This window comes from Rattus rattus, chromosome 16 (genome assembly GCF_011064425.1).
Source record: "Rattus rattus isolate New Zealand chromosome 16, Rrattus_CSIRO_v1, whole genome shotgun sequence".
NCBI classification, from domain to species: domain Eukaryota; kingdom Metazoa; phylum Chordata; class Mammalia; order Rodentia; family Muridae; genus Rattus; species Rattus rattus.
In genome coordinates this window covers 27,963,364-28,035,452 of record NC_046169.1, presented here as the reverse complement: position 1 = coordinate 28,035,452, position 72,089 = coordinate 27,963,364, and positions in this window count along the sequence as shown.

Here is a 72,089-nt window from a genome sequence, read left to right as displayed (position 1 = left end):
CTGAGCCTGAGGGAAGGATTTGATGAAAACACCCATTCAGGATGGATGCATTCTCTACACAGTGTCTAGCATGCACACATATTTACAGTACATAGAAAAATGGAAGGGGAAGGATGATGCGCTGCAGGCACACGAATTTGCATCCATAGGCGGGAAGAACTTCATCTTGGTGTTTTTGTCTCTGTGATGTTGTGTGTGCGTATATTTTCATTTGTGTGCGTCTACATGCAGCTCCACATGTACAGTGTTTGTATGCATATATTCACATGGAGGCCAGAGTCTGACACTGAATGTCTTCCTTAATCACACTTGACTTTACTTTTAATATTTATTCATGTTCATTTAACGTGTATGAGCGTTTTGCATATGTGTCTGAGTACCGTGTGTGTGCAGTGCACGTGGAGGCCAGAAGAGGGCGTTGGATCCCCCTCAGAACTGCAGTTGCAAATGACTGTAAGTACATTGCAAACCCTAATTCAGCCATAGATAAGAACCTAAGAGTTCTAGCTGACAAGTTAAGAAAGGAGAGAAATGAAGTAATAAAAGAAATAGCCTCTTCTTCAGAAAGACGAATAATAACGTAACTCAAATCCTTCCAGGCTTACTTAGCAAGAGTGAAAAACCCCATTGGGTAGATTATTGGGAGTGGGGATTACATCATAATAAAAATGGGGGAGATTGTAAACAAGCAAACAAACAAACAATAACAACAACAACAACAACAACAACAAAACCCTACTACCAGAGTATTCTACAAGAGCTGGGCACTTTTTCTAGGGATCCATCAAATCTATTTGGATTTACGATTGGCTTTTGCTTTGCTGTCTCGAAGCCTCACGGAACTGTTGTCGAATTGGAACACGGACTTTGGGGGTAATCAGACTCCCAGGTTCCAGGGCCATGACAACTCAAACTTTGTCTCAAATGTCCGTTTTCCAGTTAGGCTTTTTGCTAGCTGCTGCTTAAAGCTGCCTAACTGTCACCAGACTCTTCTTGTACCTTGCTCCCTCTTTCTGCAGCCTTCTTCGGTTTGTGACAGCTGCTCTGATCTGCTCACCCATCTCCCCCACAGCAGGACATTCCCTTTAAGTCCTACAGTGGTGGCTCAGAGATTTACAACACTACAGAGGACCCCGGTTCAGTTCCCAGCTCCCACATCAGGAGCCTCGTGACCACCTATGTCTCCAGGGTCTCCAACAATCACTGGTGACCTCTGCAGAGCCCAGCACTCACACGCACAGACACACATAACGGATGTATGCAAGCACACGATTAAACACACAGTGAAAAAGAATATTAATTTCCCAAGGGGGGGAATTTGGTTTTTAGCTCGCATGCTTCTTCTATGAAGGCTGCTTTTAGGGATAGAGGTCCTGGTTTCTCTTGGGGGTGCACACAGTGAATTACAGGAATGGTTCCGTTTGTTTTTTTTGAAAGCTATTGGATTCCAGAATAAATAAAATGCAACTGATATGTATGTATAGCTTAGAATACTCGTGCCCTGGGCGCAGTTACGCTTCTGAGTGCTCACTGCTATTCCTGTGTTATTATAGAGTTGCCGCTGTCTCCTCTAAACAGAGAAGCTAAACCCAGTCAGTCTGCACATCTTCCCATTCTTCTGCACCCAGGTACATAGCGTCCCCTCCATTAAAGCAAACCCACAAGGCAAGCCTATTAACCTGCACAGGTTTGCCATTCCCATCGGCTGTCACAGGAGCGTCTACAGAGCAAGGTTTCCTCTGAGTACCCCAGCTGGAACAAGTTCCACAGAGAATGATACTGTGGCATTATTCTTTATGGGATTACATAAAAGCCGTTTTATTTGAGCCATTAAGACAATCTGTGTAAACATGATTTTTATGGCAGAAAGATATTCCAGCATACGGCTGTACCGTCACGGACGCGACTAGTTCCCTGTTATTGGCTGCTTAGGATGTTGCTTGCTCTTGGTTATTATGAACGGGGTGGCGATGTTTCTCCTCAAATATGAACAGAAGAGTCCCGCTGGAGGGGAACCTTGATGATGGTGTTAAAAACTCTGCCTTGCCATCTGTGACAGATGTTTTGAGTTGGGGGGAGGTTGATGGGGTCCTGACATCATGTCTATGAGTATTTCTCATCTTCCTGAAATCCACAAGACATGACCACGGTGAGGACCTGCCAGGTGATGCCGTTATCCACCCTTTCACTTTGTGATTACTTCCTGAACACATCCTGTGAGCCAGGCGGTGACTCTTGATGTGGTACCCATGCCGACAGCATCAGCATCCCTGAGGACTAAGTAGAAGGGTAACTCCCGGGTACCACGCAGAACAACCTCCCAGTAATATCTGTTTTAACCAGGCTTCGGAGGGCTTTTGATACCTGCCAAAAGTTCAGAGTCTGTGAGTGTGATCTGGACCACAGCCGTGTTGAAATTCCTTCTGTCTGTGGACTTAGGTTGTAAAGAAAGGAACGAGAATAAAGAAAAGCTTAAGTACTGTGAGGTGGGTCAGGTGGCTGAGTCTGGAGAAGCAACATGAACAGGGTGCTAGGGTAGAGGCAAGAAGAGGAGATGGGCAGAGACCATCCAGATGCTGGGGGGAGGAATATCCCAGAAGAGCGTATAGGGAGCTCCAGGGCTTGAGCAGGTGGCACTGTGTCTTAGTCAGGCTTTCTATTCCTGCACAAACATCATGACCAAGAAGAAAGTTGGGGAGGAAGGGGATTATTCAGCTTACACTTCCACGTTGCTGTTCATCACCAAAGGAAGTCAGGACAGGAACTCACACAGGGCAGGAACTTGGAGGCAGGAGCTGATGCAGAGACCATGGAGGGATGTTTCTTACTGGCTTGCTTCCCCTGGCTTGCTCAGCTTGCTTTCTTAGAGAACCCAGGACCACCAGCCCAGGGATAGCACCACCCATAATGGGCTGGGCCCTTCCCCCCTTGATCACTAACTGAGAAAATGCCTTACAGCTGGGTCTCATGGAGGCCATTCCTCAAGGGAGGCTCCTTTCTCTGGGATAACTCCAGCTTGTGTCAGGTTGACGCACAAAACCAGTCAGTACACACTGGTTGGCAGCATTCTGTGTCCACACCAACAATGGAGGAGAGAGCTGGCGTCCCACCTCTGTGCTGCTGGTAGAGGCACCTGGAATGGAGATTGGTAAGTTGACGGTCTGGAGTCAGGGGCGACAGAGGGTTCCACGACATGAACATGTGTTTGAACCCTTCCTGGGAAATGCCCAGGAGCATCCAGAGTTGCAAACCTCCAGGGAAGCTGGAGAGGCACCAGAAGTTATGGAGTTTCTCCCTGATTCAACTCACAGAGGAGATGGGTATGGGGTTTGCCAATAGCTGACATTTGGAGAGAGTTGTAAATCAATAGCACCATCAAAAATTCCATGGGGACTGGGTGTCATTTGCCTGCAGCTGTCAGGCAATGTGAGGACAGGTGCTAAGGCTACCTCCTTCGAAGTTTCTTTTCATGATGTTTCTAGATAATGGTCACCAACGTGAGGGGTTCCTGACCATGCTCAGCAAGCTGCTAAATGACTGGGCATCCTATCCAAAGAACATCCTCTGTTCTGTAGCATCATCTTGGGAAGAGGGAACTCAGGGGTAAGGCATGTTGGGTCAAAAGAAATGGCTCCCTGGGTAAAGGCCCATGTTGCTAAGACAGGTGCTGCTGGAGCTGTGGCCTACATGGTGGGAAGAGTGAACTGACTTCTATAGTTGTCCTATGATTTCCACATGACCACTGTGGTGTGTGTGTCCATGCTGACTTCTATAGCCCTATGATTTCCACATGACTGCTGTGGTATGTGTGTGCATGTGTGCATGCACAGACACACAAATATTTTAAAATGTAATTTAAATACAATGATGAATAAATACTGTGTGTGTGGGTACATGTGTGAGTGTGTAAATACATATGTGTATGTGCACACATGTGTGTATGTGTGTGCACACACATGTGTGTATGTGTGCACGCATGTGTATACATGTGTGCACGTGTGTATGTGTGTATGTGTGTGTGTGTGTGTATGTGTATATGCCTGTGTGTACATGAATACGAAGACCTTAGGGGAACCTCAGGTGTCTCTCCTAGGTGCTGTGAAAAAGAAAGCTTTGTTTCTTTTGAGACCAGGTCTCTCATTGGCTCGGAATCATCAGCTAGGTGAAGTTGGCTATCTAGGAACTCCAGGTATCCACCTGTCTCTGCTTGCCCGTCACAATCATGCATCAGCACACCTGAGGTTTTTATGTGTACAGTGGGGGTTGAACTTGAATTCTCATGCTGTCAAAGCCAGCACTTCACCAACCGAGGTACCTTCCCAGCCCCAAATGGATGTTTTTGAATGCACAAAAGAATCACAGTGAAGGTCCACATATGTCTGTCCACTCCTTTCTTTGGGAAGTGATGCTACTTCGTCTTTCTAGGCTAGGTCACCCATTTTTGATTGAGAGGAGAAAGTTTACAGCCCTAAGAAGAGCTTCAGAAAGGAAATATAGCAGCCAGGCACCCAAGGGCATCATGGGAGGCTTCTCAGATGGTGGCTCAACCCAGGAACGGACTCTCAAAATCCCTGTCTTAGAATTCCCATTGCTGTGAGGGGACACCATGACCGTGACAACTCTTATAAAGGCTAACATTTAATTGTGGCTGGATTACAGTTTTAGAGGTTTAGTCCAAGGGGTTGGGGATTTAGCTCAGTAGTAGAGCGTTTACCTAGCAAGCGCAAGGCCCTGGCTTCGGTCCCCAGCTCCGAAAAAAAAAAAAAAAGATAGAGGTTTAGTCCATTATCATCATGGCAGGAAGCATGGTGGCACACAGGCAGACACGGTGCTGGAAGAGCTGAGAGTTCTACATCTTGATATGCAGGGAGTCAGGAGATTGAATTTGTTTTACATTGAGCATAGCTTGAGCATTTAAGACCTCAAAGTCCCACCTCTACACTTACACACTTTGAACAAAGCCACACCTCCTAATAGTGCCACTCCCTAGGAGTGAGTGAATTCAAACACATGAATAGGGGATCATACCTATTCAAACCACCACCACTCTGTACATAGAGTGGGGAGAGCCTTCCTCTTGTGTTTGTGCATTGCACAGGAATATGACAGTGGTTCTGCCTTCTCATCTGACACTTAAGAGAACAGCAACAATCAATACTTCAGCTCCCATGCAAAAGGATGCTGTGGGCTCATAGCTTTGCATTTAGAAAAACGGGAAGTATCATTTTTGCTCATTGCTGTTGAGTCTGGTCTTTTACACATGGACCTTGGGAAGAATCTGAAAAGCACTTATGTTGCCGTGAAACAGCATCTGCCCTGTGCCCTGCATCGGCTGTTGATATTAACAGTTCATTGTTTATTGGTTTGGGGTGTTCCTGCCGATGGCAAGCCATAATGTAATGGGTTTTTATTACCATCCTGCCCTGCAGGTTATTATGAAGAGTGGGACCAAACTGTGTTCCAGCCACCCATGAATCGGTCACGGGCAGGTGTTTAATAAAGCAAACCACATGCTGGCCTACTGTCTTCGCTCTCTGGATCAAGATGCTGCAGCTTTCATTTAATGATGACTCGTTTTATTTAGGCTGGGCTTTCAATAAGCATTTCAAGTTATTATTTTACTAAGCGTTTATTTATATATTTATTTTTGAGATGGGCTTTCACTATGTGGTCTTGGCTGGCCTGGGACTTGCTCTGTAGACCAGGCTGGCCCCCAACTCACAGCGATCCACCTGCCTGTGCCTCCAGAGTGCCTTGTTTGTCAATTTTTAAATGAAACGTGTCTGTTAGAAATAACACACCTCTGTCTTTGATATGGAACTCAAGTGTTATGGGGATGGGAAAGAAGGTGGGAGAGGTGACATTGACTAGGACTGGAACACGTAAGAGCTCAGGGTTGAGGTTGGGGATTTAGTTCAGTGGTAGAGTGGTTGCCTAGCAAGCGCAAGGCCCTGGGCTCGGTCCCCAACTCCGAAAAAAAAAAAAAAGAGCTCAGGGTTATTGTCAGTCTCAGAACATTATCGATATATTTGGGAGTGTATATTTTAAAATATTAGTTTGTTAAATGTCGAAATGTAGAACACTGTATTTTGTTAGCTTCCTAAGATTTAAAAAAAAGATTTTTTTGTTTTCATTTCATGCATACAGGTGTTTTGTCTGCATGTGTGTCTGTGTACCACATGCATGCAGTGTACATGAAGACCAGAAGAAAATGTCGAATCCCCTGGAATTGGAGTGCCACACAGCTGTGAGCTACCATATTGGGCCTGGAAATTGAACCCAAGTCCTCTGGAAGAGCCATCAGTACTCTTAACCTCTGAGCCATCTCTCCGGCTTTTTTAGATTTTAATAGGTAGGAACACTTAATCTATGAGTCTTCCATTACTCTAACAAAATGCCAGAGAGAGACTGCTTAACACAGGAAAAGTTTGTACCGGCTTTAGTGTGCCAGAGGTTTCAGTGTGATTGCTTTCAGGTTTGTGGTAAGGCCCACCAGTCTTCCAAGGAGTCTATGGAGGAGGGGGATGTTCACCTCAGAGTAGCAAGAAAGTAAAGAGGGGAAGAACTGGCCCATAACCCTCTTAAAAGACAAACCTATGGAGGCCTGATCCTTCCTCTAGGCTCAACCTTCTAAAATTCCCACATCCTCCCATGATACCAAAGCTGAGGACCACCTTCTTCTTCTTTTTTTTTTTTTTTTAACACATATGGTTTTGGAGGACTACAGTAAGAATTCCTTCCCTCTGGAACCTTAAACAATATCATACACTTCATTAGTTTCCAATGACAAATGTACACGTGACCCTATCCGAGTCTACCCTGGGGAACCAATTAGTTTATTGGACATGTTCGCACAGTATGGGTACAGGGGTCCTGCTGGGAGTATGAACAACCTCAATGCATCCACACTAGAAGATCCACACACAGGGTGGTAGCACTCCAGATGAAACCCTGTCAACCATCTGCCCCAGTCTATATGTGTGAACACTCCTGAGACCCCAGACTACTTGCAATTGGGATAGAACTGCACACAAACAGCTGGCACACAGCTGGAATCTTGGGTAAGAGGCCAATACCTCCTTCTGGGGGGAGGGGCAATCAACCATCCATGAACCTGAGCATGATGGTCACTTGCAAGCAGACATTACAATCTGATGAAGAGGACCAAGTTTTATAGCAGGTACATTCAAGATCCAAAGTATAGCAGACACGTCGATGCCGTGGGCTGGGCACTGGTCAGTCTCTGAGTGCTAAGGCCCAGGTCTCTAGTGTGTTACCTCTTCCAGACCCTTACACCCTTTGCTCTCTCATTAAATCCAGATGTTTTTGTTCTGCCTAAAACTGAGCTACCAAACTCAGAGGGATGGAATGGCTTCTCATGTAGGTCACCACTGTGTACTATCCACCATGGCTCTTGGATTGCAAGTTGATTCACTCATTACCCGTGCCTCAGACTCTTTGTGATTTCCTTATACGGCCAAGACCAACCCAGTAATCTTTAAAAGTGGATTTGTAAGATTAGAACAAAATTAAGTAGGGAATTTGGCCTGATATGTCCCTGGAATCAATGAAAATGTATTATGTGCTGGTAAGCCGATTTGAAGTTCTCATTCACGGAAAGGAGGGTACTTAGAAATGAGGGGACTTGAGCAATATAATTTCTAGACTCTTATAAAGATATCTGAGTGGCAAGATAGCATGCAGGTGTGCCCATACTTAAAGGATGGCTAAAGTTTGAACCCTCCCCATTACTGAGACCAGTGGTTTTCAACCTATGGGTCACACCCACTTTGACAAACCTCTGTCATTAAAAATATTTACACTATGAGTCAAAACAGTAGCCGGTTTGAATCATACAGTTATGAAGTAGCAACAAAAATAATGGTTAGGGGGTCAGCACAACATGAGGAACATTATTAAAGGGTTGCAGAGTTAGGAAGGTTGAGAAGCACTGCTCAACACAGAGCCATGGCCCTCATCCTCTCCCTCACACAGAAGCCTCCCTGCCTGCCCTCCTTGTGACATTCTTCCCCATCCCAGATCCTTAGATGAACAAGTCAATGTGAAGTCTCTGAGTTTTAATTTACTGTTTCTCTCTCTCCCTCTCTTTCTCCTGTTTGTCTCTGTCTCTGTCTCTCTTTCTCTGTCTCTCTGTCTCTGTCTCTGTCTCTGTCTCTCTGTCTCTCTGCCTGTCTCTGTCTGTCTCTCTTTCTCTGTCTATCTCTCTCTGTCTGTCTCTCTGTCTGTCTCTCTCTGTGTCTCTCTGTCTGTCTGTCTCTGTCTCTGTCTCTGTCTCTGTCTGTCTCTGTCTCTGTCTGTCTCTGTCTCTCTGTCTCTCTGTCTCTCTGTCTCTCTGTCTCTCTGTCTCTCTCTCTCTCTCTCTCTGTCTATGCACATGTGTGTTTGGCCAGAAGTTGATGTTGAATGTCTTCAGTCGCTGTTTATCTTGTTTTTCTGAGGGGCTGGCTGATTCAGAGAGCTTGGTTGGCCAGTGAGCATCAGAATCCTCCTGTCTCGGCATTGGTGATATAGGGTGCTAACTGCTGCAGTACTGGGGTTATAGGGTGTGCACTGATGCAGCTCTGGGGCTATGGGGTGCACACTGCTGCACTTTGCTTTTGATTGGGGTTCTGGGACCCCAAACTCAGGTCCTCATGCTTATGTGGCAATCACCAACTGAGCCATCTCCCCAGCTCTGAAATGTGCAAACTAAGTTGTTTTAGTTTTTTTTTAATTAAATTATGACCATATACTTTTGTACAGTGGAGGATTACCTCAGCACATCTGAGCTGTCAAAATACCACATATTTCAAAGTGAGGCTCAATCTTTAATTAGACTTGAACTTTAAGTGACAAAGGTCTTAGGACATCAGCTGGGAATTCTGAAGAACTGGAGAGACTCACCCACATAGATGCTCATATGGCTGGCTCCAAATCATATCACCACAGCTTGGGTGAACAACTTTCCTGAGCATTTTCCCCATGTGTAATCTTTAGTGACATCGGGAGGACCAGGCCCCATCTACGTGGCTTTGTAAGGAGAGGTGAACGTTGAATGTGATGTACTCCAGCTTTGTCCTAGAAGCCTTTTACTTTGACTACTTTAGACAAATCTTAGTGCTTGAAGGTGTCCTTAATGAAATCTAACACCAGTTAAAAATATTGTTGGAGGGCTGTAGGGATAGCTCAGCTGATGAAAAGTTTATCTTACAAGTGCAAGGACAACATTTCGAGTCCCCCAGAGGTATGAAAAAACAAAACTGAGTAGGAGAGGGATAGTGTGTCTTTTTTGTTTGTTGTTTGTTTGTTTGATTGTTTTTGTTGTTGTTGTGTTGAGACAAGGTTTCTATACGTAGCCCTGGCTGTCCTGAAACTCCATCTGTAGACCACTTGTCTTGAACTCAGAGATCTGCCTGCTTCTGCTTCCAATTGATGAGGTTGAAGGTAGACCAGTTGTCTTAAACTCAGAGATCTGCCTGCTTCTGCTTCCGATGGCTGGGATTGAAGGAGTGCATCACCACAGCCTGGATCTTTTAGTCCCAATGGTAAGGAGGCAGAGACATGAGGATCCCTGTGGCTCACTGGCTAGTTAGCTAGTTAGGCAGGTTCTAGACCGAGGAAAGACTTTGTCTCAGAAAAACAAGGAATAACACCTGAGGATGTCCGCTGGCCTGCACACCTATGTGTATGCCCACCTGCACACACGTATTCTACACAAGAGACCAATAGAATTGTCCTTGCATACAGCCACCACATTAATGCCCTCATTTGCTCTCTTTCCTCATGGTGTATGTAAACAGGATGAGCTCTTCAGAGACTGACCTTGGCATCAACTGGCTTTGAACATTTTTGTTCTTGTCCTCTTCTTCCACACAAGTGTCACTCAGACAGGACTGGGCACAAGGGTTAATGGGCACTGATTAATTAATTAATTATCTCATTAAACTGATAATGTAACTATTACAAAGTGGCTGCCCTTGGGCTGCCCTCACTTCACACTGCCTCATTTGAGCTACACACTCGCCCTTGGGATGCGGTGAGGTAGTTACACTCTTCCTCATTCTCGGCACTACACTCTGCTCATTCAATTCGAACCGTCCCGTAACAGTCAGCAGATCTTTCCCAAGTGACAGAAACTGGCCCAGTTCCTAGAGAACATTAGATGTCCTTGTCCCCAGAAAGATTCCATTCTCGACCGGGACAGGAAATAGATACAGGGATTAAGTATGACTCAGTCACTGGTAATTTGTAAAATGGAGAAGAATGGTTTGTGGGGGAGAGAAAAACCCAGGTGTTCCTGACATTGTGTGCAAAGACTGGAAGTTATTAGGAGATGGAGCCTGTCTGTGGCCTTCATTGGCGACACCAAGAACTGTATACAGCAATTTACTCAAGTTGGAAACACCTCCTCCAGGAGCAAGGTGGGGGAGCACTTCACTAGTAAGAACCAGTGGGGGTGGGGTGGGGTAAACAAACCTCTCATGTCTGGGAAAGCCAAAATTTGCCAGAATCACCAGGGTTGCTCTCCAAGTTTATGGAAGCAACCAACACCTGCTGGGGAAGAGACTCTGATCAGCTGAGTTGCTGAGGGGAGCTGTCCAGCTAAGCTGGACAGTCTAAGCTGTCCAGCTGTTGTTGCTTGGGACTACAACAGAGAACCCAGTGGGTGATGCTTTTGTGAGCCGTCATCTATGTTGGAGTTTTGGCGATCTGTCTTTGTGTCATCTCTGCTCCTATAAATAACCCCTCACCCATGATGCCATAAGAAACCCCAATAATTCTCATTGAGAGGCAGGAGAAATGGTTCAGTCATTTAGAGACCTTATTGCTCATACAGAGGACCTGGGTTTGGGTCCTAGCACCCAAATGGCAGCTCCTAACTGCCTCTTAACTCCAGTTCCAGAGGATCTGACTCTCTCTGCAGGTACTACATACATACATACATACATACATACATACATACATAATACATACATACATACATACACACACATGCACACACACACATACACACAAACACACAAACACACAACCTCAGACTTACAGGTTCACCCAAGTGGACTTGGGCGGAGTCAATGCTTTGGTCTGTCACAGGTTTTTTTGTCTAGTATGTGTAGAAGTATGAGTCTTGGCTTACCAGGAAGAGTCTCACACACATCAAGAGCAAATGTGACATCACTGGAGATATTTCAGGTTCATCCTGGGGCAGGAGGAGGTGAGACACCAGAGAAGTCAGGCTGGGGAGGGGATGGAATAGCTGGGTCTCGTGGAGCCTTTGGAAGGAATGTGGCTGCTTTTGCTCTGAGGAGAATGAGAGACCCTGGCAGGGCCTGAGTAGAGCATCACATTTATGACTTTTGGGGGATCTCCCCTGTGATGTTTCTGATATGGGGGGCGTGTGTGGAGCTGGTCCCACACCATCATGCCTGTGCTGTCAGGGATTTCCTGTGGAAATCATCTCATTTTGAATCCCCAGGAGGGATAGGAAGAGCTCAGGACTCAGAGTACAAAGCATTTGGAGGTAAAAATGGAAGACCATGTCCTTGGGGTTCCTTTTTCCAACACTACATTTCCCCTCTTATCTCTACTCGAATTGGGAGAAGGAAGAAGTCAGCTCTCCACTAGGCCTATAATGTCTCAAAAGGAGAAAAGGCACAACACAAGCTAAAGGTCATACATTAACCATCATCATTGTGTTTTCCTTAGGCCCCAAGAACTTTAACTGAAAGGCCAATCAACAAATCAGGGAGGGTCTGTCCAGGTAGAGGAGGCTTCTGGGGACACTGGTGACATTTGGAAAAACTACATCCCAGTGACATGGTAAAGGTCAGAGAAGGCTAAAGGGCCAGACTCGTTCTTTTTTCCCTCCAACAACATGGAGCTAACTAAGCATGTTGGCCATCTTGCCCTCTGTGTTTATCACAGTGTAATAGTCTCATGGCCAGGTGTTTCCACAGCCCCTGAAGAAATGCTGTTTTAACTTTGGCACTGGCTGTACCTTCTCTGCTGAATCACTCTTGCCTCCAGGGCTCAGCCACTGAGCTCTCCTGAGTGTCCAGTCACTCTGGTGCCTTTTTTGTCTTGCCCACCTCAGGAGCTGAGGCAGCTGTTCTCATTGTCTGGATCTGGGCCTCTTCTTTTTTCACATATTTGCCTGGTGGCTTTGTATCAGCATCAGGTTGACAGGCTCTACAAAGACTTCCAGTCGAGAGTGGACACACAGTTGTCTCCTACCACATTCTTGTGGGAGTTGATTGAACCCAGCCTTGTACATGCTAGGTAAGCACTCTACCACTGTGATATCCCCAGTATTTTTTGCTTGCTTCTTCTTCTTCCTTCCTTCTTCTTCTTCTTCTTCTTCTTCTTCTTCTTCTTCTTCTTCTTCTTCTTCTTCTTCTTCTTCTTCTTCTTCTTCTTCCTCCTCCTCCTCCTCCTCCTCCTCCTCCTCCTCCTCCTCCTCCTTCCTTCTTCTCCTTCCTCCTCCCCTCCTTCCTCCTCCTCCTTCTTCTTCTCCTTTCTCCTTCCCTTCCTCCTCCTCTTCCTCTCCTCCTCTTCCTCCTCCTCTTCCTCTCCTCCTCTTCCTCTCCTCCTCCTCCTCCTCTTCCTCCTCCTCCTCCTCCTCAATTTTTGAGGTAGGGTCTCAATGAGTTGCCCCAGTTATCTTTGAATTCTCCCTGTAGCCTGTTCAGGCCTAAAACTTGCAATCCTCTTGCCCCAGCCTCTCAAGTTGGCAGAACAAGCAGATCTACATACACCACCAGGCTGGGCTTCCTGTCACTCTTTAACCCTGTTCATAGCATGCATGTCTACCTGAAGACCTTCCGTAGGCTTCTTCTCAGCATGAGGTCAGCTGCAAGAGAGAAGGAAGCACATGGGTCTTGTGCAATGATGTCTTTCAGGCAATGGAAGTTCTCTTGCACCCTCAGATGCAATTAGCTATGGGTAAATGGGGCTGCAGGGATGATACTGTAGACACATAATCACCATTGCTGCTGAATGGCTAATGGTGCTGTACTGGCTTCCAGTGTATTACCTCCATTGTATTATATTCCAGTGTATGTCTATTCCAGTGTACTACCTCTACTGTATTACCTCCAGTGTATGTATATTCCAGTATATTACCTCCAGTGTATTATCTCCAGTGTATTATATTCCAGTATATGTATATTCCGGTGTATTACCTCCAGTGTATATATATTCCAGTGTATGTATATTCCAGTGTATTACCTCCAGTGTATTATATTCCAGTATATATATATATTCCAGTGTATTACCCCCAATGCATTACCTCCAGTGTATCATATTCCAGTGTATGTATATTCCAGTGTATTACCTCTACTGTACTACCTCCAGTGTATATATAGTCCAGTATATTATCCCCAGTGTATTACCTTCAATGTATTATATTCCAATGTATGTATATTCTAGTATATTACCTCCAGTGTATTATATTCCATTGTATGTATATGCCAGTATATTACCTCCAGTATATCCATTCCAGTGTATGTATATTCCAGTGTATGTATATTCCAGTGTATGTATATTCCAGTGTATTGCCTCCAAATACCTCAGTACCACATCCCCTTGTGTGAAGAGGTGTGGTTGCCTGTGAAACACACAAGTTGGATGAGAGTGGGTCAATATTCACTTTAGTCTTCCTGTAGTTATTTTCAAAACAGTGTGAAAATTTCTAATCAATTCGCAGCATCAGAAGGATGTGAGGCCTACACTCTCAGACCCCAGGAAGACTAAATGGTCTCATGCTTTGATTTTTTCCAGATGGAGACTGAAATAGGCCATTCATCTCACACTCTCAAGGCTCAGGGACCATCTTGGAAGACAGGGTGGAAAGATTGTAAGAGTCGGAGTTCATGGAGAACCAGAGGGAAACAGTATCTTCTAGATATGACAGGCAGCTTGAAAGCTATGGCTGTCTGTATACAGTCAGTCAACATTCCAGCATAGAGTGGGATGGTGTTCCCAAGTCCCCATCTCTACCTGGGGAGCTGTGGATAGTTGATGGCATTTGGAGGAGGGAGTCATTTTTCTTTACAAGTGTAGACCCGGTAGGTGTATCACGCCCCAGAGGACGACTGCACCCAGAAGCATATAGGCGTCACTTATAGCAATGGAGTTGTTTTTCTTTAAGGCTGTGGCTCTGGCAGGTGTATCATGCTCCAGAGGGTGACTGTACCCAGGAGTGTAGAGGCATCACTTATAATAACGAAAAATGAGGACACGAATTTGGTGCATCTTGTCAGGGAGGGAGGTGCAGATGGATCCGTGAGAAGAAATGAGGAATAATTGCGATAAGAATACCTTGTAAAAATATCTTACAAGAAGTCATAAAATATTTTTAAATGTAAATGATATTTGACTTAGATCGTTCACCAAAGCAAGAACAACAAAACACACTGTGGCTGCGGTCAGGGAGCAGAGAGAGAGGAGTGTTGGTGCTCAACCCAATGCCTCCTTTTTACTCAGTCCAGGACCACAGCTCACAGGATGGCATTGACCACGTTTACAGTGGTTCTTTCCAGCCCTTAAGAGGCAGAGACAGGGAATACACATAGGAAACTGGCTGGCTAGACTTGTTGGATCAGTGAGCTCTGGGTTCGACTGAGAAACCTTGCTTTGGTGAATAAGGTGGAGAGTGGTAGGGGAGACTGGGAAGCCTTGGCCTCCATTAGTTCATACATGTGCAAAACCACTTCCTATACATATACCCACATATATGCAAACAGGCACATACATAAGCATGCATGCAACACAAAAAACACATGCAGCAACAGCAGCAGCAGCAGCAACAACAACAACAACAACAATACCCCAATGGAATGGAAGGTCAGTCATGGCAGTGAACTCTTGTCATCTCAGGACTCAGGAGTCTAAGGCAGAAGAAACAATACTCTGGAATCAATTTAGGCTACCAGGGAGACCCTGCTTCAGGTAGAAAATATGGCAACTGCAAGGGCTTCCAAACAGATCACAGTACATGGGCAGTGGAGTGCGGATTATGTGACAGCCACTGAGGGAAATGGCTTAGCTGGTTAGGATCACATTAAGTGAGCAGTCCACAGGTGACCACCTGCCTCCTGTCACCTCCATTCCCCAAAGAAAGAAAGCCATGTGAGCATTAAAATCCATCTTTATCAATGTCCAAAGTAGACAATATGTACACATATGTCCTGGTATGTGCATGTGTTTGTTCCGGTGCTTGTTCACGGTGGGCAGCTGTCCCTTACTCACCTGTAGAAGTCGTTTAGCTTTCATTGGAGGAATGATCTCTGAACTCTCCCATGGAGAAGGACTTTTCTTGCAAAAAAAACCCCCAGCCTGGAGCTTCCTGCAATGCAGCTGCTGATCATGTGACGTCCCCTGAGATTTAAGTGATTTCAAAACACATAATTATTCTGAGATCCACTTGGTCTCAGTTTTGCTTACAAATAAGAACTTCTGGGCCTAGGGCTAAGTTCTCAGCTGAAATTGATACCCAGGGACCAGATTTGGGGATCAGAATACTTCATTTTTCATAGAAATGAGCTATATAACCCATTCCTTCACTCTAATAAAACCTGGTACCTCAAACCTTGAGGCGGTGGCAGCAGAATGGAATTGCTCAGCCAGGGACTGGGGGCTGAACTCAGACCGGATGTGGGGATTCCTCAGTGCTGTCTCAGTTGGTCCTAAAATTCCAATTTTAGGGTATATTTTCATCTCCTCCTTTGTGGGATAGACTTCCATCACAGAAAAGAGAATGATGTGACTATTAGGCTACCTGGAATGTTCCCTGCAGGAAGGTTCTGGGAGGCAAGCTGTGTAGTGGTATATGTGCTTGTCGATGGAGACTTTGGGGGGCTTTTCCCCATTCTGATATTTATTTTCAGAGGAGCCCATTTTCTTAACATGCCTGGGCACAGTGGTCCTTTGTGGGTGACTACAGGGCAGTGTGGCTCAATGATTCCTATGACTTGATCACTGGCAAGAAAGTGGGGCAAGTTCCCGCTCTTTATTCTAAAAGTCTTCACTCCGTGACATCAGTGGCTATTGGTTCCTATCCTAGCTTCTTGGCTCCTCATTCACGCCCTCCCCCACCACTAACTTATTTTTGTTTTGTGTAAGTGCATGAGAGTGTGGGTACCTGCAGCAACCAGAAGAGGGCGCCAGATTCACTGGCGCTGGAGTTCCAGGTGATTGTTTCCCACCCGGTGTGAGTGCCGGGAACTCTGGTCCTCCACAAGAGCAGCAAACAACTCTTTATCACTGAGACAGCTTTTCAGCCCCCATCACTAACTCTTTATAAATCTTGGTATTGAAAAGCCCCAGAAACCAGTGCCAGTGGGAAGTAGGTGAGTCCTTGACTGGGCTTGAGTTCTTACTGCTCTTGCTCTGTGAATGATTGTGATGATAATGAGGAACACATGGGCCACTCTAGGGTCTTTCTCCAGGATTCCTTGGGGTCCGGTTAAATAGTGAAAACATGTGCACAACTTAATACTTACAGCATAGCCAACTAAATAAAAAACCAGCAGTGGGCTTCTGATTTATTTAAACACCAGGAACAAAGCCTGAAGATCAGGAGACTACAGCCCGTCTTTGATCTTTGTTATTGAACAGATCGGTGTTTATCGACTTGCAGCAACTGGAGAGAACACAGGCCACGGGGGTCTGTTAGTTTTTCCTCAACATGAAAGTGTTATCAAAGGCAATTTACAGGATCTGGGGGTTGTGTTTAGTATTGGGGGGGGGACAGCGTTAAAAATCATTAAGGCTTTGGGCTGGATTAAGTGCTCTTTGAGAGTGGAGGTAATTCTACAGAACAGTCTCAAAAGGATTGCCCGTCTGCGAACGCAGTAGGAACTGGGGCCAGTAGGAAGGCAGACATCCTCACACGCCTGCTGTAGACTTCAGTCAAAGCTAACACAGCGTTCTGTGCTCTGGATGGAATGGAAACAGATTGCTGAATGTTTCCAAGGAGGCACACATTTCCCACAAAGCACACATACTTTCCACTTCCGTTGAAAGGAAGTTGAGGACTTAGGTGAGTGACGTCACTGAGGAGTTGACTCTCAGGTGGCAGTTTCTGTTACAGAAATCCCGCCAAGTACTCTCCTGCCTGACATTTCCCAGAATGGGGGCAGGTTTGAGGTGTCCTCTCTGTTCCGTGTCTGAGCTGGAGGAAGCCACCAGTCTGTGAGTATGCTGCTACCTGACATCTAGCTGAGGATGACAGGAAGTCCCAGCTCGGCAGCTCCAGAGTGCTTCACCGCATTATCTGCCTAGAACCAGGAGAAAAGAGTTGTCGTGTAAGGATGAAGTTGCCTGTGATAAGGAAACACACAATAAATCAGAGCACCTGTGGTGCTCTGCTGTATTACCTACCATACATTTCTATTTCATCATGCAAAGTCATCAGACCTGTTATGACCTACTATGTTACAGAAAATTTTCTGTCGTGTTATAGAATTGTCATATTGTGCATGACAATGTTTCTAGTATAAGACATAATTGAAACATAATAAATTTCTCTTGCGTCAGGATGAATCACATTGCATCGTAATATATTTTGATTCCACCATGTTGAATTATAGCTGCGTCATAATAGATTTCTACCGCATCATGGTAAGCCCTAATGGGTATCGCGATGATCTATTTCACTATTGTAAGTTTTTCAGAACGTCCCAGAAACGGCTTTCTTTTGTTCATGGTAAGCTACTTTTGGCTTACCCAGTCCCCACTGTGCCCCACTTTCTTACTGAACAATAACAGTAAGGCTTGGAGGGGGCATCTTGTCTTAATTGCTCTCCTGTTGTGATTAAAGCACCACGACAGTAACAACTTAAAGGAGAGATGGTTGGTTTTGGCTTACAGTTTAGAGTGTACGGTCTGTCCCGGTGTGGAAGCCCTGGCAGCAGGGGCTTCAGGCAGCTGGTGCTTGGCTGTTTTCCCCTTGCACAAAACCCAAGACCTCAGCCCATGCAGTTAAGAGAACTAGGTACTTTTCTCAAGGGTCCAAGTTTTATTCTTAGCACCCACATGGTGGTTCACAATCAACGTAACTCCTGATTCAGGGGATCTGATGCCCTCTTCTGGCCTGCATGGGTACTGCATGCAAGTGGTGCACATATATATGTGCAGACAAATGCTCACAAATACAAAATGCAGATTTTTCTTTTTTTAAAAGCGCTTTAAAAAAGAGATCTATGCTGTAGAGATTATTAGTTGCAAAAAGGCCGAGACACTGGATCTTCGAGACCCAAATTAAACACAAAATTATTAAAAGGAAGAGGCTAAACTTGGGAAGGGAACTAAAAGTGCCTGACAGAAACATTGTAAAAATAAAACAGGAATAATTTAGGAAGTGCGGTGGGTACGGTTACCTACCGATGTTCAGATCATAATACCTGTGAAAATTCCGACTTCCATTCAAAGTCGGTGACACATACTACAGGTTTTTGTCCCCTTTGGGGACTTGTGCAACTGATTCTAGAATAGAGTCCCTTTTAAGTTTTTAGAACTGGCTGCTTTTTGCCTTGAGTAACGGAGGGAGGACATGTGAAAAGACAGAATTCTATTTTTAGGGTGCTCAGCATCCCAACTCTATTTTCATTTCCGCCCCAAGAAAAATCTCCTCAGCTAACCTTCAGTTATTTTTCTTATACCACACCTAAAAAAATCCTCTCGAGCCCTCTCTAATGGGCATGCGATTCCCAACCATGAATGCACACGCAACAGATTTCTGTTGGAGAATTTTAGAAGCTGTATGCTCAGGATACTCTCCTGAGCGATTACATCACGTTTAGAGAGAATATTGCCAGCATTAAAGGATTTTGTTTGTTTTGGTTTTATGAGTATGGGCATTTCGTCTGCACTGTATATGTGCAGTGCCCATATGTAGGCCAGAAGAGGGCATGAGATGTGGATCCAGGGAACTGAACTCAGGTTTTCTCTGCAAGATCTGCCAGTGCTCTTAACCACTGAGCTATCTCTCCAGCCACTAAACCACACGCTTTTAAAAAGCTGGTACAGAAATCCAAGTAGTCTGGGGTAGAAGATCAGAAAATTATGATCTTCAGACCAAATATGGATCAGCTGTTACTTTTATAAATACAATTCAAGTTGGACAGAGCTGCACATCCTTAATGGTTGCTTTCACAGTTCAAGGGCAGAGAGTTAGGCACCAATGAAAGACATATTCTTAAAAATGGAACTATTCGCTAAATGGTTATGATGGCTGATTTTCATTGCCGATTTCATAGGGTGTAAGAATCACCCAGGATTCACATCTCTAGGTGGTTCTGTGAGATAAGGCTGAGAAGGGAGGTCCCACCCTGAATATGAGTAGTACCATCCCATGGACTGGAGTGCTGGACTGAATGAAATGGAGACAGTGAGCTGAGCCCTAGCATCCATCTCTCTTTTTGGCTTCCTGATTATGGATACAATGTAACCAGCTGCCTCAGGCTCCTGCCGCCATGCCTGCCCTGCCTCCCCACCATGATGGACTGTGTCCTTGAATTATAAGACAACACAGATACTTCCTTCCTTTATTTGATTCTTATCAGCTATTTTGTCACAGGCACCAAGAAAAGAAAAAGACCTAATATAATGGTCATTTTCAGAAAGGAAAGTTTGCAAACTTTCTCTAGGCCTGGGGAAAAATAGATCAGCAGAAATCATGCAAGAACACCGTGATATAGGTCATATTGCCCTAAAGTAGTGTTCCTCAAGCTGTGAGTTGTGACCCCTTTGGGGTCAAATGACCATTTCACAGGGGTCAACTAAGACCATCAGAAAACACAGATATTTACATTGCCACATAACTGTAGCAAAATCACAGTTATGAAGTAGCAGTGAAAATAATTCTATAGTCGGGAGTCCCCCACAACATAAGGAACTGTCTTAAAGGGTTGTAGTATTAGGAAGTTGAGAACCACTGCCCTAAGGTGATCAAAGATGAGTAATCTACTCAGATTCAGAGATGGGGAGAAGTTTGGACTTACCCAAGGTCACTTGGAAACTAAATACCCGGGACAGATGTCTTTTAATTCTTCACCATACAGCAAGGTTGTCTGCAATATAATCCATGTCATTTTCTGTCTTACAGCAGTTAATGTTCTCTTTAATTTTTATTAAATTAAAATTATTAAATAAAATTATTAAATAAAAAAATTCCAGAAAAAGTACTTCATAAGTTTTAATAGTGCACCATTCTTGATTGTATGACAGAATTCCACCTTGTCTGTTTTAATCCCAGTCTGTGATGGTTTGTATATGCTTGGCCCAGAAAGTGGTACTTTTAGTAGGTATGGCCTTGTTGGAGTAGGGGTGTCATTTTGGGTGTAAACTGTAATACCTGGAAAACCCGTCTTCTCTAAACTGCCTTCAGAACAAGAGGTAGAATTCTCAGCTCCTCCTGCACCATGCCTGCCTGGATGCTGCCATGCTCCTGTGTTGCAGTCAATTATGAAGAATTTATGAAGGACAGAATTATGAAGGACTGATCACCTCTGCCGAGCCAGAATGACCAGCCCTTCATAATTCTGCATTTCAAAAGTCTGTCAGATGATCCCAGGCCAGAAGGCTGAAGACTTGCTCTCACGTGTTGCTAACAGGGGACTGTGCAAGTAGACAATTGTCTCTTCAACCTGTCTCAGTTCGGGAAGCCATGTTAGGCTTCCTATACTTTCAGATAATATTGGTTGTTCTCAGATTTCTGACAGGGTTGAAACTAGTTATAACCTCATAGCCTACCCAGGCTGTTTAGCTTTGAGGATACATATTTAATTGGATAGTTATCAGATAGTATAAAAGCTAGCCAGGACATAACATGGATTTTAAGCCTTTCTTAAGCTGGAATAGATAACTCAATGTTCTGTTTAACTGATAAAACGTTGGACTGGGTGTTAGGTGTATTTTATGTTTTATAAAGTTCAAAATGGTAATAGTTGCACTTGGCAAATATTTGAGAGAAAAAGTTCCTTTTTTTTAATTAGACAGAAAGGGCAAAGTGTAGATTGATGTCGTTATGCAGGCGAAGGCAGACACAAGATAAAATGAGGCCTGTCGCTGGACAGGAAGGAAGGGAAAGAGAAGCAGGAAGGAGAGAGGCAAAATGGAGGCACACCGAAATGACCCTCACCATGCATCCCTACACAGATACAGGTTGTTATGAGTATTCCTAAGGGATGGATTTCTATAGGTCAGTTTATCTTATCTAGGTGGGCGGTTTATATCCTTATCAATTGGTTGTGAGTTTATTGTATAGATGTACTGTGGATTGAGAATTTAGCATATAAATCTGATTCTTAAATTACAGCTTAGTGAGTCTTGATTTCCCCAGGCAGTTGGGAGTTTATAACTTAACTATCAGGGGGCGTTTGCTAGGAGTGTGGGCAGAGTCCATGACAGGGAGCTGCAATGGGCCAGTCACTGCTGGACTTCTAGAACCCTGATTTTAGGTTAGTTCCATATGGCCCTCCATTGCCAGAATTAACTCTAGGGAGCAGCATGGCAAGATGCTACCTTGGAATGGCTCGAGGACCCTCTGGGTCAGAGAGTACTTGGGGGTAGCATGGAGCCACTGAGGTGAATTATTGTCAGTTCTAGATGGCCCTATGGTGCCAGAACTAATGCCAAGGAGTGACCAGGGGACCAGCATGGAGCGGTGATGTGCTAGAACCAGATGCTGATGAGATAAAGATACCCCGAAGTGCTATGTGGTCCTATAGTGCCAGCGCCAGCTTGGGACTAAAGGTTACCCATTTTTAATATTTACCGAAACATTCCTTTCTTGATGATAATGGACTGAACCTCTGAACCTATAAGCCAGCCCCAATTAAATGTTGTCCTTTGTAAGAGTTGCCTTAGTCATGGTGTCTCTTCACAGCAGTAAAACCTTAACTATGACACAATCATATCCTGGGTTCAGTGTGACCACATCGTATATGTTACTCTCCCATTAATCATGTAGCAGCCTTCTTAGGGATTGGATGAATGCAGCTTTTTATCATATTGCTGGGCTGAAGTAACTCACATTACTTAATAAGAATCCCAAAAGTCCAGAAGAGACTCCTCTTGCCATTTGTATGGTGCTACCTTTAAATGAAAATGTAGAAGTAAGAAAATGTACCAACTCAGTAAAGGGACAAATGAGTTTAGAATTGCAAATGCTGGTTACTACTTTTAACCTTCAATTTATGAGGTAAACTTGACCAGTGGTGCATGTTCACAGGGAAAAACACAGTGGATGTGTGTTTAACACACTCTATGGTTTTAGGTACACACTGTGTTGGAGAGTATCCTTCACTGAGAGAGAGGACAATTGGATTGTCAATGTATGTCAGTGTAAACCAGTATCAATACACTGATATGGCCACACTCTGGTTTTCATTCATTTTTTGTGACACACACACACACACACACACACACACACACAGAGAGAGAGAGAGAGAGAGAGAGAGAGAGAGAGAGAGAGACAGAGAGAGAGACAGAGACAGAGACAGAGACAGAGAGAGACGGAGAGAGACAGATGGAGAGAGACAGAGAGACAGAGAGAGACACACACAATTTATTTAGTATTAGTGCTTTGCCTGCCTGCAAGTACATGCAACATGAACATTCTTGGTGCCCATGGAGGACATCGAATTCCCGAATCCCCTGGAATTAGAATTATAAATGGTCTAAGATGCCATTCGGGTCCTGGGAATTGAACCCAGCTCTTCTGCAAGAACAGCCAGTGTTCTTAATCTTTGAGCCATCTCTCCATCCTCCTGTTCCTTTGTGGGGTTTTTTGTTGTTTGTTTGTTTGTTTTTTTGTCTAATTTCCTCTTTCTGTTCCAGGCTCTTTCCTAGGATACCTAGCTAGCAGGCTCCCTTATTTCCCCCACACAAGAGACAATTTAGCACCAGCATCAAATGGTTCTCTGACAGAAACGTTTAGCTCCTTCCTTCCTGACAGTCTGACCAGAGTGACTTCACTGGGGACCACATCAGCTGCTTCCTCTGAGTGACAGGAGAGGCAGCCTCCAGACTTCCTTTCTTCCTCTGTCTAGTGGCTTGCTTGGATCCTGGTGATCATGCAGAGATGCAGCGCTTCCAGGAGAGCAGAGATGGGGAGTGTTTTCAAGCCCATGAGCAACCCTCAGTCTCCCCTTAGCTCCGGCTGCCCTCAGAGATCCTGGAAGGTCATGTCAAGGTCTTAAAATGGCAGCGTGGTGAAGTCAGCAGACGGAGCCTTGGCAGGGCGCTCTCTCTTGCTCCTATTGCCAAGACACCGAGCGTTCCGCTGCTCATCTTCTCACAGGTCTGGCAGCAGAGAGGGAAACTCTGCCCACCCCTTGATAAATTCATAGCTCAGAGTCACAAAGGAAAAAGCAAGGAGCAGAGGTGGGGTGAGATGCCAAGCCTGGAAGGAAGCAAAGGCCCCCCCCCAGAATATTACATGGCAGCCACAAGACTTAGCAAATCTGAGCTGAGTCAGAGGTTGTGGGGGCTGCAGTCATGTGACTGTGAAAACTCCCACACCTTAAATAATCCATTGGTATCTTCTGAGGACTTGGGGGGTCTCAGGATTGATCCGCTGGCCTCTCCAAGGGGATTTTGCAAAGCAAACATTTGACCTGAAGAGCGGATGAAATTCCCCTTTCTTTGATAGGCAGGGCGCATTGGGAGAACGTGAACAGGAAGCAAATGTGATATTGGTGGGGACTGAGGCAGTGTGAGAGAAGATGGTACCCATGAAAGCTCCTCTGGTTGCAGGTGACTAAGCCCCAAGTCCTGTGCATACGAAAGGGAAAACGTTGCCTTCAGCATTGGCCTCATTGTCTCCTTCAGACGAATGAGGGAGCCCCACCTCTCATGGGACACGGGGCGGGGCAGGCGTCAGGGATTGTGAATGCACTGCCAAAACCTGTTGCACCATTAGTGTTAGCTGCAAGGCTTTAAGATCGTCCACGTTGCAAACATTTCTTCCGATGTTCATTTTCCTGTACATAAGCAGAGACATAGGAGGTGGGGGGGGGCAACTTGACAATTTAATTGCTCTCTCTGGGTTACCTTAGAGAAAGAAGGACTATCAGTCCACTTATTGGAGGGATGGCCAGCACCAAAACACACCGTGGACGCCTCTAACAGCTATCCAAAGACAGGAGCTGGCTGCTGGAGCCACGGCTTCTGCTAGAGCTGTCTGAAACTGGACTAGACTCTTGTAGATCCCAAGCCCGTATGAGTCATCTCTACCGTAGATAGCAGGGGACACGCTCCCTTTAGCTGGAGGGATTACTGTAGCTCCTTCAAGTATAATTGGCTGTGATTGGTTCAGAAGGAACAATAACCTAGAGACATGTCTCACTGGTTGAGAGCACAGGCTGGTTTTGCAGAAGACTCGAGTTCAGTTGGTTCCCAGTGCCTATGCCAGGTGGTTCACAACCACCTTTCATGCCTGATCTATGGGTTCTGACCACCCTTTTCTGGCATCGCTGTGTTGGCTAGTTTTATGTTAACTTGACATCCAAGCTGGGGCTATCTGAAGGAATAGCCTCTCTTGGGATCTCTTCATGGTGCCAAGTCTCGACTCCTTGGCATGACCCCTTCAGTCCTGGGCCTCCAACTGTCACTGAGGCTGCACCTTCGCCAATGGCCTCTCCTGGCCTCTCCTAGTGCCAAGCCTCAGGTGTTCTCCATGACCCCTTCAAAATGAGTGCCACCTGGATGACTCTTATACACGACCAAGTCCTGCTGCCAACACAAGGTACACTCTTGGCTACTTCTGGAACTCAGCTTCTCTGTGCCGTCAGGAAACACTTCCCAGATGTTTTCACCTCAGTGATGCTGGTCTTTTCCTGAATACTGCTAATGTCTTGGCTCCAGCTCACTAGTATCAGTTGTCTCAGTGATACAAAACTTTCACATCAGTGGTGCTTGTCTCTTGTTAATTGTGGCTGATTTTATTTCAAACCCAGCTAACCAGAACCACAGAACCTTAATTTAAAATAGCAGACATCCCTGATAGAGTCTTTAAATTTCCCTCTGAAACTTCGAAAGCCGGGCTTCCATCTTCTGCACTGCTTTTAACAGTCTTATCTTTAAAGCTCCCCAAGAACATCTCTCTGAACTCTTGACACTCATTGGCTTTTCTTTTCTTTTTTCTTTCTTTCTTTTTTTTTTTTTTTATTTTTTCATCTTTATTGACTTGGGTATTTCTTATTTACATTTAGATTGTTATTCCCTTTCCTGGTTTCCGGGCCAACATCCCCATAACCCCTCCCCCTTCCCTTCTTTATGGGTGTTCCCCTCCCCATCCTCCCCCCATTACTGCCCTACCCCCAACAATCATGTTCACTGGGGGTTCAGTCTTGGCAGGACCAAGGGCTTCCCTTTCCACTGATGCTCTTACTAGGCTATTCATTGCTACCTATGAGGTTGGAGCCCAGGGTCAGTCCATGTACAGTCTTTGGGTAGCGGTTTAGTCCCTGGAAGCTCTGGTTGGTTGGCATTGTTGTTCATATGGGGTCTCAAGCCCCTTCAAGCTCTTTCAGTCCTTTCTCTGATTCCTTCAACGGGGGTCCCCATTCTCAGTTCAGTGGTTTAATGATGGCATTCGCCTATGTATTTGCTGTATTCTGGCTGTTTCTCTCAGGACCCCATTGGCTTTTCTAGCTCCAAATTCCAAAGTCTTTCCACAATCTTCCTCAAAACATGGTCATATCTGTCATAGCAATACCCCACTCCTGGTACCAACTTGTCTTAGTTAGGGTTTCTATTGCTGTGAGTGAGATACTATGACCAAAATGCAAATTGGGGAGCAAAAGTTTTATTTAGCTTACACTTCCACATCACTCTTCATCACCAAAGGAAGTCAGGACAAAAACTCAAACAAGTCAGGAACCTGGAGGCAAGAGCTAATGCAGAGGCCATAGAGGACTGATGCTTACTGGCTTGCTTCACATGGCTTGCTAAGTTTGCTTTCTTGTAAAGCCCAGGAATGACACTATCCACAATGGGGCTGGGCCCTCCACCACTGATCACTAATTAAGAAAGTGCCCTACAGCTGGATCTCATGGGAGCATTTTCTCAACTGAGGCTCCTTTTTCTCTGATGACTCTAACTTGGGTCAAGTTGATGTAAAACCAGCCAATACATGTTCTGTGTGCATAACCAATGATCTGACATGATGCAGTGCATGGACCCTGTGTAGTCTAGCTTCTGACACTAAATACCAGACTCCTTATTCAAATTCAGTACCCACTGTTTGACAGATGAAGAGCTGGCGATGGTTGCCTGCTGAGTTGATTATTTTTTTCTGTTGCTGTGAACAATACAGCACCTAGAGTTGTCTCCCACTCCAGCTCCCGAACAACTCCAGCCTCTGAGTTGTCTTGGTAGCAGCCACTGAGCTGTGGAAGGGGTCAGAGAAGTGAGGATGTGGCTAATGAGGTTGAGAGCAACCATGGCAGAAAGAGGAAGGGAGGCAGAAATAGACAAAGAAAGAGACTGGGGATCTGGTGGGAGTATATGAGGAGCTACAGGGGAGACTGTGGTTGGCAGACGGGTCCCAGAGAGCTGTCAGGACCCAAATCAGGCCCCATTCCTGAGAGGCTTCACCTCCTAAAGGTTCCATAACCTCCCAAATAGCGCCACCTGCTGGGTACCACGTGTTAAAACACCTGAGTCTGTCGGGGGAGGGGGGACATAACACATTTAAGCCACTAACAGAAAAGATTCTGCACCTCCAGTAGTTGTTACCTGGGGCGGGGGGGGGATGGAGAAAAGACCATATGTTCTGTTGGTGACCCTCCCCCACTCCATGAGGGAATGTTAATGAACCCAATCGTGTGATGGCTATGGCTGTCCACAACACAGACTGGTCTCTAGTCCTGAGGTGTGATTATGGTGAGTAGAATTGTCCTCTTGATATGTCAGATCTAGAAATGAAGCTTCAAAGGATTCATAGGAATCTGGAGAGAAAGAAGGGAACAGTTACTATACAGTGGGGCTTTAAGGATGGGGAAAACTTGAATCGGGAGGAAGAATCAAGAGAACATTGTAAGCGAAGGATAGAAGATAAGGTTGGAAGGTAATCTGGGGTCACATTGTGACTCAGACTGGAAATTGTAGGAGCTTGAGTCCCGGAGGGAAGACACAGACAGGATCCAGGGGCAGATAAATAGCTGGCTTGGTTCTATTTTGTTCTATTACAAAAATAGGTTGTTGAATCAGTTCAATAAACAATTTCTTCATTTTGGAATATAGTTATTGATTTTTGTTGTCTGCCCATAGTGTTCCATGCTGCAAGAAGAAAACTCTTGGCCTCTCTGCAGTGCTATTAAATGTGTGTGTGTGTGTGTGTGTGTGTGTGTGTGTGTGTGTGTGTGAGAGAGAGAGAGAGAGAGAGGAGAGAGAATGTGTGTGTGAGAGAGAGAGAATGTGTGTGTGTGTATGAGAGAGAATGTGTGTGTGTGTGAGAGAGAGAATGTGTGTGTGTGTGTGTGAGAGAGAGAGAATTGTGTGTGTGTGAGAGAGAGAGAATGTGAGAGAGAGTGTATGTGTGTGTGTGTGAGAGAGAGAGAATGTGTGTGTGTGAGAGAGAATGTGTGTGTGTGTGTGAGAGAGAGAGAGAATGTGAGAGAGTGTATGTGTGTGTGTGTGTGTGTGTGTGAGAGAGAGAGAGAGAGAGAGAGAGAGAGAGAGACCAAGACAGACAGAGAGAGATAGAGACACACACACAAACACAGAATCAGAGACCAAGAAAATCTTTGTCCAAAATAGTTTGTAGATTGGTGAAAGTTTTTGTGAGTGAATAGTTGAGATGTCCTAAAGTTAGAGTTTACAAAGCAAATAGAGAGGGAAAAAATAGTCCCTTCCTTAAAAAAATATTTTGATTGAAAAGTTTTCAAATTTTATGCATGTATGTGTGTCTCCATGTTTGTGCCACACGAGTGTAGTGCCCGGGGTAGCCAGGAGAAGATATCACATTCCTCTAGAACTGGTGGTTATCAATTGCCCAAAATGGGTGCTGGGAATCAAACTGGGACCTACACAAGAATAGCAAGTATTCTGGAGAGACTCTGCTCTAAAGGAATAATCCAGAGAACAATAAAGGAACCTAGCCATTACAATTACACATACACACACACAGACACACACACACACACACACACACACACACCCTCACTCATACACACACACTCACTCACACACACACTCATATACACACACACACACACACACACACACACACACACACACACACACACACCCCTTGTGGATCATGAACTATTTGTGGGTGTCTCTCAATCTCACATCAAAGCTGAGTTTACCCCTCTTCTAGAAGCTACCTGACAGCTGTGTAGTACCTTTGGTTTTCATCTCTATCAAGACTCCATTGATGGCTGGAGAGATGGGTGGGTAAAGTGCTCCCCACTTCACAAGCACAAGAAGCTGAGTTCAACCCTAAGAACCTATGTAAAGAAGCTGGGTGTGGTGGTACCCAGTAATCCCAGCTTGGTAGGAGGAGACAGATAGATCCTTGGGGGGTCACTAGTGCCAACTTAACCTACCTGGTTAGTTCCAGGCCAATGAGGGAGGATTCTGTCCTGAAAACAAAGTGGATGGTATCTTGACATCTGACAGTCAGGTCACTCTTTGCCTTCCATGGTGCATCCACCATGCATTACACAGGCATGCAAACACACACACACACACACACACACACACACACACACACACACAGCCCCCAGTGAAATGCTGGCTGACGAGCTAACATCATCGTTATCCTGAGGCGATGGAAGCCACTGGCAACAGCAATGAGGTTGGTGCTCTGGAAGCAACTACGTTCTGTGGGCAAGCAGGAATGCTCACCCAGCCAAGAATTGAAAACGCCCCCCCCAAGGCTGATTTTGCAGCCGCCACACTAGTTTTTGCCCATTAGTTTCTCCTTGGAAAACCCTTCGCCCTAAATCACTGTACTCCGAAGGGACAGCTGAAAGTCTGTGCTGACCTCAGAGACTCCACCTGCCTTTCTTCACAATGGCCATGCCCCATGCATCCACCCGAAGCATCTGCACTCTATACTTATCTGAGAGGCTCATTTTCTGTCATTAGGGTCACTTCGGGGCCCCTGTCAGAAGGACAAGAAAGACAAGAACATGTCACCCATAGAAAAGTCCTTGAGTCCAATCACATCCGACTCCCCCTTTCCTCTGAATATCTCTGCAGCGTTGGCAGGCATCAGGGTCCCACCTGCCCATGTGATCCTTAGCTCCACCCGACGCCCGCTGTCTGGTATTTCAGTATCACGTCATGGTTTACAGCGCCGTCTATTTTGATTGGCAGAGATAGGGATGGAGGGAGGAGAGAGAAGAGAGAAAAAGAAGAGACAGAGAGGAGAGAGATGGAGGAGGAGGAGTGTCTGAGAAAGGCAAAGAGATAGAAGAGAGCAGAGACAGAAGACGGAGGCAACGGAAGGGGAGAAGAGAGATGAATGAATGAATTTCTACTTAACTCTAATTGTTATGCCTTAGGAAGTACCTGTAGGAGGCCAGTGACTAGTGGAAAGACACACCCAGAGCCTGTATTCGGAGGTCCTATGTGTGGTTTCTGTTTCGTGAGAAGCATGGTGAACCCAGGTCAATAGGTTCATCCAGGCCTCCCTGCTGTCAGAGATTCAGCCACCAAGGCCTCCTCCAGTGCACTAAGTTCAGCAGAGCCAACCCCACAAACACCATCCCCCCTCTCCCCAGTTCTGCTTAGGCAGTGCAGTCAAGCCTGTATACACCAGTCTTCTTTCTGTTAAGCTCAAAATACTAACGATCTTTCACTCTCTATAAAGCCAGGGTCTGTTTTCTCCTTGGTGTCTTAAAAGTAAAGATGAATTTGTGCTCCCGTGTGTGTGTGTGTGTGTGTGTGTGTGTGTGTGTGTGTGTGTGTGTGTGTGTGCTTTCTGTGAACACTGATCTCATCCTAGGAACATCTCATGCTTCTGTGAAAGTAGGTGGATTGATGGTGGAGAGGGAAGACCCAGCAGGGCTTAATTTGGCCAATTTAGACTCTGTAGGATCCATATTTTCAGCCAACAGCACAGTGGGGAGAGCCTCATTACCCATGAGGCAGCCCAGCAGTGATGCAAAGAGCACCCTCCAGAGAGTACAGCTTCTCAGAGTGGTAACACACCTATACACACACATATGCGTGCACACACGAACACATGTGCATACATACACACTCATATACAAACACATGCACACACATATGTATGCCAATAAAGACACATGCCCCACACAAACACACACATACAGGTAGACACACGTACTCACATACATACACACAGGCACACATACATACCCACATACACAAAACCACAGAGCTGGAGAGGTGGCTCAGTGGTTAGAGCACTGACTGCTCTTCCAGAGGTCCTGAGTTCAATTCCCAGCAACCACATGGTGGCTCACAACCATCTGCAATGGGATCCAACGCCCTCTTCTGGAGTGTCTGAAGATAGCTACAGTGTACTCATGTACATAAAACAAAACCACAAAATACATATTCACATACACATGCACTCATACACACACACACACACACACACACACATACAGATACACATAGACACATATATCCACAAACTCAACATACACATATATTCACACAGACACATATACACATAAGCACAGAAACATAATTCACACACACACGTCACACACACACACATACACACACACAGTTGGCACAACAGTATGGGCCATTTGGGGGACTCCTAGAGCTGGAGTGTGTGTGTGTGTGTGTGTGTGTGTGTGTGTGTGTGTGTGTATGATTTTTGCAAAGCATGGGAATTGTGAAGACTGAAAGCCTAGTATAGATTTTTCTTATTCTTTATGTTTTGTTTTCTTCAAGGTGTTTCATTCTCGGAAGCCCACCAGAGACTGCGAGAATGGATGTGTCTGAGAGGTGCAGAAACGGGCGAGCGGCCCACAGTGAGGTGATGGAGAACGAATCGATCGCTGCGGCAGGGTGACCAGGGTCTCCAGCGAGGGGAAGTAATGAAGGATGGGTGGGTAGGGTTTCCTCCTGACGCTCACAGGATAGATGGCATCCCTGTTACTCTGTAGTCAGCAAAGAATAATAGCTGCGATATACAATATTTCACTAAGAACAATGACTAGCGCAGCTTAAAGTCAGAGAAAAAGAACTAATAAACACTTTTGCTGAACTAAAGTCAATAGTGTGTTGGGATGGAACCACTGTGGAAGTAGGGGACATTTTGAACAGCACCTACAGACAGTTATAACCCGGAGTGGAGTGGCTGTCATTTGGGCACAGAACCTGACTTTGTGCGACAGGACAGCTTGCTCTTTAGTGCAATACTCCCTTCAGGAAGGAGCCCGGATACTCCAACGACAAGCAAGCTTAACCATCAGGGAAGAACTAAAACCCACAAGAGTCCCAAGGACCCTGCTCCAGTGTTGCTAGCAGTCAACACCTGCTTGGGAAGGAGACTCTGGTCAGCCTGGCTGTAAAACGCCAGTGTACTGTCTGGTTTTGTGTCGACTGGACACGAGCTAGGGTCATCAGAGAGGAAGCAGCCTCAATTGAGAAAATGTCTCCATGAAATCCAGCTGTAGGACATTTTCTTAGTGATTGGTGGGAGAGGGCCCAGCGGCATTGTGGGTGGTGCCATCCTTGGGCTGGTGGTCCTGAGTTCTCTAAGAGAGCAGGCTGAGCGAGCCATGTGAAGCAAGCCAGTAAGAAGCGCTCCATCAGGGCCTCTGCATCAGCTCCTGCCTCCAGGATCCTGCCCTGCTTCCTCTGAGTTCCTGTCCTGACTTCCTTTGTTGAAGCGATCTGGGAGTGAAAGCTGAATAATCTGTTTCCACCCTAACTTGCTTTTGTGGTCATTTTTTGTTTGTTTGTTTCATCATAGCAATAGAAACACTGACTAAGTTACCCAGTAAAAATTCAGTTTACCAAGCTGGTCTTTGTGCAACTGTTGCTTTGGTTTGCCTTGGGTTCCCTCTCTGGGGTGAGTAGATTGGTGTGTGTGGTATATTTCTGGGAGAAGTGTTATATAGCTCATGCCTCTTCAGAACAGATCATTTAGTACCAGCTCAGACTGGAAACTATAGAATGGGATATTAGATTACACACACGCAGAGAGAGAGAGAGAGAGAGAGAGAGAGAGAGAGAGAGAGAGAGAGAGAGAGAGCGAGCAGTGGTTTTCCAACCTGTAAGTCACAACCCCTTTGGGACCGAATATCCGATATCCTGCTTATCAGATATTTACATTACGATTGATAACAACAGTAGCAAAATTATAAGATTATGAAGTGGCAACAAAATAATTGTATGATGGTTGGGAGTCATCACACCATGAAGAACTGTATCAAAGGGTGGCAGCATTAGGAGGGTAGAGAACCTCTGTATTAGTTTGTATTGACTTACGTGATAAGGCCTACTAGTCCAACAATGGCAACCTGCCAGGGAGTCGGACAGCCTGAGCCGTAGGCCTCAGCAGTCCAAGTCTGGTGCTGAAGGCCTGAAGATTCCTGGAGAGCTGCTGGTCCTCAGTGTACATTGAAAAGCCGCAGACGCTGGGCTCCTGTGCCAGCAAAGGATGCCAAAGCTGTGCCAACAGCATCAGGGTGGATGCCCCCAGCAGCGAGTGGAAAAGGTGGGCAGGTCACAGCAGCACAGTCTCCCTCTCAGAGCCCTCTATCCTGGTCTGCTGCCCACTCTGTGGGAAGGTCTTCCCTAATGTAATTAACCCTCTCAGGAATCATCCTTAGATACTGTACTGGCTACTTTTATGTGTCAACTTGACACAAGCTGGAGTTCTCACAGAGAAAGGAGCCTCCCTTGAGGAAAGGCCTCTATGAGACCCAGCTGTAAGGCATTTTCTCAACTAGTGATCAAGGAGGGGAGGACCCAGCATTTTGTGGGTGGTGCCGTCCTTGGGCTGATAGTCTTAGGTTCTACAAGAAAGCAAGCTGAACAAGCCAGGGGAAGCAAGCCAGTAAGTGACATCCCTCCATGGCCTCTGCATCAGCTCCTGCTTCCTGACCTGCTTGAGTTCCAGCCCTGACTTCCTTTGGTGATGAACAGCAATGTGGAAGTGTAAGCTGAATAAACCCTTTCCTCCACAACTTGCTTCATTTTTGTTTGTGCAGGAATAGGAACCCTGACTAAGACATATACCCACACAGACATGCACAGATATTATGTTAATTACAGAACCAATAAAACTGACAACTAAGATTAGCTATCATACTGCCCATCATACTGAGAAGGAGCTGAGTCTCAGGCAAGGAACTGGTGGTCGGAAGAAGGGTATCGCAGGGAGGAGAGCTGGGGAGATCTGTACAAAGTCTCCAGTCGTCTCATTGGAGCATGCACGAGGACAACTCGAGAGGACAGAGGAAACAAACCATCTGGAAGGGTTGGTGTAGCAGCAATGCCTCTGGGAAGAGGGTCCTCTGAGCCTGTGGAGAAGTCAATATGGAAAGTCGCCATTCACCCCAGCAGTATTTAAATGAGTGTGGTCCCACTGTGTGAGTGCTGTACCTAACCTGGGTGAAGCAGAGCCATGCAGGGAACTTGGCCTGCAATGGATACCCTAACCTACCACAGACCAATGGGGCCAGAGGCTGGGGATGGGGCAGTATCGGCTAGTGCACAGACCCTCTGCTCCAGGAAGCCATCTCTTGCACAGTTGAGGTCTAAGCAGGTAAGAACACTGTAGGTCCGAACATTTGCTTATTGTTAATTGCTGAGCCCCAAATTTTTGGGGTGGATAAGAGACCTGTGGTTTGTTCAGGTCTCTCATGTTTTACCTGAATGTGTTCTTTTGGTAAATATTTAGACACTTTTCTTTTTAGATTTTACTTTAATTTCTTATTGAGAGAGAGAGAGAGAGAGAGAGAGAGAGAGAGAGAGAGAGAGAGAGAGAGAGTGTGTGTGTGTGTGTGTGTACGCACCCATGGAGATAAGGAGTCAGATACTCTATAGCTGGGATTACAGGACGTTGTGAGCCACCCAGTGTGGGTGCTGGGAATTAAACTTGGGTCCTCTGCACGAGCAGCATGTATTCTTAACCTCTGAGCCGTCTCTCAAGCCCAATACTTCAAAACGGAAACCTGCTCCCCAGCGTCTCATGTTTGCCTCTTTATATAAAACCTTGCCCAGCTTAAAAGTTCTTTCAAGAATTCTTTAAAGAATTCGCCACTTTGGCCGTTCAAGTGAAAAATAAAATAAAATTTAAAAAATAAACAGAGAAAACACAGAATAAAAAAACAAATCTAAAGTGGGCTACTGTAAAAAATTACCAAAACCAAACTCCAATCCAAACCCCCAAATACCTCTTACTAGAAAAGGGGCCAGATAGTGGTGGCACATGCCTTTAATCCCAGTACTTGAAACACAGAAGCGGGCAGATCCTTGAGTTCGAGGCCAGCCTCTTCTACAGAGTGAGTTCCAGGACTGCCAGGGCTACACAGTGAGAGCCTGTCTTGAAAAAACAGAAAACAGAACAACACAATATCAACAACAAAAAGGGAAGGACTGGGTCGATAAATAGGCTATCAGGGGAAAATCGGCTTCTTAACTCCGTTCACGTTTGCTCTTCGAAGGTTTAGGGCCGGTTGTACAGCGTGTTGATAATTCACTTTCCTGAATCTTTTCGTTTGGACCTTGAAATATCTAATGAGCTCTGAGAACAGGGCCTCTATTCCCCTTGACCAGATGATGGCTGTTTGTGCTGTCTGAATTAAGCTTCTTCGGCCCAAGGGGCAGAACGCACGTGTGGCTTCTCTTAAACAACGGGAGAGGCGATTGGAGGAATGCCAAGTGGCTGACTCCAAAATTCGACAGGAAAACGGGAGAGCGGGCCTCCAAGGGGCAACCCCCAGGCACTCTGGTACAATAAAATATCCCAAATGTTGCCAGAGGAAGCTCGGAATTTTTCTGGTTTCTCGTATTGACCACACTGCTGTAAATCCATGCGTTAATCCATGGTTGTGCATCAGCCTTAAGGAACCAGAACCTATTTACGCGGCACCACGGTTTCCAAGCAGAGTTGCAAACACTTGCCAGACTGGAGATATGTTTTCTTCCCTTCAAAAGGGAAGAAATGGAGACTGATTTTTTTTTTCCCAGGTGGGGTCTCCTCTTTCTGCATGTGCGATCTCTTTACACTCACTTCCGCCCAACTGCTGTTTAAATACAGCATTGCTTCCCACAAGATGGGAGCATCCGTGCTCTAGGTTTGGGAGGGAGCCGTAAAGTCCCCGCAGAGTCAATGCAAGCACGGGCTCTGACTGCCCCCGCTAACCTTTGCCACCCTCCATCACTCAGCAAGATGACTACTCTGTTGCATGTCACGAGTTCAAACCCATTTCCCCCTCTAGGGAGGCAGCTTGGGAAAGGCCATTTTTCATTGCTGAAATCAAGGTGAGCCACCTTATTGGATTATGACATAAGACCTCAGGTGACAGATTGGCCCTGAATAAGAGCAAGGAGAGAAATCCTGCCCCATTGCCCCATGACATTGAGAAGGAGGTATTTATGCTGAAATCCTCCAGCCCATAGTCCTTGGACTCTCAAGCCTGTTTTCTATCCATCGCTTTTGAATGAATGCCTAGAACTGTCTCAGAAGCCCCAAGACTCTCTTCTTTCTTCTTCTTCTTCTTCTTCTTCTTCTTCTTCTTCTTCTTCTTCTTCTTCTTCTTCTTCTTCTTCTTCTTCTTCTTCTTCTTCTTCTTCTTCTTCTTCTTCTTCTTCTTCTTCTTCTTCTTCTTCTTCTTCTTCTTCTTCTTCTTCTTCTTGTTCTTCTTCTTGTTCTTCTTGTTCTTCTTGTTCTTCTTGTTCTTGTTCTTGTTCTTGTTCTTGTTCTTGTTCTTGTTCTTGTTCTTCTTGTTCTTGTTCTTGTTCTTCTTCTTCTTCTTCTTCTTTTTCTTGTTCTTCTTCTTCTTCTTCTTCTTCTTCTTCTTCTTCTTCTTCTTCTTCTTCTTCTTCTTCTTCTTCTTCTTTCTCCTTCTTCTTCCTCCTCCTCCTCCTCCTCCTCCTCCTCCTCTTCCTTCTCTTCCTCCTCCTCCTCCTCTTCCTCCTCCTCCTCCTCCCCTCCTCCTCCCCCTTCCTCTTTTCTCCTCCTCCTCCTCTTCCACTCCTCCTCTTCCTTCTCTTCCTCCTCCTCCTCTTCCTTCTCTTCCTCCTCTCACCCCCTTCCTCCTCTCATCCCCTTCTCCCCCTCTCCCTCCCCCTCCCCCTCCTCCTCTGTCTGAACTTTCTTTGAGACAGAGACTCATGTATCCCACTCTGGCCTCAAACTTATTGTGCAGCCGAGGATGAACTAAAAGCCCAGATCTTTTGGTTCTTGTTATTTTGATACCAGGTCCCTCTGCAGAGCCCTGGCTGTCCTGGAACTCCCTATGCAGCCCAAGCTGGCCTTGAACTCACAGAGCTCTGCCTGCCTCTGCTGAGATTAAAGGTATTCACCCATGCCTCCACTCTCTAGTGTTGGAATTATAGCCCCGTGCCTGGAGTGTGTGGTGCTGGGGCTCAAACCTAGGGCTTCATCAATGCTAGGCAGGAATTCTATCTACAGACATATGTCCTTAGCCCTCCAGCCAAGGATCTCTAAATCAAGAAGAGGGATTTTTCGTTCTCAGGGAAACATTTTCACCTGCCTCCAAGCCGCAGGCAAATATTCCATCAAAAGAAGCATTCCCCTGCATGAGAGTCTCAAACTTACTTTTTTTTTTTTTGATTCCTTATGTACTTGAATGGTGTAGGTGGACACTTCTGCGTGAGAAAGGGAGAGATACATTGTGGCTGATGTTGCTTTGCTTATTGGGGTGTTTCACATGGAGCCAACCTATAAGGAGAAAGCTGAAACCTTCTTTTTTCTACCTGGACCCAGGATGCCCCCCAAAATATCACTTTAGAGTGGTCATTGTAGTTTATGTGAAACCTAAATATGTCTGGTGTGGGATGAGGGTTCACCATTCTCAGCAGGTGCAGAATAAAGCCCTGTCTTATCTCTCTGACTCTTATTTCAAGTTGCTTCTCTGAAACTTTTATTTTTTCTATAATTCCAGATCTCTCTCCCCCACCTTTCAGAACCAGAGTGAGGGCTGGGTGGAAAAACCTGGCTTGGAAAACAAAATACAAAACAGAGACAGCTGACGTTATAACTAGTTGTTCAATATCTTTCAAGAGCCTTTTAGAGTTGCCATGTGTGTGTGTGCTTGAAAAACATCTTTATTGGAGTCCTCCAAACGAATGAAACATTTCTCCCTTTTTTTTCAAATGAGGAAAAATATTTTTTTTTGCACTGGCATTTTGTTATTTTTTGTTGCAATGGTTTCTTCCCTGCTTGGTTAAATTTATCCCTCTTCGAGGGTATTGTAAATGAGAGTGCTTCCTTCATTTCTGTTTGCAATAGATCAAGCTAATGCATAGAAACAAATGTTCTTTGTGTGTTAGTTTTTGGCTCTCATGACTTCGTTAATTTCCAACCACATTTTGGGTTGACATCTGAAGGGTTTTTCTTTTTTTTTTTTTTTTTTTTTTTTTGTAGTTGGGGACCGAACCCAGGGCCTTGCGGTTGCTAGGCAAGCGCTCTACCACTGAGCCAAATCCCCAACCCCCTGAAGGGTTTTTCTACATGACATCTTGGACTCTCTATTTCTTTTTTCAGTTTTGCCTTTTCTTTTTCCCTTCCTCTCTCCTGCCTCTCCACGTGGGTGCTGGGAATTGAACCCGGCTTCATCAAAAGAGCAGCCAGTGCTCGTAACTGCTGAGCCATCTCTCCAGCATCAGATAATGTTTGTTTGCTTGTTTATATTCTGAATCTCTAGTGTTGGAAAGTGTGCCAATGTAAGGAAGCAAAACTTATTTTGAGTCAATGCAAGTATGGCTCCTTTAAGCAACACTTCTAATTTTTTTTTTTCTTCCGGGGCCGGGAAGATGGCTCAATGGGTAACCTAGAACCTGCTTAAAAGCCATGTGGATGTTGTGGGTGGGACCACCTGTAATCCTGGCTGACAGAGGAGTCAGAAGGGTGTGCTCCATGTTCAGTGAGAGACCATTTCGCAACATATAAGGTCCAGAATGATCAAGAAAGACACTTGGCATAAACCTAGGGACTCCACACACATATAGACACATATGTACATGTACACCTACATACAAACACACACACACACACACACACACACACACTTGCACATGCACGCCCACATACCCACACAAACATAAATAAAAATAGTGTTCAGTTCCCAACATAGGAGCACGATGAGTTTTCCCCCCTAAATTCACACCTAGAGAATTGGTAGGATCTTCCTTGTTTGGGATCCACCAGCATTTGATATTAAGGGCATAGAGTCCTCAGGCATGGAACAAAGTTTTGGGAAAAGGACATTCAGGGGACAGATCTGTCTTCTAACATTGTCCACAATCACACACAGAGGAGGATAAACTCACGAATGCTCTCCTGTTGGAATCAAATCTAAATCCTCCTGAGGATTTTTTTCTCAAGGGATGTCTCAGTGTGCCTATCCAAAAATACACCGTTCCCTTGAAAGCCGTTGTCACCATAGAATGCTGCTTAAGAACACAGGTGTTACCTCTTATTTTTAACTTTTGCATTTGGATGAGGGAGCAACAAGAGATCTATGTGACTGTCAAACAAGGACAAGACTGAGCAGAATATCCCCTCACCCAAACCCATATATTTTCCTCAGCCGTTTTGAGTTATGTATTTGCTGTCTGGTACAAGGGACCTGTCCTTCTTTTGGCAGCTGTCCTTTTTACTGTTTAGATTCAAATTAATGACTAGGGGACAGAGACTCCAAGGCTGTGAGTCAAGCCCGATATAATTGTAAGTAAAGGAGAGAGTCCTTTGCTGTGGTGGGGATGTTCCCTTCTCCATGGTTATCAGAATGTAGCCTGCATATGGTGGACATAACCACATGCCACACAGGTGAAGATGGGCTCACACTCAGCCCCTTTAGGACTTGGGTCATTCCGAAGAAATGACCTGTGTTGTCCATTACTGAAGGCAGCTGGGGCTTCAGTATCAGTTAATGGAGATGGGTATTTGAGTCTCTGAGCCTCTGTCTCATTTGCTCTGTACTTTTCCAAGAGCTGTAGAAGACTTCAGCCCCCACAGGATAAATCGGGCTATGAATTTGTGTTTGTCGCTATGGTAATTTATATCGGCACCATTTTAATAACCACATCAAACTTGGGCACTCTGCAACAGTGAAGCTCACATCTAACAATAGACTAGAAACACTCTGGGGGACAGGGGATTAGAATCATCAGAAATGAGTGACTTCAAAGCTAAGAGGTGAGGGTATTTACATCATAAAAGGCCTCGATGCTTCCACTTCTGCTGCTGAAATGTGAGTGTTTGTAGTGGCAGCCATTTGCATATGGTTCAGGTTCTGTCCGAGTGAACACAGGGAAAACTGCTTGTTCCTTAGTCGACACAAGGCAGTAGGAACTTTTCTGGCCATCTTCAATGATAAATGAAGACTACACTGTGGGGTGGTAGTTTTTACTGTGGATATAAGTATATATTTATTTTTAAGCTATATTTTTATTTTTAATTATGTGTATGTGTGTGTGTGTGTGTGTGTGTGTGTGTGTGTGTGTGTGTGTGTGTGTGTGTAGATTCTTGTGGAGGCCAGAAGGGGGAGACAAATCTCCTTGAGCCAGAGTTAAAGGCAGTTGTGTGCCTCCTTATGTGGGTGCTGAGAACTGAACTTGGGTCCACTATAAGAGAAGCCAGTGCCCGTAATTGCTGACCACCTGGGAAAACAGACTTTCTTCAAATTTCACTAAATTCTTAGAGCCCAACTTGTATCTCCTTGTACTCTGTACTTTTGGTTAAGTATTTTGGAAATTAATAGGATTCTAAGCCTCTGGGGGTTTCAGAGAGGGATTAAAAACAAGCAGGAGACCTCTTAAATTTGGATGAATGTTTTCGTTGCTGTACTGGGTGTCACCTCCAGGACCTTGCAAACTCTGGGTGATAATCTCTCTCTCTCTCTCTCTCTCTCTCTCTCTCTCTCTAATCCTAGTTATAATGTATCTGAGGTGTGGACACAGCATATATTTTCCTCAGATCTCTCAGGTAGCTATGGCAGAAACAGTGTGTGGTTTTCATTTTGTCCTGAGATTAAGCAAGTGTGATCGCCACATACCTCAAAAAGTTTGAAATCGCGTTATCCAAAAGAAGCTTACGTGTCGACACAAGTATGTTGCTATCACTTGTTCGTTAAGAACATAGACACAATAGCACACATTTCCAGAGGCTACCATATAGCTCCAGCTGGCCTCCTTAACCTTGGACGTAATCATTTTTCAGACGACTGGCTAGTGGCCAAGATGGGGGATAAACAATGATATCAGAATGTCTGGTTGGGTCTTCAAGAACTGAGGCCCCATGGATTAAATTTACTTTAAAAATATTTGTATTGTATCTGCTGTGTGTGTGTCTCTGTGTGTGTGTGTGTGTGTGTGTAAGTCAGAGGACAACTTGCAAGAGCCTGTTCCCCACTTTCTACCATGTAGGTCCTGGGGATGGAACTTGGGTCCTCAGGCCTGGAGTTAAGTAGCCAGTCATAACTGATACTTGGGCTGGAGCTGGGCTGATCTGAATTGCCTTCTTGGAAATTTAAACGTGAGATACGAGAGTTTTCTATGCAATTTCTGCTTCACAAGTTCCTATTCTTGAGACAGTGTTGTCTAACGTGAGTCACAAAACTAAGTATAAAAATATAAACAGAAACAGGTAAAATTAATTTTATTAATATATACTATTTAAACCTATAGTTTAATGTTTCATTTCAGTATGTGATCATATGAATATAACATTATATTATATTTTATTTTATTTTTTGCTTTCATTTTAGATCTCAGTAACCCAGTGGCTGTATGAAATACATATACACAGAACCCCAGTTTGAGCCAGACCCATCCCAAGTGTTCAATAACGGTGTTACAGGGACCATATTGGATATGGACACTGGATGAAGTGAAACCACAACAAACTAGAAAACAGAGAAATACTGGTTCAATTTCAGATGCTTTTAAGTGCTACATGTGCAAAAGCACATGCACATGTGTACACATCTCTGTGCATGACCATGCATACACAGATACACACAGGTATCCATTCAAATGTACATACACACACACACACACACACACACACACACACAGAATTTTCTAAGGCTCTACTGACTAGACTGGTGTCCTTTTGCCTGAAGCAAAGCTGGTTTAAAATTGACACGACAGTGGCTGTCTCATGTTGTTCTATAACTGGAAAGACTTGGTCATTTTCCCAGAGGAAGCACTGGGGACAGAATGGACCCACAGATACTTGGAAAAGTCAAATACTGACAATCTCCCACCATATGTCTTGTGGTGCTGACACTAGGGCGCAGTTTCTGGTAAGAGGTATGATGGTTCCTGCTCTTTACATAATGTGGACCTGGTCAGCTAAACTGTTGGAGTATCACAATGGGGAGCAAGGGAACCAGCGCTCAGCTTTGCTCTGATTTTGATCCTTTCTGCTTCTCCATGGGACTCAGAAGGGTCTACGCTCACTTCCTTGCTTGGGGGAGACTGAACAACACAGATGGGAAGACAGTCTGGCTCTGTGCAAGGAAGGGAATTGGCAGTGGCTTCCTCAGCCCCTTGGGCTCTGTCTCTCAGCCCTTCTGTCTCCAGCTTCACTTCACTAATGGATTTTGGAATCCTGTGGCTGAAGTCTGGGAAGAAGGAAAATACCATCACGAAGACACCAAGACCCATAGTCACTCTGTCCTTTATTTTTCTGGGGGGATAAATTTGAGCCCCAGTTGATGCATGATGACCTGGTGTTTGTTCAGAAGTCTCTTAATCCATATGTTTGAATGCTGATCCAACAGGATGGCATTAGGAAAGCGTCTTCGGGGGTGTGTAGGCTGTGACCCCACCATTAGCGTGGGGTCGGAGTGAGCATGAGAGAGATTGAAAGATGCATTGCCCCTTCGAGAACGTGAGGATACAGCAAGAAAGTGCTGCGAACCAGGAAGCAGATTTAGATGGATACCATCTCCCAATACCTTGGTCTGATACTTACTTCTCTGTTGCGTATAGCGCAGAGCCAGTTCCCACTCATACCCTTGCGGTTGCGCCCTCTCTAGTTCCGGCTTCAGCTGGCCATTGGAACTAGCACTAATTTATCTCAGCAGCTCCACGCTGCCTCGCCAGTTTCATACAGAGACCGCCTATCTCGCGTCTGGCTCTCTTACTGCTTCTCACCCTCAAGAACACTGGGTGGCGTGTAGTTTATGGCAGCTTAATAGCAACCGCTGGGTTAAGCAGGGTGGCCAGTGGCTGACACATGCAGGACGGTCTTCGAGTGATCTTGGCTTTCTCTGCTGGGAGCAGAAGGCTCAGAAATTAGGCCATCGACTTCTACAGGGGCAGGGAGGGGGGTGGGATCTCAGATGCTGCCACCTGTCAGCTTTGTGACATTGGGATGACTTAATTTGTGTTCTGCTTTTTTGGGGGGGGCGTGTTCTGAAAAATAAGATTAATGAAAATTCCCACTGTATAAGGCTGTTATGAAAAGTAAGCAAATGGACTTCTGGATAGAGGCATTTTAGAACCTTCAGCTCCTCACTGTGTTGTGCCCGTCGCTGGTCATGATTGAGCAATGGTGTGAAGTCATTCTGAAGTCGCTGGTGCATTCTATGATAATTTAACAATTTCTTCAACATTTCCACGGTCCTCATACCGCTTTAGTATGGCTGTGACAACTCACTCTGTTCAAACGCAGATTGGCTTACACAATCAGGGCACAGTCCGTTGTTGAGGGAATTTAAGGCAGGTTCCTCATGGCAGAAACCATGGAGGAACATGGCTAGCTGGCTTGCTCAAGCTCAAGGTCTTGGCTCTCTTACATAACCCAGGACCACCTTCTTGAGAAACGGTACCATGTACAGTGGGCTGGACCCTAACACATCAATAACAATGAAGACAACCTCCCTCCACACACACACAGACTAACCTGATCTAGGTAATTCTTCAGTTGAGGCATTTCCTCTCCCAGAACTGTAGGTTGTATACAGTTGGCAGTTAAGACCAACTAGGACAACTAGGTAAATGCAAAATATAGTACACTTTATTTATGGATTATTTATGGTGGTAGCTTTCCTGTGATATGGCCTCTCTCAAATCCCAGACATGGAACATCATGGGACACATAGCTGGTAACTGAGGTTTCCCTTCATGACGGCATCTGAACTCAACTATCTCCATAAGAGTCTCATCTCCTAATACTGTCACTCTGGGGTCAAGTATCAGCATGTGCATTTGAGGAAGGGATGAGCACGAACATATGACAATGGGCTTCTCCCTAGAAGGAGAGTCAAATTGGGAAGTCTTGATGGCTAAGACCCTTGAATATAGCAACTCCTTGAGAACATCCTCTCTCCATGTCTCACTCCCCTCTCAGGAGGCTAGCTTGCTATTGACGTCTGAGGAGGAATCATAAACACAGGCCGAAGCAAGAGGAACATTACCAGGGCTTGTCCCCAAGGTCTCTGGAGCCCGTCCCCACACACCAGCAATTTGCATATGGGATCAGGCCCTTATCACATGCAGTAGAAGACACTCAAAATGGTCCCCTGAGTGGTGGTCAGACCTAGTGACAGGCTGGCAGCTGTGGAGGCCAGACTTGAAGGCCACCATGGAGCTTAAGATGGAGTCAGGGTCTAGACCTTCTTGTTGGAAAGCGATGGGCACAGTCGGATGACTGTTGCTGTGGAGTTTGAAATTCGCATCAGGAAGAGCATCTGGCATCCGCGTGTCACGGAGATGAACCTTGGAGCTGCATCTGATGAGGACAGAAAGGAAACGCACAGTCAGCGAGACAGAGCCGTTCCTCGGGAAGCGAGTGCAGATGTGATACTAACTCCTCCATCACTGGATGCTTTGCTAATCAGTAATAAAAAAGAGCCTGATAAATCAGGCCTGATTTTCTGCTCCAAAATTAAATGCAATGAAAAAAAATAAAACAAACGGGGACTAGGATAATTTTGCCTGTTGGCACCTTAGAGACAGCACAGTATATTGTTCCGATTGGAGTTCTACCTGCCTTGAGGCTGCTTGAGAGTTGTTTCCAGACAGATACAGGTTGTGGATGATGTGCAGATGGTTTACATAAACTCTCCAGGGCATTTGCGCTCACTGTCTACTATTATCAGGTTGTTTTATCTATATCCTAGTTTTCCTTCCTGTTACTATGGTAAAAACCCTCACCGAAAACAACTTGGGGACGAATGGGTTCACCTCAGCTTGCAGTTGTTCATCATGGAGAAAAATCAGGGCAGAAACTCAAAACAGGAACCTGGAGGCAGAAGCAGAAGCAGAGGCCGTGGAGGGGTGCTGCTTACTGGCTCGCTCAGCCTGAGCATGGATGTCACTGTCCACACTGTGCTGCTGGGCGCTTCCCTATCAGTCTCTAGTCAAGAAAATGCCGGTAGACTTGCTTACAAGCCAATCGGATGGAGGCAGTTCCTCCACTGAGGTACCCTGTTGCCAGGGACTCTTGTTTGTAACAAGTTGACAAAAAAAACTAACCAGCACAATCTACTCATGGAGGAATCCATAGCTATAAAAGTCATGTACGTTTATGACAGGGATACAAAACTTAAAGAGACCTAAAAAGGAAGAAAAATGGCTTACATTTCCGGTAGAAACAACCATGTTAATAGGTTGATCTATTTGCTTCTCCTGTTTGTTTTGGGCACAAAACAAAGAGAGGTATTCATAAGTCATGGGTGGGAACATTCAGAAGCAGATTTTATTCCACTGCTCTTGGAAAATTGGACTCATTCATCTATTAAAAACCAATACACTAGAAGCATTTCTCCACGCTGTTAAATATATTTAGAAAACAGGAGTCTTTAAGATGATGTTAATAGTGTTAAAATGAAACTTGTTGGCCTGCTTCCTTTTCACTGTGTTAGAATGACTGTTGTCTGGATCATGTTCTGCTATTCTCCGCGTGTTCTCTTGATGTTGTAGTGAACTCTAGTTCTCCCTCCCAGCCCCATGATTCCAGAAATAAGACTCAGACTCAAATTATATTTATAAATACCTTGGCCATATAGCTAGGCTCTACTCTGACTAGACCATAACTAACATAATCCATTTATCTTAACCTGCATTCTGCCACATGGCTGGTTACCTGTGCTCAGTACCATGTGTAGCTCTCATCACCTCTTTTTGGCAACCATCCCATCTTCTCTCTCCCAGGATTCTCTCTTCTCCCAGATGTCCCACCTCTATTTCCTACCCAACCCAGAGGCCATAAGCTTTTTAATTGTCCATACGATACACAAGATATTCTTTCTACATCTTGAGGTAAGAAATACAATCCCATGGATCTATAGGTCTACAGGATCTATAGGGAGTGGTCTCTGCTCAGCACACCCAAGCAAAGGGCCAGCGAGGGATGAATTCAGAGCTTAGTGGCAACAGCAGGAACTAGTAGTGCCCATGAGCTTGTGATAAGTGTGGTGAGTTATAGAACTCCTCTTGTTCACGCATCTTAGCCCAGGATGCAAGCCTCACTTTGCCACGCGAGGATCTGGGAAGAAGTGAGACTCCTTGGAGTGCTAAAGAGCTTTTGACTCAACACCTGACTCTTTGGCAGGAGGTGGGCAGGGACTAAGATCTGACAAAGGCTTCCCTACCTGGACTAACCCTTAAACTCATTGAGGCTGAGTTCAGCCTCCCTCTTACACAGGCTAGTGGAAGAGCCACTCGGGAGGTGATAGAAGCCAAGCTCACACAAGTGCCACTAATTGTTCAGGTCAGGGAAGCCTCTTGCTCAAATGACCTTCTTCTTAAAGTTCACAAAGAGACCAGAGGCTCCGAAGCTCAGAGCTTACTTCCCATGCTCTCTGGTACTATTCTCCTACGTGTGTCTTATTACTTTCCTCGACTCAGAGCAGTCAAGTTGCTAGGACAAATGGGGAAGCAGCCAAGGTGTAAGGTAAGAATTAACAATTGTTCATCAGATTTTACAGTGGGCTAGTAAAGCCATCAGAAGGTGTTTTGATAAGACTCGGAATGTCTGAGTGTGTGGCAGGGGCATCTTGTACCCCCTCAAATATCATATGCCTTTCCCTAAGTCTTGCATGGTTCTTTGAGGTCATGTGACCATTTGTGGCCAATGAAGTATAAATGCAAGTGGTGCCTCTCACTTCCGGACTGGGGTTGTGAGGGCTCAGTATGGCTCTTTCTTCTGTCCCTAATCCCCTTTGCACATACTCCTGATGGTACAGATGTGTGTGTATGCCACATTGCAACCCATTTCTTTGTATGCTAACTTGAAAAAGACTCTATGCAAATCTTTAAATGTAGTTCACACACATGGAGGGCTGCTAGCATCCTGGCATTCAGCAGCTCACTGGGGAATCAGAGCTATTAGAATACAATCCCTTTTTTAGCAAGACCCAGGGTGGGCATCAGTGGAGAAGCTGATTCTCCCATGGCTTGCATGAGTCAGCTTGGGGTTCTGGAAACTATAGCAACAGCTACCTCTATTGCTCTGCTTGGTCCTTACAATTGCCTCGGAAGAATACTGTATGCTGGGGAATAGAAAGGAGCCAGTCACAAGGCTTATGCAGGTGACCCACTATGTCATCGTCAATGGAGCTATTACTGAGAAACGTGTGGTTGGAAAGAAGTCTCAGGGAGGGAGGTACCTGTCTCCACTCAGATGTGTTTGGACCAAGGTTACCTGTCTTAGTCAGGGTTTCTATTCCTGCACAAAGCATCATGACCAAGAAGCAAGTTGGGGAGGAAAGGGTTTATTCAGCTTACACTTCCACATTGCTGTTCATCACCAAAGGAAGTCAGGACTGGATCTCAAGGAGGTCAGAAAGTAGGAGCTGATGCAGAGGCCATGGAGGGATGTTACTGGCTTACTTCCCCTGGCTTGATCAGCTTGCTTTCTTATAGAACCAAGACTACCAGCCCAGGGATAGTACCACCCACAAGGAGCCCTCCCTTCTTGATTGCTAATTGAGAAAATGCCTTACAGCTGGATCTCATGGAGATGTTCCTTTCTCTGTGGTAACTCCAGCTTGTGTCAAGCTGACACACAAAAACCAGCCAGTACACTACCAATATTCTTTGCTCTCTGAGTTCACCACAATTCCTTTCTCATATTTTCTCTCATAGTTGTCTTGCTCACAGGCTACAATGTTTTTTTTTTTATTTATTTGTTTACAGGCCTCTTCTGACTGAAATCTATGCTGTGCTCCTCACCCATTTAAATCAGCAAAAGTTTAAACGTTAAGAAAGGAAGTTGACTGTGAACCATCTCTCTGAACATAGAAGACAAGGTGTCCTGTGAATGAGTCACATATGTCTTTCCAGGAGGTAGACTTCTTGGGATGGGGGTGTTGAGTGAATTTTGGAAAAAAAAAAAAAAAGAAGTTTGTGAACTTCATAAATTCACTTCGGATTAGACTTGGCTTTCTAAATTTGTATTCTCCATCTTAGAATTCATTCGGGCTGAGCCTTTCCCAAGAATTCCCACGAGGTACTGACAACTGCCAGTCTTTTGTAAATCATTATAAGGTTACAAAGGAGACCACAGTGTACTCCGAATAGGCCTGTTTATTCTGGTAGGAGCTTTTGCTAAATTGGGGCTTAAGGAGGCACAACAGAAGTAAAATAAAATGCAAATCAGGGTGTATCTTAGTTCGGGTTACCGTTGCTGTGATGAAACACCGTGGCCAAAAGCAAGCTGTGGAGAAATTTTCATTTGGCTTACACTTCCAAATCACTATTCATCATCGAAGGAAGTTCGGATAGGAACTCTAACCAGGACAGGAACTCAAAACTCCAGGGCAGGAACCTGGAGGCAGGAGCTGATGCAGAGGCCATGAAGGGGTGGGGCAGCTTACACGCTTGCTCCCCCATGGCTTGCTCAGCTTGCTTTCTTACAGAACCCAGGACACCCTGTTTAGGAGTGGCTCCACCCACAGTGGGCGGGGCCACCCAAATGGGCGGGGCCCTCCCCCATCAGTCACTAATTAAGAACTTGCCGTATAGCCAGATCTTATGGAGGCATTCCCTCAACTGAGGCTCCCTTATCTCCAATGACTCCAACTTGTATCAGGTTGACCTAAAACCAGACAAACCCAGAGAATAACAAGCACCCTTAGGTTCAGGGTGACGTGGAGTTGATTCATACATCCTTAGGCTGAAAGAGAACAGAGATCTTACTGAGTCATATCATATAACCCTATCGAAAAACTGTCTAGTTTTTTTTTTTCTTCTGCTTTTAATACTTTGTGTCTTGGGGACTGAGGGATATTCTTAGTAGTTTCAAGTCCATTTCAATATTACTAAATTGAGCATCCTATTTGGGTGCGCTGGTTAGCTTTTGTTAGCTTGACACAGCCATGGTTATGTGAGAAGAAAGTACCTCAATTGAGTGATTCCCTCCATTAGATAGGCCGTGGTACAATTTCTTGATTAACCCTTGATGTACTAAGGGCTCAGCCAACTGACCAACCAACCAAACAAACAAAAAACAAAACAACAACAAAAAGCCCTGCAAAGAATTAAGAAATATGAACAGTTAAATTCCTACACAGACATGCTCTCCTGTCTCCTTCCTGTTAATAGCTCAGCACCATGCCAGCCTGACAAAGAGAGAAGGATTTGGTATTTCTCCTCACTTTTGAGTGACGTTTTCTCCACAGGACCGTTTCTGTCTGCGGACGATAATGCCTCTGCCATGAAACTTTACTGGTTCCCAAACTGGAATTTCAACAGCTCAGGACAAGCCTAGGCCATATTCCCAAAGGAAGTTTTGATTCTCAACATTCAGAGAGAGAAGGGGAGGGAGGGAGGGAGGGAGGGAGGGAGGGAGAGAGAGAGAGAGAGAGAGAGAGAGAGAGAGAGAGAGAGAGAGAGAGAGAACAAGCATCAGCACCACAACTGAACTTTGAGAATGGAGGACAATGTGATTTTACTTCAGGCACACTTCCTATAAGCAATGAGCACTCTCTTGTCCTAAGTATAGCATCACTGTACCGCTGTTGTTACCGCTGCCACCATCATCATCACCATTACCAACATCACTCTCATCACAATGACCAGCATCATCAACATCATTATCACCATCAGCACCATCATCTCCATCCCCGTATTACCATCCTGATCACCATTTACCGTAATTACCATTATCATCACCCTGGGCAGCACTCCGTCTCACTTCTGCCCTCACTTGGAAGGGTGCTCCCATCTCCTCACTGCCAACAGGTCAAGAGCTCACTAGTACTACTCTGCGTTTCCTCACTTTGAACATTTTAAGGGGCCAGATCCTGCTAAGTGTCCCCTTTAACACTGGCACTTGGCACGCGACTTGATGGCAATGACTGAACACGTGGCTACATGCTCCTGCCTGGACCATTTGAGGTGTGGCCGCTTGTGGGTGATTGGGGTTCAGCATTAAGCTCTTGCATTAAGCCATCATCAGGTCTATGTGGTCACTGGACATTAGGGAGCATGTGCATGGGCGTGCGTGGGTGTATACGTGGGTGTGTACGTGCGTGCGTGTGTGTGCATGTGCGTGGGTGCACACGTGGGTGTGAACGTGCGCGTGCGTGTGCGTGTGCGTGTGTGTGTGTACGTGGGTGTGCGCGAGCGCGCGTGTTTCCAAAAGAATCTTAAGTGTATTGGATCCTTCCTTTGTTCACACCGTGTTTTGGGGTAAACAGAGATGAAGCCTGTGAATGCAATTTGAGAGAAATTTAAACAATACGCTAAGCCTTCTGGGAAAGCACGATTAGGAGCGTATTCTCCGTGGCGTGGGTAGGAGTTTTCCTTATGCACCGATTGTTTCTTCTGAATTCACCTCTTAACTGGAAAGGCAGCTGAAAAAGTGAAAAGAAAAAAAAAAACTAGTGAAAATTAAATGCTTTCTGATTTGCCGACTTTCCCCGGCTTGCTTTGAAGCAATACCTGTTGGAAAAAGGATAATTAAACATTCTTCTACTTCTTCCGTGAAATCAAATCAAAGAAAATCTAGAAAGGGACAGGTAAATAGGATATAACCCGGGAGTAAGATCAGGAGTGCAATTATTCCCTTATACGCGGTCACCGGCTTTCCACTGTGGTGGTTAAATAGGAACGCTTTTCAAAGCCTCGGGGACAATAAGGCAGTGAGGGGAAGTGTTAGGGTTTCCAATTTGAGAGGATGTTTGCTCAAACGCTGATTTGAAAGCAATGAAATCGTCAGCCTCCCTAACCACCATAAAACGAGATTTCTCCTCAATCCGTGGAGAACCAGTGAGAGCGACGTTTTAAATTTCTCCCGGAAAACCAGGCCTGGCTTCAGCAAAACTTACAGGTGAGGGGAGACAGAGACGTGATAAGACCGCTAAGCAGAGCTGCCTTAGGTTGGGGCCACACCCAGCTTTTCAGCATCAGAAGTAGCCCAAGAACCCCCTGCGTGCCAAATACTGGGTGGTGGTGGGGCTCGCAGCAGGACCCCTGGCACAAAGTGTGCCTTTAAATATGGGAATTATTTCCAAAATGTCTTTGTTGACAGCTGGTGAGGCACAAAATAAACACAGGCCCATTTGCAAGTAAGCAAGAATTAGCATAATCTACAGCTGCGGCCTAACCCACTGACGAGCAGGATAAAGAACTTAGTGGCTCCTTCTAAAACAGCCAGGGAAGGGACCTGCGCGGAATAATGAGGCTCTTACCACCTGCCAGTGGCCAGCAAACTCTAGCAAAGCAACAGCCTTGTGTCCGCCAGCACCGGAGCTCTCTACAGTTCTCTAATTAAAATAGAAACGAATTCATCGGTTGCAATTCAACACCACGTGATTTTTTTTTAAAAAAAGTTTCTCCCGTGAACAATAAAGTTTGAAAATAATATTGCGTTTATTAATATCCACTGTCCAAACTGTGAAATGTAATTTTCAATCGTCCGCCAAGGGGAGTTGATTGAGAGTCTCTTCAAGTCGGTGGTTTGAAGGCTGGTCAAAATACGAGCATAAAGGAGAAGGAATCTGAGAAGCGATGGCTTTGTGTTTCGCTCTGGGTGAATGCCAGCCGATGCCCACAGACACCACGTTTTTTCAGACCAGAGAAAAGTCCATTGTGGTGCGGATAATTACAGGTGGGACGTGAGGCTGTACGACCACCAGGCTTCTCACGTGATGCGGTGGACTATCAGGCTTGTCTGCAAAGCTCTAGCTCTTTCTTTGTGGCGATCCAGTGGTTGAAAATGACGTTATGTGCGCATGTTAGGCAAATGCATGCTCTCCTCTTAGCGGAGAAGGGACCGGTCCTTAGGAAATGGCTTTCCATTGATCGGAAGTCTGCGATAGCAGATGTCACGTGGAAGGCGGCCAAGGCTGTCAGTGGGTCCCCCCTACCCTTTTCTTTTTTGAAAAACACCTTTCTTGAATGTACAAGCTACCAAATACCTTTTCACCGCCAGTTTCTGTGAAGTTAGTTTATTAGTATCAGCCCCCGTGACACCCATTTTTATTCCAACAGACTTGACTGAAATATAGGACCTCACTTAAAAGTCTGCCGTGCTCTCAACAACTTCCTTCTGCAGCTATGCTGTGACCCTGCCTGTGGCTGGCTAGTTTTATGTCATCTTAACGCAAGCTAGGTTCATCTGAGAGGATGCCTCCATAGCACCGGGCTGCAGGGAACCCTGTGGGGTATTTTCTTTATTAGTGATTGATGGGAGAAGGCCCAGCCCATGGAGTTGGTGCCATCCCTGGTCTGGTGGTGCCATAAGAAAGCAGAATGAGCAAGCCATGGGGAGCAAGCAGGACTCCTCCATTAACTCGTGCCTCCAGGTTCTTGTCCTGTTTGAGGTCCTGCCCCAGCTGCTTTCAGGGATGAACTGAACGAAATATGGAAGTGTGAGTGAAATAAACTTCGGTTCCAACTTGCTTTTGGTCATTGTCTTAGTTAGGGTTTTACTGCTGTGAACAGACACCATGACCCATGCAAGTCTTATAAAAGATAATATTTAATTGGAGCTGGCTTACAGGTTCAGAGGTTCAGTCAAAGCCAGAACATGGCGGCATCCAGGTAGGCATGGTACAAGCAGAGCTGAGGGTTCTCCATCTTCATCTGAAGGCTGCTAGCAGAATACTGGCTTCCAGGCAGCTAGGGTGAGGGTCTTAAAGCCCACACCCATAGTGACACACCCACTCCAACCTCCTAATAGTGCCATTCCCTGGGCCAAGCATATGCAAACCATTGCAGTCATGGTGTTTCATCATAGCAACAGTAACCCTAACTAAGTCACCACCCCGACCCTGTCTGTAGACCATTACTTATCGAGAGTCACTTTGGTCAGTGCCATGGAGCATCAAGAGATCCAGGATAACAGTCTCAGAGAAGTGACCCTTTTCCGTGCCCCAATAACTGTCTACTCTGCCACTTCCTCCCTGATACTGTAGAAGTGATCCACCTCTGTAAACCCTGGCCCACTTCGGAGATGGGTAAGTGTGTCATATTTAAGGAAAACACAATTTAGTAACCTCATACTTAGGATATGCTGAGTAGACAGTACAGGCCTAGGAGTGGCTGAGAAAAAAAAAAAAGAATGACACTGTGTGTGTGTGAATGTGTGTGGTGTGTTATGTGTATATGTGTCCATGCGTATATGCTTATGTGTGTATGTATATGTTTATATATGTATATATCTATATATGTGTATGTGGACATGTGGACACACACATGTATGCATATGCACATGTAGGTCAGAGGACAGTATTAGCTGTCATTCCTCGTGTGACATATACCTTGACATCTGAGACAGGGTTTTGTACTGTCCTGGGATTGTCTGTTTAGGAACAATACTTTGGCCATCAGGGATCCTGTCTCTGCCTTCCAAGCCTGGCTTTTTGAAAGCATGGGTTTGGGATTGAAGTCGGGTCAAGCTCTTTACCAACTGAGGTAACTCCCCAGCCCTCCACATGGTTAATATTTTAAGGGAAAACGAAGGGGTCCATGTTCAAGTCTAGAGCTTCCGTGTGAATGAGTTCCTGGAGTTTATTCAGGAAATGAGGCCTTATCACAACATATCTCCCTGATTTTCCTTACTACGGAAGTCCATCTTCCCACAGAAGATTTGAGAAACAGAGGCAACTTCAAAGAGGAGTGAAGACACAAGCTCCATCTCAGTGTGCAGAGACCAGCGTGGCAGTTTCAACACATGGCTTTTCAGGTGTTTGTTCTTTGCAACAACAAAAAAAAAATGCATACAGGATTTTGGTGGTATGAATGAATGAATGCTAAGTCAACCTCCTTAGCGCCTTGCTGTGTGTGCTCTTCTGTGTGAGGGGGAAATCTGTGCATGGCGTCCACACAGAGCTAAGGCAAAGGGATTTTGCTGCTAAGGTTCAGGACAGCTGACGACTTTAGTCAGAAGAGGAAATCCACCCTACCCCCAACCTGTGCACTGATTCTGATCAGCTGAGTCTTTTACAAGACCACCAAAGAAGTTCTTGGTTTGGAGACACAAGGTCCCAAAGAAAGAATTTGGTCAATAGTCACAAACCTGGAGTAACCATTCATTCAGGAGTGAATACACCAGAAAGAGAGTTCTCTGTGCCCTTCCTTTTGATTACGAAACTATTAAAACCATGAGCCCCAGAGAATTAAAAATCTCCCTAGAGCCTTGTACTAGAAGAAGGAAAGTGTTGAAACCAGGGGCCAGGTGGGAGTGGGGGAACCTTGTCTCCTAGGAAGAGACTCCACACAGGTCTGACTTGTCTGGCCATCCTGCATGGACAGTGAGGGGTCAGGGATGGGCATTTTCTACTTGGACCAAGTCTGCTTGGTGATGTACACCTGTTGTCTTCTTTTGACCCTAAAGCTCACATTATGACCTCAAGGCTAAAGTTGGGGCTCACCAGATTCCTTTGTTCCTCTTCCCAATGTGATCAATCACATTGGATAAGGTCTTTCCCCATGTTTCATTGTTACTGTCTCTTTAATTGGTGTGTTCAGGATTTGTGACTGAGCCTGGTTTATCAGGGCTGCCAGAGACTTGAGCTTACACACACACACATACACACACACACACAGAGAGAGAGAGAGAGAGAGAGAGAGAGAGAGACAGAGACAGAGACAGAGACAGAGACAGAGACAGAGAGCTCCAGAAACCCCTAGAGAATACAGTCTCAAATGAGACCCAGGCTGGACCTCCTGAGATCCAGGCAGAGGGATGAACAGTCAAAGCTCTTCCTGTATTTCAAACCACTGACTTTGTGATAATTTCATGCAACATAAAAAATAACAGAGGGACATGAAATAGAAGGGCTCTGCACACTCTGGCGGAGATGTTCTTGTAACATGGCTTGGTGGACACTCGACGTTGCATTTTACGCCCGCATTATTTGGTTATTTAGTTCCACTGTCATAAATCTGAATGCTCACAGGCCTTGGATGGGTAAATGAATGTGGAAAACCTGGGCACCATGAAGTAGGGGATGGGGTGCTTCAGAGGAGGGGAAAGTAGGGGTTCTCTGAAAGGTAAGTTACCACATAGCCTACCATCGAAGTTCTCTTTGTAGCTTTAAAGAATTGTGTGTGTGCCTGTGTAGGGATGTGCGTGTGCATGCCTGTAACTTTGGAGGTCAGAAGAGGGTGTCTGACCCCCTGAAGCTGGAGCTACAGACAGATCTCAGTCACCTGGCACTGGTGCTGAGAAACGAACATGGGTGCGTCCTCAAGAAGAGCAGTCACTCTTGAACAGCAGAGCCACCTCCAGCCCCCTATCTGTTTTAAACGGGTTATCGTGGGTTCCTACCATCAGGCTGGTTGGAGCCTTTTCTGCTTTTCGAAAAGGAGATAGTAGGATTCTGGGAGTTATTGTTGTTGGCGGCTGATTTGGGTCTTATTTACCTCTCTGGAGTGGTCCGAATTAAAATCCGAAGCTTCTGAAAAGTACCTCAGAGATTTCTCATTTGTGTGTCAGAAAGGGTCCTGTCTGTGTTGGTCAGCACAGACTGTTGAATGGGCATGGGTGGATACATCTGAGCTATGGCACTACTCCCTGTCCGTTATCAACAGTGTGCGTACCCACCCATGAAACAAATGCAACAATGATAGTTTATACATATTTTCTCCTCCCTCCCTTCTCTCCCATCCCCTCCCTCTCTTCCCTCCTCTCTCCTCCCCTCTCCCTTCCCTCTCCCTCCCTCCTCTCTCCTCTCCTCCCTCCCCTCTCCTCCCCTCTCCTCCCCTCCCTCTCCTCCCCTCCCTCTCCTCCCCTCCCCTCTCCTCCCCTCTCTTCCCCTCCCCCTCTCCTCTCTTTCTTCTTCTCTTTTCCCTCCCCTCTCCTCTCCTCTCCTCCCCCTCCCCTCTCCTCTCCTTCCCTTCCCTCCCCTCCTCCCCTCCCCTCTCCTCCCCTCCCCTCCCCTCTCCTCCCCTCTCTTCCCCTCCCCTCTCCTCTTCTTTCCCCTCCCTCTTCTCTCCTCTCCTCTCCTCCCCTCCCCTTTCTCCCTTCTCTTTTCTGTTTCTTTCTTTGTTTCTGTTTCATTGTTTCTTTGTTTCTTTGTTTTTTGTTTCTTTCTTTCTTTCTTTCTTTCTTTCTTTCTTTCTTTCTTTCTTTCTTTCTTTCTTTCTTTTCCTTCCTTCTGTAACAGGATCCCTGGATGCCCAAACTGGCCTTGGGCTTGCTATCTAGTCACAGATCTACAGTCTTGAGCTCTGGACCCTCCACATTCACCTCCTGAGTGCTGAGTCTACAGATGTGTGTGACCATATCTGGCTTACCAAGCGATGGGGACAGAACCCAGGGCTTTGTGCATGCTGCACAGAACTGGACCAGCTGAGCCCCATGCCCAGCCCTGTGTGTATTTTCTGAATATTAATGTACAATGCTAGGTGAGCTCTCAGAGACTGTCAAAGCCCCAGCAACAAGTGATTTTCTGTCTCTTTCTAACTATTTCAGCTTAAGGTATTCTTTTTGATATAGATATTTAGATTTTCACCAGTGTAGTTAGTATCTTGTTATGTGTGGGTAACCATCCTCTGTACCTTTGGGCTCTAAATTTTTCTTTAAAAATGGCGGCTTGCATAGGGCCTGGACAGGTTCATGCCAGAGTCGGGGGATCCCAGCACTGAGACTGGGATGAGAATTTAGGCTCCCATCCCTAAGAACCAATTTGTGATTGATAGCCACTGGTAAAGGAAAAATTAGTTTTCTCCAGTGGAGTCTCACCAGATATATAAACCATACTCAATTGTAGGCCCCTTGGCCAGGAATTGATGCCTAACACAAAATGAGCTCAGTAGTGGTTTTGTGAATGTTTTGGTCTTATAATGATTTATTTGGGCATTTTTGTCATTTACTTATGTATTTTATTTTCCCTTATTCTGGGTTTTCTGTTGCTGCTATCGTGTGTGTGTGTGTACATGCTGTGGGGTGAGCATGTGTGTATGCATGTGTGTGTGTGTGTGTGAACATGTCAAATGAGCACGTGTGTATGTGTGTGTGTGCATATGTGTGTGTGTGTGTGTGCCTGTGTGTGGCTGACTGCACACCTATTTATGCACATGTGCTTGCAGAGCAGAGGTCAACCTTGGTGTCCTTCCTCAAGCATGGTTTACCTTGTACTTTGGGGCAGGGTCTTTCATTGTGACCTGGGGCTCACTGTGACCTGGGGCTCACTGATTAGACAAGGCTAGCTAGGCACCCCAGGAATCCATTTATCTCCCCTCTCCACCGCTGAGATTACAAGCATGTGCTCTCACACCCAGCTTTTTAAACAAGAGCTCTGGGGATTGAACTCAGCTTCTTATGTTTGTACAATAACTTTACTGACTGAGATAGCTCTCTGGAACTTTTGAAATAGATTTTTAGCTGCATCAGTATGGAGCACAGACAAGTTGTTATTGTTTGTTTGTTTGTTTATTCTGTAAATAGCACTGTACATGTAAGCATGTACACAGCAATCACATACTGAGTATTTTAAGGGATAGGGGTGGTTTAACCACACGGCAGAATAGTCACAGGTCACACATCATCGTCCCACTTGATTATCCGCTGGCTTGGTTATCCGTAGAACATTCTGGAAGCAGCTTCCCATAGGTGCTATGAGAAAACAGCAACGAGAAGCTTTTTATTGTAGGTGAACTTTAAAACTTTCCCTAGGGGTGTTTCACATGTATTTCTTTAAAACGTGCAACATACTTACTTTATTTTAAATGGTGTGAAGAAGAGTGTGTGTGTGTATGTGTGTGTGTGTGTGTGTGTGTGTGTGTGTGTGCACTCTATTCATGCAGTACCCTTGGAGACCAGAAGAGGGCATCTGATCCCCTGAAGCTGGAGTTACAGATGGTTGTGAGCTGCACCGTGGGGTGTGGACAGGGGGAATCGAGCACAGATCATTTACAAGAGCAGACAGTGAGCTTACACTCTGAGCCACCTCTCTGTGCCTCTTTATTTGTATTTTATTTTTAAACGCATCATCTTTTCACACCCTTTGCCTCTTCTAAGTTTGAGTATTTGGTGTTCATTATATTTTATAAAACACGGGTTTTTAATTTGATGAATTTATAGTGAACTTGTGAAAAGATGAATTATATATGAATGATATATATATCAAATTATATACATAATATATGTATTTCTTTATCCATTTGTCTGTTGATAGAAAGCATATTTAACTAATTAATTCATTTTAATTAGAATATAATTGCATCCATTTTCTCCTTCCAGCCCGTCCCAATGCCCTCTCTCTCAACACTTCTATTTCCCAGACACAGAGCAAGACCCATTACTGATGGCGGTGAGAGATAGAACTTTTCCTGGATGGATAGGGCATCATGTTGGCAAGATTCCAGTCGTAATAGGTAGAGTCTGGCTGCCATAGCAGGAGAAAGGACCTATGAAATCCATCACCAAGATCCTGACATATGACTCTGCCCAGGACTTAGGGAGATTTAAGACAGCAGAGAAACACCTGTCTCCCTAATGAGCCCAGGTGTAGGGTGATAGCTTGAGTGAAGACATTAAAAATGTTATATGGGGGTTGCAGAGATGGCTCAGTGGCTAAGACCACTTGCAGAGGTTAAGAGCCTCTTGCAGAGGACCCGGATTCAATTCCCAGAACCTACACGGTGGTTCCTCCGGCTCCAGGAAATCCAGCACCCTCTTTTGGCCATTGCAGGCATTGCACACACATAGTACATATGCCCACATATATGACACACACATGTATGTGCACATCATTAAAAAAAACAAACAAGCCTTTAAAAGTTAGATAAATATATAACAGAATATAACTCAGCACAGTAAGAAATCATTTATAACTGTGGCAACACGGCTGGAATCTCCATATCATTATATTAATGGAAGTACGCCAGGAGCAAAGTAGTCCTTATCCTCTGAGTCCATTTCTTTTCACTCCCTTGAGATGGAAAACCAGTGCACAGCGTCAAAGAGAATATCAGCAGTGACCCAGGACCAGAAACAACTGGGGGGAAATAGACCATACAGGGACACCAGCCACCTTTTGAAAACAATGAAAGTAATTTGCCTCTTAATCATGATACATAGAATAGCTATATCAACTCTTACACCGCACCCCCAAGCACATATTATTATCACTAATCAGACTCAGGATGTTATTAATAATAAATTTTTATAAAGAAGACATGAGGCTGGGAAAAAGATGAGTGGGGGAGTCACTAGAACCTTTGGAGGCAGGTGGCAGACAGTGGCTATCATCAAAAGATATTGTGCCTGTGGATAAAGGTTTCAAAGAGTCAATAAAAATATTATTTTTTTAAAAAAAATCTATGTATTAAAGGAGATAGAATTTTGTACCTTGTGCGTTCTCTGGTTTTGTAGGTATGTTTTACTGAATTGGATCTCGCTCGGGCTGGCTCGCCCTGATAGACGCCTCCTCTGAAACTGGACAGGAAGCAGGATCCAAGGAGCGGGCAGATGGTTCTGTTGATGTGTGAAATCGTCCTTGGTTCAGGCCCCAACTCTGTCACTTTCTCCACATGTGACACTCGTTCAGCGCTGTCTCCGTTTCCATGGTTGCACACGAAGGGGTCCACGTAGGACCTCGTGCACGGTTTTAGCGTGGCCAGATTCCTCCTTCCGCGGTGCAGTGAGTTAAAGGGAAGAGCAGGGGATGTGGCTGAGGCCCTGCTCATGTGGAGAGTAAATTCCAGAGGAAGACAAAGACAGCAAATCCATAAATAGGAGGGAAATGTCAATCAGTTCTATGGGCTGTAAAGATGAAACAAAACCAGTTTTGTGAACACTTGGGTGTTTCTTTAGCTGAGTGGTAGGCAAGACCTTGGGGAAAAAGGATCTAGGTCAGAGATCTGAAGGGCAGGGAGACGGCTGTTGTGCCAAGCCAGGAAGTACAGATTCCTGCAGAGAATTTAAGGTAGAGGAGGGGGAGGGGGAGGGGAGGGGGAGGGTAAGAGGAGGGGGAGGGGGGGAGGCATGCTAAGGGAGGAAGGCAGATTTGTAGCCCTGGGAAATAGAAGGTTAGACATGACGCGAACAGGACTACATCAGAGATGCTGGTGGGATGCTCAGTGACGTGGGTTAGCTTTGGTCATGATCCTACGAATTCTCCACCAGGAGTCGCAAACCCTGATCTATTTGCTTCTTTGTTACTATGATAAAAGACTGACCAGGAGCAACTCAAAGAAGAAGTATTTCTTCTTACACTTTACATCCCGTCATAGAACTGGCTCATCCAAGGGCATGCTGGGAGCGGAACTCTGGTCCTTTGGAAGAGCAGCAAGTGCTCTTAGGTCCCGAGCCATCTCTCCACCATCCCTGCTTCCAGCTGATGTACTCATGGCCTTTGAGAATATCTTGTCCTTTGGGGTACCATCCCAATGACCTTGTCGTTGGCAAGGTCATCCTCTGGTAACTTTCTTGGTAGTTCTCTTGTGTGTTTCCTAGCATATTTAAGACAGTATTACGAATTCTTGCCTGCTTTCTTTCTTTTTTTCTTTTTTCTAATTGTTCAGTTCCTGACCAGGATGATGCTTTTGCTCAATGTGGAAATTGTTAATTTGAACGCACATCGCCTCAATTACTTGCTTCATTCTTCAGCCGACTTGTACAACTCCTGGGGTACTTAAGGAGGCAGTAAATATAGCAGCAGCATTCGGTAGCTGAAAAGAACTCCTGGTCATCTTATTCAGGTGGTTGCCCCTCTGCAATCCACTCCCAACTGCAATCCAGTTCTGTCTGGAAAAACCCTACAGAGAAGCCTTCCTCTGTGGGAATCCACTGAAACCCTTCTCATTCAGAGTCCAGTCCTGGTCCTTGTGAGTGACAAGAGTGTTGTTTGGATTGGGATAGGACCAATGTTCCTTCCCATTGGTTCCAAAGTTTCACACTTTTCCTTTAAGTTTCCATCCTAGTAAACTTTATTTTTCCTTTAGTTTGTTAAATTTTACTCTCCTTGTGCTTTTGCAATTATTATTATTATTGTTGTTATTGTTGTTGTTTTATGTATATTTGTGCTTTGTCTGTCCATAGGACTGGGCACCACTTGCATGCTGCTGGCTGCCCTCAGAGGCTGACGGAGTATGTGCATTCCCATAGAACCAGAGTTACAGATGGTTGTGAGGCTTTCATGTGGGTGCTGGGATTCAAACCTGGGTCCTCTGGAAGAGCAGCCTGTGCTCTAACCACCGAGACATCTCTCCAGTCTTTCCCTGAGCTTTTTCGTGCACACTCTGCATTAGATTAATCAGGCAGTTCTCCGTTCTTTCTCGACAACATTTGTTATATTTTATCGTAAGCATTTAGTATTTTGGGGCTTTTACTTGGCTGTCTGGTGATGGTACTCGCCCTTAAATATGTTCTAAACAAACGCCAAGGATCACTCTAACTGTCGTTTAAGATGGTCTGTTTTATCCTCAGCAGAAGAAGACCTGGTCAGACTTGTGACTCTTGCTGCTAAGGTTAAAGGTCATAAGACCCAGAAGTCAGGGAGACAGGAGCAAAATGGTGTGCCCTGGGCCTAACAGGACCACTGCAGTCTTGAACTCTCGGCGGCCATGGTTACCTTTTCAAGGCCTGAATACAGTCAAGCCAGTCAACATTCCAGCATGGAATCAGGGGGTTGGGGGGGAGGCCCACAATATCTCATCCTAGGCTGAGGAGTTAGTAGAACTTGAGGGCCACCTATGAAGGAGAAGTCAGTTCTCCACAGGGATGTGGCCCCCCTGGTAAGTTGATCCTGCTTCAGTGGATGGCTGCTTATTCACACACATGTGGCAAAGCATGGATTTGAACCGGTGGGTTTGTAAAATAAAGGCATGAAAGTGGGAGGAGCATGTGTATGAAGAAGTCTGTGAAGAGACTTGGGGGAGCAGCAGGATAAATACAATCAAAATTCATTGTAACCATGTGTGAAATTCTCAAGGGATAAACAAAAATATATTCACAAAACTTTCACACAGGGGAAAGAGCTGGTCTCCACGGGCTGGTGGCTCAGGCTGCCTGTTCTTGGGGATGCAGGTTGAGTTCCTTGTGGGCTTATTCTGTTACTCAAGTAGAAATCCTCTGGCCAGCTCTTGTTGAATTTCAATGAGATATGGACTGTGTGATTACTAATCACTATCTCTCAAGAGAACCAGGACCCAGTAGAGTTGGCTGTTGTCCTCAGCCGATCCCACCCGTTTGGCTCCTACAGGATGAGTTGGGTACAATGAGATGAGGTGGTTCTTGTGACCCTACAGGTTACCTTCTGGTTGCTACCTCCCTGCTGGGGCTTCCACAGACCACATCGATTCGTTTGTGATGGAACCCAGCCAGCACCTGGCAACTAGTGATGACTACGAGATGGGAGATTTGATTGGCTAGAAAAGTTCTTCTGGCCTTCCGTGTTAAAGGTGGCCAGAGATAGTCATAATGAAATAACAGGTACACGGCTGTGATCTCCCCTGCCCTTCTACCCACATCTACCCCTCCCATACCTACCCCTCCCATACCTACCCCTCCCATACCTACCCCTCCCACCCCACCCCTCCCACACCCCCCCCCCACCTACCCCTCCCACACCCACCCCTCCTACACCTACCCCTCCCACACCTACCCCTCCCACACCCTGCTTATTGGTTCTGTGTCTCTAGATAAATTAAATAAGGCTATAAAGCGAGCCATGAGATTTTGGATCTATATGTATATCAACATCAGCGAAGGATCTGGAGAAATGGCTCAGGGGTTGAGGACACTTGCTGCTCTCATAGAGGACTGGAGTTTGGTTTCCAGCAACCACATCAGGTGGCTCCTACCATCTGCAACTCCAGATCCAGGGGATCCGATGCCCTCTTCTGGTCTCTGAAGGTATGTGCACATGTTTACATAGACAAAAAAGTGAAAGTCTTACTCGCTTTTTCAAGGATGAATCAACAAAACACACAAACATATACAACAGCGAGCTTTCAAACCTCGCTGAACAAGTATGAAGAAGGCAGCTTTGTCGTACAGACGGAAGAGTCTTCATTGAATAAAGGTTTACTGAAAGAAACAGACGTAAATTATAGACAGCATCTGCCTTGAGTCCTCAGTGAGGCTGGTCTTGGTGGGCAGAGGTGAGAGCGCAAGCTATGATTCCCTTTACTGCAGAGGCCACCCAGACTAGGTGTAAATATTGCCTTTGACTGTTGTCTGTCTTGAGAAAACTAAAGGAATCGAGTTCAGAAAGCAATAGAAAGTGAGGAAGACGGTCACAGTGTACCCAGGACCCATCCTCCTGTCTGTGACCCCGTGCTGTAATAAAACAAGGGAAGGTGGATATGATTGGTCCCCAAGATGTGCCCACGAGACTCCCGTTCACAGGTCAGTTGACTGCCCACTCATCAGCACATGTGCTGCATTAGGGGAAGTCCACAAATACCCCTCCCCATAGCTGATCTTTCAAATTAACATGAGCATGTCATATATTGGAACATGTAACTGAGCCCTGGTACACAGCCCACTGGCACATGAGTAAGCAGCATACCTGAGGCCAACATTCAGGAAGGAATGTGGACTAGAACAGGAGAAGGGTTGCTTCAGTAATCTTAGAACATCAACACACACACACACACACACACACACACACACACACACACACAACACCGTGAATGAGTCTGAAGTCAGACCTTTAACTGTATTTCTTCCTACCTCTCACTCTAAAGGAGAAGCGACCGTAAAAAGAAAACCTTCCAATACACTGGCAGACTCGGCAGTTTATTTAAACAAAGGTTAGGAAAGTGAGCCTCTCTCATTGCCAGAGCAGGTTCTGAGGACTCTATTCAGCCTTAAGGCCAGGCAACAGAAAACTGAAAGCAGCGGGGAGAGGTGGACAGTTTAGCTGGTGACAGCTGGGCAGTCAGCTGAATCTCAACCAATGGGCCACCTGTGATTGGCTAAAGCTCAGCTGTTGTGATTGGCTGAGATGGCTTGTTTGTTGTAGAAGTAGACTCCCAAGTTGGACTTCACTTAGGTTACTTAGTTTGATTGCAGTTTGCTATATAAGGACTCAGTACAGAGATATCTTCGGGCCAAATTTAGTTTAATCACACACACACACACACACACACACACACACACACACACACACACACACACACCCCTTAAGGTGGATCTCAGCATCTTTCCTCACCCTGTCATGTTGGTAGTGCAGGCAAAATCATTTATTAATGATGCCATACCTATTTAGAACATTAAGGCAAGCCTTAAAGGTGAGCACTGAAGCAGAGCTGGGTGTCTGCTAACGTCACTTAAGTTTTTCTAGTGAGAGAATTATCTTCGTTACATGGTGACAAATTAAAATGAGCTGCACCACGAGGCTGTCTATGCTGTCTATAAAAACGTACAACCTAAATTAAATGTATATAAAATATTATGGGTACTCTCCATATTCCCCCAAAGAATAAAAATAACACCCTGTAGTATTTCATACTGTTATCTCCTATAGGTTGTGTTATTGGCTACACAGTTCCTTGTATTTCCATTTATGTCATAAAATGCTGTAAACTAGTGCAACACACACATAATATATGCACAATCCAGAAGAGAGGACAGATCGCACCGCCTCCCAGGGCTGGCGCCTGACACCCTGGCTTTTTCCCCCGTCCTTCTGATGTGCTCTCACCTGTTTTATTGCAACAGTGTCTATTTCTGCTCTCCCTAGACACCAGTGCTGAGGGCGCTGGTAATTAGTAGGCTGTCCGTCACTGTTCTCTATCCTTAGCATTGCGGCTTCATCCAGCCAAGTTGTGACTTAGCTGCAGACGACTCCTGCAGTTCTGAGAGTCTAACACCAAGCTCTGCAGACAGGAAGAAGAGCCAGGCTTCCACATGAGTGCCATGTTTTATGTCCCCAAGGCAGCTCCCCAGACACACATGCACTCTTTATTCCTACTGTCCTTCCCTGCCGCCCATCCCTGGCATCTGTCTGTCAATATGATATGCAGAGCTCTCGGGTGTTTGATCGGTTGAATGTTGAGGAAGAACCAAGTCCAAAAGAAGGCAATACGTTTACAGACATACTCCAGTAAACAAGTATCTAGGTATATGTATATATAGTATAAGTGACACTGATATACATTTATTTAATGTATGAATGCTCTGCTGCATATGCATCTGCCTGCCTGAAGAGGGCATCAGATCCCCCTACGGATGGTTGTGAGCCACCATGTGGTTGCTGGGAATTGAACTCAGGACCTCTGGAAGAGCAGTCAGTGCTCTTAACCACTGAGCCATCTCTCCAGCCCCACTGATATATATTTAAAGTCGGCATATACAGAGGGAAATGAATGCTGTGGGCACACAGACATATGTAAAAATAAAACAAATCTTAAAGAAGAGATACGGCAAAGGTGGTGATTTAGTTCAGTGGGTAGAGCGGCTGCCTAGCATGGCTATCATACTGGGTTCAGTCCCCACTACCTGCATAAACCAGGGGTGGGAATGAAAGCCTGTAATTCCAGCACTTGGAAGGATCAGTGGAAATGAACAGAAACCTAAGGCCGCCTTTGGCTTGACGACAAGTTTGTGGCCAGCTTGGGAAACAGAAACTATATCCCTGTCTTAAAAACGAGGGAGAGTGAGTGTTAACTCCAAGCCTCCCCTATGCTGGGGCTAAGCTGTCCTGACATTTTACATTCAGATCCTCTGATGTTAACTCACTATAGATGCTGTTCTAGGCATAGGCTGTCACCCACTTAAATAGCTCAGAGGCTGCTGGCAGAAAATGGATGATCTTGACAGATACTGAGAGTTGAGCCCCGCAGCTAGCTGTGTTAGTGATTCAGAGCCTTGGGACTTAAGGACTCTGCGAGGGCTGGATTCCACGACTCGCTGGCAAATTGGCACTTCCAAGTAGATATTTAGAGCCAAACAGAAGTGCCTAATAGCTAACAGCACTCTTTTAAATTTGACTCACGGAAATGTCCCTTGGGGGCATCAGATGTTCCTCGGTGGAGAAGAGGCGATGTGATTGGCTAATGAGCTATGGGCAAGGTGTGTGTTCTAAGGAGTCGCTAAAATACCTCGATAGCAGTCGGCTGTCTAGTGACATCAGTTCTGGAATCTTCCTTCATTCCTGTGGGCTGTTTTGTGTTTCTTGTGCCCGAGACCAAATATCTGACAAGAAATAAATTAAGGGAGGAAGGGTTTACTTTGTAGTATAATGCAAGGGCACAGGGGAAGACACGGCAGCATGGGTGTGAGGCATCTGGCCACATTGCACCCGCAGTTAGGAAGCAGAGAGAGTCGAGCATTGGTGTTCAGTTTCCTTCTTTTGACTCAGACTGCGGCTTCAGACTGTAGGATGGTGCTTCTCTTGGTTGATCTAGCTTAGAACTTCCCCGTCATAGTTAGTTTGTATCGACTTGACATAAGCTTAGACACCCCTGGGAAAGGGCAATCTTAACTGAGGAATCGCCTCTGTTTGATTGATCTGTGGGCAAGACTGTGAGGGATGCCATCTTGATTAATGATTGCTGTGGGAGGGCCCAGTCCACTGTGGGTGCTGCCATCTCTGGGCGGGTGGTCCTGGGTGCTCTAAGGAAGCAGGCTGAGCAGATGGAGAGCAAGCCAGTGAGCATCGATACTCCATAGTTCCTGCCTATAGTTCCTGGCCTGACTTCTTTCCACAATGGACTGCATAAGCCAAAACAACCCCTTTCCTCCCCAGACTGATTTTGGTCAGGGTTTTTATTCTGAGCAACAGAGATGCAAACCTGGCCACTCCTTCAGAGATACCCTGGGAGACCTTTGTCTCCTAGGTGACTCTAGACCTCCTCTAGTTGACAGTATTAACCATAACAGGTGTCTACCACAAGCAGACCTTGTGGTAGACATTGGTTGGCTTGTGCTTGCTGCTATGGTGGCCATGTGGCTGGTGTCTGGCCATTTTGACTAGAAGAGGCTTAGAGTGGACTCAATGGTAAAAGCCTTGATCCCACCACAGGTCAAAATGAGCAGAATTCCCTGTCTACTGTCAAGAAATTCTTTTTCTATTTTTAGCTATTTGATTCTTAGTGTTCTTTTAGCTATTTACTATTTTCTTAGTGTAGTATGAATATTTAACAGTGGGCGTGTGCTCTGACATTTTAAGCGTAACGCACTTGAGTGTATTCACCATGTTACAGAGCAGTACTCACCTTCTTTCTCCATGAGGTGGGGTCTTATGTAGTCCAGGCTGGCCTTGAAATTGCTATGAAGCCAAGGATGGCCCTTCCACCCTTGCCTTTCTGCCTCCACCTACCAAGCTTCCAGCTGTTAAGATCACAGACATGATTTACGTGAGGCTGGGAACATAAACCGGGGTCCCTGCACTCTGGCGAAGCCCTCTGTCAAGGGAGCTCATCCCAGCCCTGCAGAAGAGCTATAGAACGTTCTCTTTTTGTAGAAAGGAAAGTTACACTTGTTGAGCAGTGACCTCCCTTCCATCTCCAGGCCCAGGAAGCCACAATTCTTCCCTGTTTCTATGCATGTACTTGACACGTTCGTTATCCTGTGATTGGCTTATTTCATTGAGTACTGCGTCCTGCCAGTCCATCCATGGTCTTGCAGATGGCAGTGCGACTTTCTTTTTTAAGGATACATAATATCGTATTGTATATATCTGTACAAGTCTGTTTCAGGGTGGAAGAATTCATTTTTTTTATTACAATGTTTCCTATTTATTTTAAACAGAAAAATAATGATCCAGTGTTTGGGGTAGAGTGTGGTAATTTCATGCAGAAATTATATCTATATCTATATCTATATCTATATCTATATCTATATCTATATCTATATCTATATCTATATCTATATCTATATCTATATCTATATATCTATATATATCAGGGTGATTGGCAAGTCTAAGTAAAACCTTTATAATTCTTTTTGTCGGGAAGGGTGGAGTCCCCTCCTTCCCACATCCCTCTTGCAAGCTGCCCAATGTTCTTGGGCTCACCAAGCATACTCCTCTGCCCAGCATCTTTTTTCTTTAAACATCTATTATTCTATTTGCACTTACTTAAAAAAAACTGGGTTGGCAGTCTTTACTCCACAATATTTACCTACCCAAAGCCTACTGTGTCCTATATTCTGTCTATGCCTCTCTCACATTTCCCATATAAAGCTCAGGAAACAGGAAAAAGATGGTACAGTAATTGGCACAGATACTTCTCGCCACATCCTGGGCTCATCCCTCTGATGCAATCTCAGACTCAGACATTGTCTGAAGCTATGTATTGTCACAGGAGCCAGAAAACCAACACAGCACATTTTACACTTTTATTTTTATTTACTCGTGATCTTATTTTTGTATATGAATGCTCCTAGGCGAGCCAGTAAGTGTACACGGAGGCCAGAGGTCAACCATGGTGTCATTTTTCAGGACCTTGGCTTTTGAGATAAAGTTTCCCACAGGTCTGAGGGGAGGTAGGTGGCTGGCGAGGTGGAAGGATCTGCCTGTCTCCAATCCCCCAGTAACCCTGGAATTACAAGTACACATTTGAAGGAGGCAAAGGTCCAATAGCCAAGACGGACCCCCTCTTCCTGGGAGGAACCTGCAGTCATCTTTCGAGCAGTGAATCTTTCTAATTCACCCATAAAGAAAAAGCTTGTCAGCAACAGTCTGCTGGAAGCACATCTCTTAGTTGTCACCTTAATTTTATTCTTAAGACCGGAGGTAGACAAGCAGAAGTCTGGTCCAATCTAGGATAAGTGGCATTTGTGCTCAGCAAAGAGAAGAGAGACAAAGCAAGTTCCCTGTGATCCTGAGCCTGCTTTTTAATGACAGTGGCGGAAAGTGGGTCATACGCATGCTTCCCCACCCACCTGCCTTTTGCCGACCAGAAATATCAAACTCCTTTTTGTGTGTGTGCTGGGAATTGAAACCAAGATGCTACGCGTGCTCAGCCATTGCACTGCCACTGTTCCACCCCAGAAAAAGAAGTCTTTAAGTTATTTCTTATAGTTCAAATCTCCACTCCCATCTCTTATTACAATGTATTGATTCTTCTGTTACCTTGCGGATCTAGCCCTACCCTGACAGATTTGGGGTATCCAAACAGCTGAAGCCTGTCTTCAGCTAGGGAGGGACATGTCCATCTGGTTTATTGCTTTTTTTGTGGGAGAAGTCTAGCAAACACCCATAATTCATAAGGTGAGGGAAGATAGCCAGCTCCTGAGATGGAAGATGCTGTATTTCCCCTTGTCAAGCCTTGTGTTGTTAGGACCATGAAGCCAGACATTCTACTCAAAGGAAATTATCCCTACAAAGTTAGTACAAAGGGAACCCATCATGCCCTCTCAAAGAATGCACACCACAGCAGGGCTGATGAAGTTCCGTGACAGATGAAGAGTCCACCTTAAAAATATGTTGTCTTCGTCTGAGTTTGTATTCCTGCACAAAACATCATAAACAAGAAGGAAGTTAGGGAGGAAAGGGTTTATTCAGCTCACATTTCCATATTGCTTTCATCACGAAAGGAAGTCAGGAGAGGAATTCACACAGGGCAGGAACTTGGAGGCAGGAACTGATGCAGAGGCCATGGAGGGGTGTTGCTTACTGGATTGCTTCCCCTGGCTTGCTCAGCCTGCTGTCTTATAGAACCCAGGATGGCACTGCCCACAATAGGTCCTCCAACCCTTGATCACTAATTGAGAAAATACCTTACAGCTGGATCTCATGGAGGCATTTCCTCAAGAGAGGCTCCTTTCTCTGGAATAACTCCAGCTTAGGTCAGGATGGCACAGAAAACCAACCAGTTCACATGTTAATAAGTGTAATAAATATCAGTGGACTCTCAGAGTGGTTGACTGATGGAAGGGAAGACTGATTTACTAAGCTGCTTCCATGGCCATTCCACACACAGGCTGTCCATGCATTTCAAAGACAAGCATAACCCTGTGCGTCAGGGAACATCCCACTTGAAATCAGTTGCACTGGTCTAGAAAGAGGCTCAAGGTCTCAGCACGTGGATCAGAATGAGTTCCAGGGAAGAGAGGCTGGGGCCTCTGCACTCAGGACTGGAACTGCAGGAAACTAAAGAATGCTGAGAGTGGGAGAAAGAGTCTCCCCCAGGGAATGGCACACCAATAGGCTGACCAATACCAAATGGCCAACCCTGAACACATACATGAAAGTAGCATTTAACAGACAGAGAAGGTTATATTAATGTATTTAGGAATATGTGTTTTATATGCCAACTTGTAGTTGGTTCATATCATAAGTCAATTTGGGATTCCTGTGTGTGTGTGTGTGTGTGTGTGTGATGTGTATGTGTGTATGTGTGTGTATGTGTGTGTGTGAGATGTGAATGTGTATGTGTGTGTGATGTGTGTGTGTGTGTGTGTATGTGTGTGTGTGATGTGTGTGTGTATGTGTGGGTGTGTGATGTGTGTGTATGTGAGTGTATGTGTGTGTGTGATGTGTGTGTGATGTATGTGTGTGTGTGTGTGTGTGTGATGTGTGTATGTGTGTGATGTGTGTGTGTGTGTGTGTATGTGTGTGTGCATGTCTGTGCGTGTGTATGTGTGTTGTGTGGTGTGTGTGATGTATGTGTGTGTATGTGTGTGTGTGATATGTGTGTGATGTGTGTGTGATGTGTGTGTATGTGTGTGACTTGTGTGTGTGTGTGTGACTTGTGTGTGTGTGTGTCTGTGATGTGTATGTGTGTGTGTATGTGTGTGTGTGTGTGTGTGTGTGTGTGTGTGTGTGTGTGTGTGTGTGTGTGTGTGTGTGTGTGTGTGTGTGTGTGTGTGTGTGTGTGATGTGTGTGTGTGAGATGTGTGTGTATGTGTGTGTGTGTGTGTGTGTGTGTGTGTGTGTGTGTGTGTGTGTGTGTGTGTGTGTGTGTGTGTGTGTGTGTGTGTGTGTGTGTGTGTGTGTGTGTGTATGTGTGTGTGTGTGTGATGTGTGTGATGTGTGTGTGTGTTGTTTGGTGTGTGATGTCTGTGTGTGTGTGGGTAAGTGTGTGTATGTATTTGTTTATGGGTGTATGATGCATGTATGTGTGTGTGATATATGTGTGTATGTGTGTGTATGATGCATGTATGTGTGTGATGTATGTGTGTGTGTGTGATGTATGTATGTGTGTGTGATGTCTGTGTGTGATGTGTGTGTGATGTGTGTGTGATGTGTGTGTGTGGTGTGTGTGTATGTGTGTGTGTGTGTGTGTGTGTGGTGTGTGTGTGAACTTGCGGCTGTTTAATTTTATGTGTCATCCTAGTTAGACGTCTATTGCTGTGATGATCTCTGTGACCAAAAGTAACTTGGGGTGGGAAATGGTTTATTTGGATTCCATGTCTCCATCACAGTCCATCATGAAGGGAAGTCAGGGCACAACCTCAGGACAGAAACTCGGAGGTAGGAGCTGATGCAGAGGTCATGGAGGGCTGCTGCGTACTGGCTTGCTCCTCAGAGCTTGCCTTGTAGAAGCCAGGGACCACCTTCTCAGACGTGGCACTGCCCACAGTAATCTGGGCACTGGGCCTTCCTCACATAAGTCAATGAAGGCAATACCCCCACAGACTTGCCTACCGGCCAGTCTGATGGAGGCATCTTCTTAATTGAGGCTCTCTCTTCTCAGATAACAACAAAGTAACAACAGCAACAACAAAATATAACCAGCCACACTGATCAGCTTGAGATTAGCTATTTTGTGTCAACTTGTAGTTGTCAAGTTGTGGCTGTTTACCTTTGCTCAGCTTTGTCCCCCTCAGGCTAGCTAGACGTGTTCCTAGAAGAGATTAGCCTCATTTTGGTATAGAGTAAAACCCTTTTTGATTTACTATTAAAGAAAGGAAAAAAACATAAAAGGACACAGGTTTCTCCATGCCCTTCCCCCTCAGTCCTTGCTCTGACCGTACACACCGGCCCCCACCACTCCACACTCCCGCCCCCACCGCTCCCTCCCAATTTCCATCTCTTACCCTACGCATAGCATTTCAGCCTCAGACTAAATTACACCTTGTGCTTTTCTGTCTTTCTGGCTTAAGTATGACATACTGTGGGGTTTCTCTGCTTCTGTAATGGTATGAACCAATTCCCATAATAAATCTCCCTTTATAGACCTATATAAACCCTACTGGGTCTCTCTCCCTGGAGAACCCCGACTAATATACTAGTTGAGATAGGATATTAGACACGGGTTCCAGGTACACCGTCCTAGTAAATATTTACTGAGTCTATTTCGCCGTGATAATTTCCCCATAGTGTGCAGATTACGGCAGCTCACATTTTACCCTAATATGCCGTGCGATGTTTATGCTGTGTGATCTATAGTAAATATTGATTTTGCCAACACTGCTATTGTTCATTTGTGCCTCTTTAGTACGATTTCCGTAGGCGACTTACAGGGCGGCCGAGGGGCAGGTGGGAAAGCAGTGTTGTTCTTTTGTAAAGAGCAGCGCACATGAGAGAAAGACAGCGAAGAAAGCGTTTTCACACACCCCAAGTCCCTCTTTTTACCCAGGGCGGCAGAGCTCATGGGCAATAGGCAGTCACCTCTGCTGCTTGGTATTTGAGGGTTAC